Source organism: Helianthus annuus, chromosome 15, assembly GCF_002127325.2.
Source record: "Helianthus annuus cultivar XRQ/B chromosome 15, HanXRQr2.0-SUNRISE, whole genome shotgun sequence".
In the NCBI taxonomy this organism is placed as follows: domain Eukaryota; kingdom Viridiplantae; phylum Streptophyta; class Magnoliopsida; order Asterales; family Asteraceae; genus Helianthus; species Helianthus annuus.
Window position 1 is genome coordinate 59,826,462 of NC_035447.2, and position 72,089 is coordinate 59,898,550.

At 38.6% G+C, this 72,089-nt stretch overlaps 1 long non-coding RNA gene and 1 pseudogene across 1 annotated transcript; both read right to left on the reverse strand.

Annotated features, from left to right (window-relative positions):
• Nucleotides 1-22,179: 22,179 nt before the first annotated feature.
• On the reverse strand, nucleotides 22,180-39,939 carry LOC118487621. Its single transcript, XR_004882150.1, has 3 exons — nucleotides 39,862-39,939; nucleotides 36,320-36,323; nucleotides 22,180-22,242 (listed from the first exon to the last, which is right to left on the reverse strand). It is a non-coding gene; the product is annotated as an uncharacterized LOC118487621 (long non-coding RNA).
• Nucleotides 39,940-50,619: 10,680 nt separating this feature from the next.
• On the reverse strand, nucleotides 50,620-54,323 carry LOC110890690 (annotated as a pseudogene).
• Nucleotides 54,324-72,089: the final 17,766 nt, after the last annotated feature.

The following is a 72,089-nucleotide window of genomic DNA, read 5'->3' on the forward strand; positions in this document are numbered from 1 at the left end:
AGTACCACTCGTGTCGGTCAAACAACGCTTGGAAACTGTCTGGTCCCTGATAGGGTGTGCCATGGAAGGATGACCCATCAGAGACTTCTATCGGATGCGTGGGCGTACCACGAGCAGGTTCAGTTGGATCAGTATCTTCATCCATATGGTCCTCGGAGAAATGATCTTGTGGCCCTAGTGGAACAAAACCTGAAGGTTCCTGTATGTAGTCAGCTGGATTAAACTGACCTATGTAGTAGGGAGTAGGGTCGTCGTAATTTCGGTGCGATACCGAACGTTGTAGAGGTATGAAGGAAGGTTGTGGGTTGTTGGGATCATTTTCTGAGTTTGGCCCAAAGCAGTGCCGGTAGGATGGCGTCGAGCTGTGCGAGGTGGAATGCCTCGCGGGTTCGTAAAGATCTTTTCGTCGTTGTGGCTCTTCGCTCCGTGTCATCGAAGGATGTCTTGTACCAGATGGTCCAGCTTCGTTATCGTGATGTGTCACGACTTCTCCTCTGCCTCTTCTTCCCCTTCCTCTTCCTCGGAATATAACAGGTGGCATTTTCCTGCTTTATAAATCTTTAAATTCCAATAATAAAAGAAAAGAGAAAATTGGAATAACAATTCGAATTTGTCCTAAGTTCTTGTCTAGACTCAAGTATGTGCAATTGTGTCATTGAGATTAAACACAATAGGATAGTGTTTAATTCACTCAATGTTGGCTCTGATACCAACATGTCACACCCCGATTTCCACGTGTCTCACCGGTGGGCCCGGTGGGGGATTACCGTGACGATGTTGGCAACAATATAGTCAAACCACACAATTATATAATGCACAGCGGAAGCTTAAGATAAATATATAAACTTCAACCTCTGGTTGTAATATCAAATGTATTACAGAAGTTGAATATATCCACAGCGGATCAAAAAGTAATAAATATTGTTCATTCAGATGCAGCATCGAGTTTGCGAGACTATGTACGATGCTTAGGACGCCTATACCAGCCCATTTCGTATAGTACCTGCACTTAATCTTTTTGGGGAAAATACGTCAGTTTACACTGGTAAATACATTCAACTGACACATTTGAAAATGTTTATTAAAATTGATTTGAATGCACAAGGCACAAACTCTTTTATAACTTGGGAAAATTATTAAAATCTTGTGAACGTTTTACATGTTCTTTTATGCGTTCAGTAGCCCGGGTCGTGCCGGGTTAAAGATTTATAGACACACCACATTGCGTAAAACCGTAGTATAAAAACCAACGGCTATGTCTTTTAATTTAATGTCGACAATATATAACAGGTGTACGCCTACACCGGGATGTCGATGGTCGTGGCCATTTCGTAAAATGATGCCAAGGATATCCGGGACAACGGTCATTAAACCCCCCAAAGGCTTTTAAGAAACAAAACTGTTTAAATGAGCCGATCATATTATTTAATTAACCACCTAAGCGATGGAAGAATATAATGCTCAATCAAGCGGTATTAATATACCGTAACCCAAGCCCATATAGGGGAAATAAGTTAAAGTATTTACCTTTGCAAGTATATTTCCTTAATTTGGATTAAATCACCGATAGCTTTTACTGGGGCTCCTAATCTGGAACAAAGGTTTTAATTAACCTCTTAGAATCCTAACGAGTCGTTATAATGGCCGTATCCTAGACCGGTTGGTTCCGATATGTGAACACGGTTTAATCGCGCGAAAAGGTGAAAACCGAGAATGGAGTGTGATTCTGACCCAACAAGTTCAGAGACTTGTTTTATATGGGTTTATGGTTCACACTCTGGAATTTGGGGTTCAAATAATATAATTTGACCCGTATCGGCTAATTTATGAAAACTAGTTTCATAAGCCGAACCGTGCGCGCAATAGGCGAAACGGTTAACCATGAGAGTCCTACGCTTATTTCCTAAGTCAATATGCCTTAAAGAGGTTGTGGTATCAATAGGATACCTTCCGTGATGCCCGTAACGAGTTTAAGTTAATATTATGCCCCGTAGGGGCTTTTTGGTCATTTTAAAGACTTTTAAAAGAGCTTTTCGAGTTCTACTGGAAATCTGAGTTTCCCGAACAGCTTATAAAGCTTAAAATACTTTATTTATTATTTAAAATCAGTAGCAACTGGAATCGGGTCAAAAGACCTTGTAGAACTCAAGTTTTGGCCAAAAAGGGCATATTCGGTATTTACCGAACCGTAGCCATAACCGCAGGTTATGAGCGAGGTAAAAATTATTAAAAATCTTTAAAATTCCCAAAATATTATTTTAATACAGTGGGTAAAAGTTTTGGTGATGAAATCTTGGTTTAGATAGGTGTTATGCTAATTGCGCCGTTAATTACTAAAGTTTACTTTAATTGCGCTATTTAGCATAACTCTCATTCTAGACCTCGGATTGACGTGAAACTTTAAGGACATTCTTATAATTTAATAAGCAAGGTTCTGGTCCGTTCACGTGTCCGAAATACTCGTTTTATTTTCAAAATGGCGTTACGGTCAACTTTTAGGCGATTAACGGAAATGCGTAAAAGACTCGGATAACTCATGAACCGATTACAGAGGTTTATACCATCATGTAACCTGGTCCTAAGAGAGTCCTAAGGTATATCTATACCTCACTAAAACGGGTCAGAACTGAAGTCAATGCAAAAGTCAAACTTTTGCGACATTCGGCTCCGAACCGGTTCAATATAGCAAATGATCGATTCAAACGAGTGCAAACAAGTTTATATACTTAATATCATATTTTATGAGTGTCAAAACAGGTTTCTTAGTATGTACATTACAGATTATGCATAAATCGCTAAAATAGCTTTCTGTTGACTTTTTAAGTGCGCGTTTGACTCGATATTTGACATAGTTAGAGTGGTGATCAGGGGGAACCCTTTTTGAGGTTTATTACCCACATAAATACCAACTCAAAACCACTTTTGATTCGTCATAAGACTGAACCATTTGCAAGTTATTGTAATGACAACCGTTAGTTACGACGGTTGTGTTTATAAGCTATAACTATGGAAATGCAAGACCATATTGATTGTGAACGACTTACAGAAGTTGTTTCTTGCTTATAGAGCAGAGAAGGATGCTTGGGAGCTTCTTAGAATGATCAGAGAAGTTGATTTGTGTTGTGTGAATGTTATGAGCCAAATGTGGCTATTTATAGTGAAATTTAGGCTCTAGGATCATTACAACTCATGCTACACTGAGTGTGGATGATGGGCAGGTGCCCCTAAGTGATATGGGTCGAGTAGGGGGCGCCCATGCTTCATTGATTGGGTGTTGGTCGTTCAAAAGCTCTAAAAGGCAAGATATTACAACTTTCTGCATCTGGGCGTCCCACGCGGCCCGCATGGGAGTTCCATGCCATTTTAATGCGGGTCGCCTAAGATTTGAATATCAGGCGTGTAAAAGAGAAGGCTCGCGGCCCGCCTCAACTTAACCATAACCATCACGCGGGTCGCGAGAGGCCTGGTTTCCAGAAATTTTAAATCTTTTGAAATGATTATCAGAATCTGGTAATTAATAACGAAATCTTTCGTAATGATTTGCCTGACCTTTCGGGTTTGAAGGGGTAACTTTGCGGTTTGGCCCTCGGTTAATTACGACTAAGGACCTCGTGTTATTTACCCACGTTGTTAAGTCCCTGGTTAGTTTATTAATTATTCAGAAAGCCTTAACTTTCCTTATCGACGCTTTTAACCCTTCCCCTACGAATTCGATCGTAACTTTCTCGTTTCATAACGAAACTTCGCGAAATTTATATATTATATTTTAGTGAGTGTATAATACCGTTACAAGCCTTGGGAACGTCAAAGGGTCACTCAGAGGTATAATTAAACATGTTGACACGGTTAACCCCTGTAGCTTGTAATCTCTCACTTTCTATCGCGTTTCGCTTCTGTACGATCTATGATTTATTCGTTTGAAGGTTCAAGCATTATTTAGGGTTACTATACAGTATATTTACCCTTTTTGACATTTATAACCCTCGAATTTATATACTTTCAAGGTTTGTTAAAATTAGTCCTTTATTCATTATAGATGCCACGTGTAATCAAATGACACGTGTTAACACATCATTGGACACAAAAATTCGAGGTGTTACATCCTCACCCCCTTAAAATAAATCTCGACCCGAGATTTACTCAAATAAATAGGGGTACTTTTCTTTCATTGTAGCTTCGAATTCCCACGTATATTCAGGACCTCTACGAGCATCCCATTTGACTTTTACAATCGGTACGTGCTTTCTGCGAAGCTTCTTTACCTGTCGATCCTCAATCGACAAAGGTTTTTCTATGAATTTTAAGCTCTCATCTATATGCACATCTGTGTGTGGAATCACCAACGATTCATCGGCGAAGCACTTTTTGAGATTGCAGATGTGGAACACGTTGTGAATTCCATTGAGCTCTTCAGGCAAGTTCAACTTATAGGCAACTGATCCGATACGTTCAATGACCTCAAAAGGTCCTATGTATCTTGGACTCAGCTTGCCCTTCTTGCCGAAACGCATCACCCCCTTCCAGGGTGACACCTTAAGTAATACCTTTTCACCCACTTCGAAGTGAAAATCCTTACGCTTTGGATCAGCGTAGCTCTTCTGCCTATCGCGGGCAGCCTTGAGACGTTCCCGGATCTGGATAATCTTGTCCGTTGTCTGGAAAACTATCTCTGGTCCCGATAATTGGACCTCTCCTACTTCCGCCCAACAAACAGGCGATCTACATTTCCTACCGTATAATGCCTCGAAAGGCGCATCCTTTATGCTGGTGTGGTAGCTATTATTGTAGGAGAATTCGATCAGGGGTAGATTCTTATCCCAGTTACCACCTAAATCGATCGCACATGCACGAAGCATGTCTTCAAGCGTTTGGATAGTACGCTCACTTTGACCGTCCGTCTGTGGGTGGTAAGCCGTACTAAAGTTTAAACGCGTGCCCAAAGATTGCTGGAAACTCTTCCAGAAGTGAGATGTGTATCTAGTATCCCTGTCGGAGATAATAGACACAGGTATGCCGTGTAAGGCTACAATCTTATCAACATAAAGTTGGGCTAACATATCGGAGCTATACGTCTCCTTGATGGGTAGAAAATGAGCTGATTTGGTCAGCCTATCAACTATGACCCATATTGTATCGTTTCCTTTCCTAGTTTTGGGTAACTTGGTTATGAAATCCATAGTTACGCATTCCCACTTCCACTCGGGAAGTTCAGGCTGTTGTAGCAAGCCAGACGGCTTTTGGTGCTCGGCTTTGACTTGAGCACAAGTCAAGCACTTTGCTACATGGGCGGCCACAGACTTTTTCAAGCCTATCCACCAATAGTTTGCCTTTAAATCTTGATACATCTTGTCAGCACCAGGATGAACTGAGTATTTGGAACTATGGGCTTCCTGGAGAACAACATCTCGTAGTCCTCCATAGATCGGAACCCATATACGTCCGTTCAGCCTAAGGATTCCAGCCTTGCTAAGAGTCAACTGCTCCTCAGTTACTCCTAACTTTTCATCAGGGTAATTAGCTTCCAACACAGCCTCTCGCTGTGCAGCTAATATCCTTTCAATCAAATTGTTCTTGACCTCAATGCTCTTGGCATTGATTCGAATAGGTTTTACCCTTTCTTTCCTGCTCAAGGCATCAGCGACTACATTCGCCTTGCCGGGATGGTACCTGATCTCGCAATCATAGTCATTCAAGGTTTCCATCCAACGGCGCTGCCTCATGTTCAACTCTTTCTGGTTGAACAGGTGCTGGAGGCTTTTGTGATCAGAATAAATCACAAATTTAATACCATAAAGGTAATGCCTCCACAATTTTAGTGCAAATACAACGGCACCCAACTCCAAATCATGGGTGGTGTAATTCTTTTCGTGCACCTTTAATTGCCGTGAAGCATAGGCAATCACCTTGCCCTTCTGCATAAGCACACACCCCATGCCCGTGTGTGATGCATCGCAGTAAACTACGAATTCATCTGTACCTTCTGGTAATGTCAGCACAGGTGCGTTGCTTAGCTTTTGCTTCAGTATTTCGAAGGACTCTTGCTGCTTTGGGCCCCAAATGTACTTTTCTTTCTTCTTGGTCAAGGAAGTCAAGGGCGCAGCAATCCTCGAAAAATTTTCAATAAACCTCCGGTAGTATCCTGCTAACCCCAGGAAGCTACGGATTTCGGTAGGCGTCTTTGGCTCTTGCCAGTTCATGACCGCCTCTACCTTAGCGGGATCCACTTGGATACCACGCTCACTTACAACGTGACCTAAAAACTGAACCTCTCGTAGCCAGAATTCACATTTCAAGAATTTGGCGTAGAGTTTCTCACGCTGTAGTAATTCGAGAATGCAACGGAGGTGCTTCTCGTGGTCAGCTTGGTTTTTGGAATATATAAGGATATCGTCGATGAAGACTATGACAAATTTGTCCAAATACGGCTTGCAGACGCGATTCATGAGATCCATGAACGCAGCCGGTGCATTTGTGAGCCCAAAAGGCATCACTAGGAACTCGTAATGACCATAGCGAGTCCTAAATGCTGTCTTATGTACATCCTCATCTCTGACCCTTAGTTGATGATAGCCCGACCTTAAGTCGATCTTTGAGAAGTAGCTCGCTCCTTGCAGCTGATCGAACAGATCATCGATCCTCGGCAAAGGATATCTGTTCTTTATGGTAACTTTATTTAGCTCTCGGTAGTCGATGCACAACCGCATCGATCCGTCCTTCTTCTTTACAAATAGGACTGGTGCTCCCCAGGGAGATGAACTAGGTCTGATAAAACCCTTCGCCAGCAGTTCATCCAACTGGGTCCTCAGTTCTTTCATTTCCGTTGGAGCTAGCCTGTAAGGTGCTCTTGCTATCGGAGCTACTCCAGGAATGATGTCTATTCTGAACTCCACTTGTCTATCTGGTGGCAAACCAGGTAGTTCTTCAGGAAAAACCTCGGGGTATTCAGAAATGACAGGAAGATCCTCGATCTTCGGCTTCGGTTCTTCAATTATAACCTGAGCCATGTAAATTACGCAGCCTCTGTTCAAACACCTTGAAGCTTTGAGCATAGATACGTCCTTGGGTAACCCGTACTGCGTATCTCCTCGAATGGTAAGCGATTCACCACTCGGAGTCTTTAGCACTATATGCCTCTTGCCGCAAATGATTTGGGCCTGATTACGGGATAACCAGTCTATGCCTAGGACTATGTCGAAACCCGCTAGTTTGAAGGGAAGTAGAGATAGAGGAAAAGAATGGTTCTTAATGGATATTTCACATCCCTCTAAGACAGTGGAGACGGTTTCTATCGTGCCGTCTGCTAACTCTACTTCGTATTTCGCATCAAGGGTTTTGATAGGCATATTTAGTAGTTGGCAAAATTTCTGGTCTACAAAGGATTTATCAGCGACAGAATCGAATAGTACTCTTGCAAATATATTATTTACGAGAAAAGTACCTGTAAGCACATTGTCGTTCTGAACCGCTTCCTTTGCATCCATGCGAAAAATTCTCGCATTTGACTTCTTTGTCTCTTCCGCCTTCTTGGCATACTTAGGGCAGTTACTCTTGATATGCCCCTTTTCATTGCAACCATAGCAGGTTGCATCCTTGATTTTCTTGCACTCCATAGTCTTATGATCCTTGGACTTGCATAGTCCACAGGAAGGAGTCTTTGATTGCGATTGTGAGTTCGATGCAAACCTACATTTCCCAGAGTGGGGTTTCTTGCAGATTTTGCAGTTGGGCCTTTCACCAGCTTGCCCATCTTTCTTTGGCTCCGACCCTCTTTTGCCTTCACCGTTTCCACGGTGCTTCTTCCCTGATCTTCGTGAGGTATCATCTCACGTTTTCTCTTCTCAGCCTCCTTGTTCCTTAGTGTCCTCAGACGGACAGCGTCTAAGGTGAGAGACAAGGAGAGGTCAGTAACTGACCTGAAGGTCGTCGGCCGAGAGGCCTTTACACTCGCCTTTATCGCGGGCTCCAAGCCCCCAATGAAACGGGCGATTCTTCGGGGTTCTGGTGTCACAAGGTATGGGACCAGACGAGACATTGTATTGAAACTCGTCAAATATGCCTGACAGTCCAGGTTCGTCATTACCAGTGACACAAAGTCAGCCTCGATCTTCTCAACCTCATGCTGAGGGTAGTAGTTTTCCTTAATGAGAGCAGTAAATTCCTCCCATGTCATTTTGTACAAAGCAGACTTACCAGATGCCTGCACCAACGCCCTCCACCATGCCAGGGCCTCGCCCTTAAATGACTGGGACACATACTTCACCACATCCCTCTCTGCACACCCGCTGATGTCCACAATAGTGTTCATCTCATCCAGCCAGGTGATACAATCCACAGCACCTTTCTCCCCTGTAAATTCCCGGGGCTTACAAGATACAAAGTATTTGTAGGTGCAACCCTTAGCATTTGATGCATCAGTATATTCTCTATCGCGATGAACGCTGTTCTCAGTGGACGAGTGTTTGTCGTCATCTTTCTTGGGTTGAGAGGGTGGTTTGGAGTGTGTCTTTGGTTTAGAGGGTGGTTTTGACACGGTTCTGCCTTGAGACTCAGTATATTGACGATCAAGAGCTGCCTGAACAGCATTGTCAATCAGAGCCTTCAGTTGTGCGCCTGTCAAATGCACTGGCGTATTGTCGTAGTCATCTTCATTAGTATGGCTATTCTCTCCGTTGGTATCCGCCATTGTAACTTGAATCTGTTACAGAAGATAACAAAATTTTATTCAGGAGATTATTATATAATTGTCTTTTATGACAATTTATCAACCATGGTACAGAGACCATATTTGGTTAACTTATTATTTCATTACATATTAGGATTTGAATATATCCTATTTCAGCTATATAAATAGTATTGGCGGCATAAAGCCTAATCACGAGGATGTTTTATAATTTTAGCCGAGATTTCAGAGAATCAAAGGCATAGAGACTTGAACCGTAGTTCTTTTATCTCTTTCTGACAGGGAGTCATAGACCACCACTGCCTTTTGTCGTTATAAGACAATTATTACGGCCCATAGGCACTACACCTCTAATGGATGTTTTAATATGGTTGGCCCGTAGGCACTACATCTCTAATGGTTGTTTTAATATGGTTGGCCCGTAGGCACTACATCTCTAATGGATGTTTTAATAAGGTTGGCCCGTAGGCACTACATCACTAATGGATGTTTTTAATAATACTGGCCCGTAGGCACTACATCACTAATGGATGTTTTAATAATATTGGCCCGTAGGCACTACATCACTAATGGATGTTTTAATAAGATTGATCACCTTCATTGGTGATTTAACCCACGATTTATAAATCATTTAGTTGGGTTTTGAAATCCTTAAAGGATTATTGTATAAGAATGACGTGCGTGATTTTAACGAACCACATCTGCCATGAATGTCAACGTGCTTGCAGCGGTTAACAGGGAATCTGAATCTTTTAATTAAGTCCTACCATCTTGACCGGATCTTAAAAGACACCAGGCTAGGTTTCACTCGTAAGATTCTTTATCTAGGCAGATCAATTTAAAAGGAATGGTTTTGATTTATTTCATACATATTAAAACAAAAACTCATAACATACATTCCATAATCTCAAATACAATTTCATATTGCCCTAAACGGGTCTTTCAAATAGTACATACCTCCTTAGAGGTATAAAACAAGTGGCAAGTCCACGCAGGGACTAACATAAGATAAATGTCCATGCAAGGACTTAAAAGATAAGTCCACGTAGGGACTGAAATACGATAAGTGTCCACGCAGGGACTTATTTCAAAGTAGAAATTACATTAGTACAACTATTAAGGGCTAGTGGTAACGTTTCTTCTTTTTGCCCTTTAGTAGGTTCGCCAAGCCTTTGAGAAATCCTCGGTGGCTTTTCTTCTCTTCCTCGAACTCTCTCTCCACACGATCTAGTCGATGGAGTATTTCTTCCTGTTCAGGAGGAGAGAAACGTGGTTGTGGCGCTTGATGCGGAACTGGAGGTCTGGGAGGTATTGGATACCCATGAGCTGAGTAGTCTGGTGGTCCCATGTTTCCATGTGCTCCGTCAGGGTAGCGCGCATTATATCTTGCCGACACCACATATGGGTCGCGCTCATAGCCGTAGTTGTATTGTGCTTGTGACGGTTCGAACGGGTTGTAAGCCGTTGGACCCGTGTAAGCAGGTATGGGTTGGTCATACCCAAATGGTGGCGAATTTTGTGCAGCTGGTGCGGAGTTCGCCTCCTGTATAGGACTTGAAGGTCCTTCTTCTTGTAGTGGCGGATAGTGGCTACTACTAGAATGTCGAGGAGTGCTGAAGTGGATACCCCCTCCTCCTCGTGTAGACATACGAGCATTTGTCCTCCTACGCCTTGGCGGATCAGGTATTACTGGTTGCGCCGGTGGCGGAGGTGGTGGTGTAACTGCCACAAAGCGTGAATCCTCAGAGGGATCCTGTGGATGTCGCGGTTGTTGTGATGTCTGTTGAGGTGGCGTGTAGTACCACTCGTGTCGGTCAAACAACGCTTGGAAACTGTCTGGTCCCTGATAGGGTGTGCCATGGAAGGATGACCCATCAGAGACTTCTATCGGATGCGTGGGCGTACCACGAGCAGGTTCAGTTGGATCAGTATCTTCATCCATATGGTCCTCGGAGAAATGATCTTGTGGCCCTAGTGGAACAAAACCTGAAGGTTCCTGTATGTAGTCAGCTGGATTAAACTGACCTATGTAGTAGGGAGTAGGGTCGTCGTAATTTCGGTGCGATACCGAACGTTGTAGAGGTATGAAGGAAGGTTGTGGGTTGTTGGGATCATTTTCTGAGTTTGGCCCAAAGCAGTGCCGGTAGGATGGCGTCGAGCTGTGCGAGGTGGAATGCCTCGCGGGTTCGTAAAGATCTTTTCGTCGTTGTGGCTCTTCGCTCCGTGTCATCGAAGGATGTCTTGTACCAGATGGTCCAGCTTCGTTATCGTGATGTGTCACGACTTCTCCTCTGCCTCTTCTTCCCCTTCCTCTTCCTCGGAATATAACAGGTGGCATTTTCCTGCTTTATAAATCTTTAAATTCCAATAATAAAAGAAAAGAGAAAATTGGAATAACAATTCGAATTTGTCCTAAGTTCTTGTCTAGACTCAAGTATGTGCAATTGTGTCATTGAGATTAAACACAATAGGATAGTGTTTAATTCACTCAATGTTGGCTCTGATACCAACCTGTCACACCCCGATTTCCACGTGTCTCACCGGTGGGCCCGGTGGGGGATTACTGTGACGATGTTGGCAACAATATAGTCAAACCACACAATTATATAATGCACAGCGGAAGCTTAAGATAAATATATAAACTTCAACCTCTGGTTGTAATATCAAATGTATTACAGAAGTTGAATATATCCACAGCGGATCAAAAAGTAATAAATATTGTTCATTCAGATGCAGCATCGAGTTTGCGAGACTATGTACGATGCTTAGGACGCCTATACCAGCCCATTTCGTATAGTACCTGCACTTAATCTTTTTGGGGAAAATACGTCAGTTTACACTGGTAAATACATTCAACTGACACATTTGAAAATGTTTATTAAAATTGATTTGAATGCACAAGGCACAAACTCTTTTATAACTTGGGAAAATTATTAAAATCTTGTGAACGTTTTACATGTTCTTTTATGCGTTCAGTAGCCCGGGTCGTGCCGGGTTAAAGATTTATAGACACACCACATTGCGTAAAACCGTAGTATAAAAACCAACGGCTACGTCTTTTAATTTAATGTCGACAATATATACCGGGTGTACGCCTACACCGGGATGTCGATGGTCGTGGCCATTTCGTAAAATGATGCCAAGGATATCCGGGACAACGGTCATTAAACCCCCCCAAAGGCTTTTAAGAAACAAAACTGTTTAAATGAGCCGATCATATTATTTAATTAACCACCTAAGCGATGGAAGAATATAATGCTCAATCAAGCGGTATTAATATACCGTAACCCAAGCCCATATAGGGGAAATAAGTTAAAGTATTTACCTTTGCAAGTATATTTCCTTAATTTGGATTAAATCACCGATAGCTTTTACTGGGGCTCCTAATCTGGAACGAAGGTTTTAATTAACCTCTTAGAATCCTAACGAGTCGTTATAATGGCCGTAGCCTAGACCGGTTGGTTCCGATATGTGAACACGGTTTAATCGCGCGAAAAGGCGAAAACCGAGAATGGAGTGTGATTCTGACCCAACAAGTTCAGAGACTTGTTTTATATGGGTTTATGGTTCACACTCTGGAATTTGGGGTTCAAATAATATAATTTGACCCGTATCGGCTAATTTATGAAAACTAGTTTCATAAGCCGAACCGTGCGCGCAATAGGCGAAACGGTTAACCATGAGAGTCCTACGCTTATTTCCTAAGTCAATATGCCTTAAAGAGGTTGTGGTATCAATAGGATACCTTCCGTGATGCCCGTAACGAGTTTAAGTTAATATTATGCCCCGTAGGGGCTTTTTGGTCATTTTAAAGACTTTTAAAAGAGCTTTTCGAGTTCTACTGGAAATCTGAGTTTCCCGAACAGCTTATAAAGCTTAAAATACTTTATTTATTATTTAAAATCAGTAGCAACTGGAATCGGGTCAAAAGACCTTGTAGAACTCAAGTTTTGGCCAAAAAGGGCATATTCGGTATTTACCGAACCGTAGCCATAACCGCAGGTTATGAGCGAGGTAAAAATTATTAAAAATCTTTAAAATTCCCAAAATATTATTTTAATACAGTGGGTAAAAGTTTTGGTGATGAAATCTTGGTTTAGATAGGTGTTATGCTAATTGTGCCGTTAATTACTAAAGTTTACTTTAATTGCGCTATTTAGCATAACTCTCATTCTAGACCTCGGATTGACGTGAAACTTTAAGGACATTCTTATAATTTAATAAGCAAGGTTCTGGTCCGTTCACGTGTCCGAAATACTCGTTTTATTTTCAAAATGGCGTTACGGTCAACTTTTAAGCGATTAACGGAAATGCGTAAAAGACTCGGATAACTCATGAACCGATTACAGAGGTTTATACCATCATGTAACCTGGTCCTAAGAGAGTCCTAAGGTATATCTATACCTCACTAAAACGGGTCAGAACTGAAGTCAATGCAAAAGTCAAACTTTTGCGACATTCGGCTCCGAACCGGTTCAATATAGCAAATGATCGATTCAAACGAGTGCAAACAAGTTTATATACTTAATATCATATTTTATGAGTGTCAAAACAGGTTTCTTAGTATGTACATTACAGATTATGCATAAATCGCTAAAATAACTTTCTGTTGACTTTTTAAGTGCGCGTTTGACTCGATATTTGACATAGTTAGAGTGGTGATCAGGGGAACCCTTTTTGAGGTTTATTACCCACATAAATATCAACTCAAAACCACTTTTGATTCGTCATAAGACTGAACCATTTGCAAGTTATTGTAATGACAACCGTTAGTTACGACGGTTGTGTTTATAAGCTATAACTATGGAAATGCAAGACCATATTGATTGTGAACGACTTACAGAAGTTGTTTCTTGCTTATAGAGCAGAGAAGGATGCTTGGGAGCTTCTTAGAATGATCAGAGAAGTTGATTTGTGTTGTGTGAATGTTATGAGCCAAATGTGGCTATTTATAGTGAAATTTAGGCTCTAGGATCATTACAACTCATGCTACACTGAGTGTGGATGATGGGCAGGTGCCCCTAAGTGATATGGGTCGAGTAGGGGGCGCCCATGCTTCATTGATTGGGTGTTGGTCGTTCAAAAGCTCCAAAAGGCAAGATGTTACAACTTTCTGCATCTGGGCGTCCCACGCGGCCCGCATGGGAGTTCCATGCCATTTTAATGCGGGTCGCCTAAGATTTGAATATCAGGCGTGTAAAAGAGAAGGCTCGCGGCCCGCCTCAACTTAACCATAACCATCACGCGGGTCGCGAGAGGCCTGGTTTCCAGAAATTTTAAATCTTTTGAAATGATTATCAGAATCTGGTAATTAATAACGAAATCTTTCGTAATGATTTGCCTGACCTTTCGGGTTTGAAGGGGTAACTTTGCGGTTTGGCCCTCGGTTAATTACGACTAAGGACCTCGTGTTATTTACCCGCGTTGTTAAGTCCTTGGTTAGTTTATTAATTATTCAGAAAGCCTTAACTTTCCTTATCGACGCTTTTAACCCTTCCCCTACGAATTCGATCGTAACTTTCTCGTTTCATAACGAAACTTCGCGAAATTTATATATTATATTTTAGTGAGTGTATAATACCGTTACAAGCCTTGGGAACGTCAAAGGGTCACTCAGAGGTATAATTAAACATGTTGACACGGTTAACCCCTGTAGCTTGTAATCTCTCACTTTCTATCGCGTTTCGCTTCTGTACGATCTATGATTTATTCGTTTGAAGGTTCAAGCATTATTTAGGGTTACTATACAGTATATTTACCCTTGTTGACATTTATAACCCTCGAATTTATATACTTTCAAGGTTTGTCAAAATTAGTCCTTTATTCATTATAGATGCCACGTGTAATCAAATGACACGTGTTAACACATCATTGGACACAAAAATTCAAGGTGTTACATGGTACCATATAGGTAGTGTCGCCATATCTTTAATGCAAAAACAACTGCGTCTAGCTCGAGATCATGGGTTGTATAGTTCTTCTCGTGGATTTTGAGCTAACGAGATGCGTACGCTATAACCTTGTCTCGTTGCATAAGAACGCAACCAAGACCAAGATTGGAAGCATCACAGTAGACAATGAAACCGTCGTTTCCATCGGGCAACGTGAGAACAGGTGCATTGCAGAGCATATGCTTGAGGGTTTGGAAAACAGACTCTTGTTCAGTTCCCCAAACAAAAGACCTGTCTTTATGCGTAAGAGCGGTAAGCGGCACAGCGATCTTTGAGAATCCTTCGATAAATCGTCGATAATAGCCCGCTAGTCCGAGAAAAGAACGGACTTCAAACGGGTTCTTTGGCGTAATCCAACTCCTAACTGCTTCAATCTTCGCAGGATCGACATGAATACCCTGACTATTAACAATGTGACCCAGAAACTGAACCTTCTCTAACCAGAATTTACACTTTGAGAACTTGGCATAAAGTTGATTCCCCTGGAGTAGTTCGAGAACCAAACGTAGATGTTGCGTGTGTTCGGCTTTCGATTTGGAATAGATCAAGACATTGTCGATGAATACGATGACGAAATGGTCAAGATATGGCTTACACACGCGATTCATCAGATCCATGAAGACCGCGGGTGCGAAAAGCGGTTTTGGGTATATCCTCCTCTTGAATGCGTAGCTGGTGATAGCCTGAACGGAGATCGATCTTTGAGAAACAAGTAGCACCTTGCAGCTGATCAAACAAATCGTCAATGCGGGGCAGGGGATAGCGATCCTTGATGGTTAGCTTATTCAATTCCCGGTAGTGGATACACATCCTGAACGACCCATCCTTCTTTTTGACGAAGAGGACTGGCGCGCCCCAAGGAGAGGTGCTCGGGCGAATAAAGCCTTTCTCAAGTAATTCCTGGAGTTGATTCGAGAGTTCTCGCATTTCAGACGACGCTAGTCGGTAAGGAGCTTTGGCCACAGGGTTGGCTCCAGGAATGAGGTCGATACGGAATTCGATATCACGACTTCGCGGTAGTCCAAGAAGATCATCAGGGAATACCTGAGGAAATTCACAGACCACAGGAACGTCTTTTACTTCTATCTTCCTTTTCTTTTCCTTCTCCGCTACTACAATGTTAGCCAAGAAAGCGTTGTATTCCTTGCGGAGATACACATGACATGAGTTTGAGACCCTTTGAAGCAGTTTCGCCATAGACACACAATAAATCACCATTCGCGAGCGAGAATCGAATCATCTTTTCGAAGCACACAACTTCAGCATGGTTTTCACGAAGAAAGTCCATGCCTACTATGACGTCAAAACTTCCGAGTTACATCGGGATAAGGTTGATTGGGAAGATGTGATTGTCGAGTTCAAGAGTACAATCACGAAGAACAGAGCTAACGGTGATAGTTCTTCCAATGGCGACTTCAACATCGAATGTCGAGGAGAGATAAGAGCGCTTACGACTAAGGAGCTTCTCGAATTCGAACAACACAAAGCAATTATCGGCTCCAGTATCAAACAAACATGATGTATAAATACCATTCACAAGGAACGTACCATTGACCACATTGTTGTCGGTCTGGGCTTGGCGCATGTTGATGTTGAAAGTTCTGGCGCGTGCGGCTTGTTGTTGCTGCTGCTGGTGAAGCTGCTGCTGCTGCTGGTGTTGCTGGGGCTCCTGCTTCACGACCCTGTTGGGGCACATGTTCGCAAAGTGGTTGGGGTCACGACATGTGAAGCAAACTCGGGCGTTGACCACGGGTTCCTGAGTTGCTTGATGGCCTTGCGGAGCCGGGAGTAGAGCTTGATGAGCAGTGGCTTGAGCTGGGGTGTTGCGAGGACCAGTACGACAGTGGGCAATGAAGTGGCCGTACATGTTGCAGTGAGCACAGAAACGACATACAAGACCCACTGGATGATGATATGAGCATGTTGGGCAAACCGGGTGGGGGCCTGTGTATGCACGCTTTGCTGGTGGTGCATAGGTTGTTGGAGCTGGACGGTGATGATGCTACTGCTGGGTCGGTACGGCTTGGAGAGGAGCAGTAGTGGTAGTGACTGCACAGTTCTTGTTGCTGGAGCTGCTGTTGTTGTTCTTCTTCTTTCGACGTGAGGACTTCGACGGTTGAGCAGCGGCGGTTTCGGCAGTTGGAGCGGCGGTGGCTTGATGTAGGTGCTTCGAGGTTTTATCCCAGACACCAGCCTTGACCCGTTTGTCGTTGATTTCAGCGGCCAGTAAGTAAGTCTCCTCGATTGTCTTAGTCTTAGCCGCTTGCACGAAATTTGCAACACAGTCAGGCAGCGCTCGGATATACTTCTTGATTGCCATGTCAGAAGTTTTCACCTGATCAGCGCAGATAATGCTGAGATGCTTGAATCAAGCAGTTAGAGCAGCGTTTTCGCCATCCTTTTGCTTTATGTGCCAGAATTCATCTTCCAATTTCTGGCGTTCATGAGGAGGGCAGGATTCTTCCAGCATGACCTCCTTGAGTTCGTCCCACGATAGACCGTAGGCCGCATCGTTTCCTCGCTTGTTTCTCTCGGCCGTCCACCAGTCTAATGCGCGGGACTGGAAGACGCCAGTAGCATTGAGAGTGCGAAGATCGTCGGGGCAACCGCTCTGCCGTAGAGTAACCTTAATGGAATCAAACAATTGGAACAACGCTGTAGGGCCTTCCTCGCCAGTGAATTCCTTTGGCCCACAATCCTTGAACTGCTTGAAACTGAAGGCAGTTTTGGGAGTAGCTTTAGGAGCTTCGGTTCTCGACTCTTCAGATGATTTGCTGACGTTCTCGTAGACATCGCTCACAGCTTTTGCTACTTGTTTGGCGATGATAGTAGCAAGACGTTTGTCTCTCTTTTCTTGGCGAGAAAGTGATGGGCGACGGGATCCTGATGACGGTCCAGTTGACATTGTCTGCAATAGACATTTTCATAGGTCTCAGACACGTCATACTCGAATCTCACCTCACACGTCTAGTACTTAGTAAAGCTCAGAAACATAGTCGTATAGTCACATAATCACATAAGCACGAAATCATAGATTCACATAAACACGGTAGCACATAAGCACATAAACACGTAAGCACGCAGGGCACAAAAGCACAGAAGCACATACGCATTTAGTCATAGAGGCAGTCATAATACAGAAAGCTATCATTCAAAGCCTGCGATTGTTCAAATATAGCGATTGCGTTTAATCACAGCGATTAGTATGGTATAAGCGTATAGTATAGCGACCATCACTGCGTACAACGTTTCCTTACAGTTGCGACGATTTGTTAACGTTTTGAGATAGAGAAGCAATGCGAGTTGTGTATGTGGATTGAAGTGAAGGCAAAATCGAATAAGTCTTCCAAAATTTTTAAACACGTAACAGGTAGATACACATAAGGCACAGAAAATCAACGAGTTATCAGAGTCAGCAGTTGCGGGCTCAGAATCGAAACACATAAAAATCAAGAAATAGATTGTCTGCGGCTATTAGACATTGACTACCCAAAGTGATTCGACTATTCTCAAGGACTTGGCGTGCACATTTTGACCTTCAGGATTGGGCTTGCCTCGAGTCTTGGGCATCCGACGCACATCCCTCTAGTCATATTGTGAGTTCAGGTCGTTGGAGTCCGTCAAGACTTTGGTGAGAGTTTTGTAAAAACCATGGGCAAACTTGTCAAGGTAAGGGTTTCACCCCCTGGCTTGACAACTTCCCTTCGATTTTAATAAAATAGAGGAGATTATTTATCAAAATATAGATTTCACTCCTGATTTGGTATAATTCTCCCCGTTGGTAAGTAAAAATGCGGGTCGATTAAGCAGATTTTAGTCGAGAGTTTGCGGTTTTCACACCTAATCTCGACTAAATCGCTTCTTCATTATTGAAAATTCAAGTGCAGTGATGGTGTAGTATAGGTGAGAATGGCGAAGATTAGCAATAGGCTCATACAAAATCCCTAATGGGCATGCACGAGTCGGTCTATTGGGTCCTAACTATAGACTAGGTCTCTAAGACATCGACCCGGACAAGGTCAAGTCTTGCCTAATTCTCTATAATTATGGCTCTGATACCAATCTGTCACACCCCAACCGATGGCGAAATCATCGGGGCGCGGCACTGAGCGAAACAAATTGTCCAGAAGTTTCCATAACAATTATCATTACTATTCAATTTAAAATAACATGTCCCATACCATGTCTCAAACAATAAACAAATTATTACAAACAAAATCTAGGCAAATAGTTCTATTCCGACAACTCAGATTTAAATAGAGCAATTATTTATCTACTTCTAGAGACGCCTGGTTACATTAGTACAGACAACTATTTGTTGGCCTCTAGAAACTTATTATAGCCTCGCTTTCCTAGCAGCTAAGCATCCTAAATACCTGTCACATACGTTAAAATAAAAGTCAATACACATAGTGTAAAGGCGAGTATACAAGTTTGATAATAGCATATAGAGTTCGAAATAGTTTACGCATAACCAGCACGTACACGGAGGAAAACGAAGCATGTTAATTGTCGACATGAACCTATCGATACCAATGACTGCGGGTTGACTGCCCAAGGCAGTTCGTAATATAGGATCACCACTGTAATCCATGCAAATAATTGTCCTTAACAACCCCCGAGTAAACAGGTGCTGAGTCGAAACGATAGTACTATCGTCGTTAAGGCAGGTAGACATCATTCCATGTGTAAACATAACAAACAAGCATTCATTAAGTCACGTATAACATGCGGTAATGGTTAGCGTTTTAAAATATTGCGTAGTGTGTTCGATGTGTTTTCGTATAAATAACGTATGTAACACCCAAAAGTGCTTAAAGCAAAAAGGGATCAAGTATACTCACAGCGGTTGATGGATTGAAGGGAGCGCTTGAGAGTAAGGTTAGCCTGAACAGTTCGATAGTATAACGATAAGCAATGCGTAAAACGAAAACAAGTGCCGATGGATCGGACAGCTGGTCGATCGGACGGTAGTCCGATCGGACGACTGTCCGTGCGGTTGACAGTCCGTTCGGACAGTTGTCCGATCGGACGGCTGTTCGAGTGGATTGTTTCTTCCTTTGAGTAGGAGGTGTTTGTGTATGATGGTTGACTTTTGAAGTTTTCGTTGTAGTATTTGAAAACATTGAAGTATCTTTACCTTTCAGGTCGGTCGATCGGACGGTCGTTCGATCGGCCGGCAACCCGATCGGCTGGTACTTCTGTGAAGAACATGTCCTCGGCAAGAGGTCACTCGATCAGACAGTAGTTCGATCGGGTGGCATTTCCCGTGCATTGAACATGTTGAAAAATCGATTAAGTATTTAAAGTCAAGTATCTCATGATCCGAAGAGTAATCCGATCGGATGGCAGTCCGATCGGACAGTAGTTCGTTCAATACTCAAACTTCCAATAGGTTGATTAAGTGTGGGACCCATGTGCTAGCCGATCGGCTGGCCAGTCGTTCAGCTGTCTGTCTGTTCGGCTGGCTGTCCGTTCGGAGAGCAGTCCGATCGGTCAGTGCCTTGTCCTGGTCGGCCTGTTCGTCTAACACGTGGTTGTTTTGATTGTTTGTTGTTTTATCGAGGCATTTTGATAACGAGTTAAGCAACAGAAACCTCGTCATTACTTGGTTCTCCTGATCGGGCAGGAATCACCCAAACCTGGTTGGTGAACGGTTCTGGACGGTGTTTCGCGTTTAACCCGAAATCGGTGAACCTCATGGATAGGATCCGGATCTTGAGCTAACACGACCACTGATTGGGTGGTAAGTCGGCACAAGTCCTGATTCTTTCGGTTTTGAGGGTTTTGAGTGTAAAAGAGTTGAAAAAAAGTTTGGAAAACCATCTTTCAATCCCTTCTACCGTGAATATGTTTAGATCTATGAAATATCTTTGTTTGTTGATGTGGAAATCAGTTAGATTCAAGTTATTCTTGGTGGATTGAAGCCAAAACATGAAGTTCTTCAGAACACATGATGACGTCATCCTAGAATACCTTGAATCTTGATGATTTCACGGTTAAAAGTTAAGATTTAAAAGATAGAAAGGTGTAGGAGTGCGTGTAGATCGAGAAAGTACAAGATTTAGGACGAGATCTTACCGGAATCGCGAGAAATCTGAGAAAAGGTGAAGAACACGAGCTGGTCGGTCAGAGGATTTCCAAAAGTGGAAATGATGACAATGATAGGGGTATTTATAGGCTTCCAAATGAGGAAAGTGCTCGCCGATCGGCCAGGCAGCTCGATCGGACAGCCTGTTCGATCGGACAGCAGTCCGATCGGCCGGCTGCTGATCGACCAGTTGCCTGATTCGAGTGTTCGGTGCGACGATTTTTGATATTTCGATTTCGATTGCGATTGCGATTGCGATTGCGCATCTCTCGCAATAGAGTTTCCTATTCAAATTACTTTTAATCCCAACTACTCATATCGCGCGCTGTCTCTTCTCCACTAATCATCATATTATATCTACATGCAATCGGCCTTGTTTCGTATTCGGTTTGCGATTTTGATTCGATTGCGATTGAGTTCGATTGCGTTTCGATTGCGATTCGATTGATTACCACATATGACATTAATAAACATGCACAAGTAACACATAACACACACACACACACACACACGTATAGTAACACCAAAATTGCGTAATTCGAGTTTGTGAGCGCGATGTTGATTAGATTAGTTCGATTTGCGTTTAATTAACTTTATCGCATTGTTACTTCCTATTATTCACAGTCGTAAAGCGGTTCGTAGCGATAAACAATTCGATTACTTCGATTTTAACTAATTACTCCACATAATACAACTAACGTAAAAACATAAAATAGACTAGCTATAGTCAAAGAAGTCAGAACAATAATTGAGCATGGAGTGACAGATCGTAATTAGCGATCTTTTCTTCCTTTGACTTCAATCTTGACTTTGACTTTGACTTTCGAAACACGGGGTGTTACATTGGTCACTTCAAAGTCCCTTTCAATTGAATTTTTGAGATTTTTTTGTTTGAATGTTTTGATTGTTTGTCAAATCCACATGGGTTGATGATTCGGCCTATTTGCTATCAGTTTATGGACCACCTTGCAAACATCAAAGAATGAGTGATTCATAGTTTGTTTTGTTAGTCGACATGTGTAGAATGATTATTGTTTCTTTTTATTTTAGGGGCTACGATGATAACTTACTCTTTGTGCACTGTTCAGTGTTGGCATGTATTTGTCTGTGCTTTTACATCACAATCGGACTATACAGCCATGGTGGTTTATCCTCTTCATTTTGAAGATGAGATATTCCGTGTCTTGGCGGGGCAGCCGACATGCTGTGGTGTTTAAGTGCTTGCATCGCAGTCGGACTATGCAGCCGTGGCAGTTTATCCTCTTCATTTTGAAGATGAGGTATTCCGTATCTTGGCGGGGCATAAGCTTCACATATCTGAGCCTCATTGTTCCTTTGTTTTGTATGCTAACGGTCCTTTGTTGACATTGTCCTTTAATTTTTTCCCTACTTGAATAGTTTTGGCTTTATGCTTAGCTTGAATGCCACTTCGTGTGAATTACTTTGCTTTGCTTTAACAAAGAGATTGGGCAATATACTCATGCTATGATGCTAGGAGATGGTCGCCTGATATCACATGGCTGTTGGAAATTTGGTGAATGGATATTAAATATATTTATAATTTAATGAAACTATAAATATTAATTAGAATATTCATGTGGTAAATAAAAGAGTAACTCTTGAGTATTTAATTAGTTTTATTAGAGTTTTAAGTCTCTAATTAAGTGAATCCTTTCACTAGTCTTGTTCAAATAGTAGGCTATGTGCCTTTCTTTTGTGACAACAAGAATAGCGTATTGCTTGATACATGAAGAATACTAGAAGTAGCATGAACACTTGAACACCAACTAGAGAGATGAGTATTCTCTACTTATTTCCACCACATGAGTTCAAACACTACAATTACCGGATGTAACCTTGGGCCGGTGAGCCATCTCCGGCAGTACAGACTGCTTCGGCTGTTGTACCCTGGGAGACAGACGCGTCATCTTTAGTAGAGGCGCGAAATCTGTTTTAAGGGAAGCGTGTTGAACACGTGCCTCAACCAAAATCGTCAACGTTTTAGTGTGCTCTTTGTTGCAGTCAAGGAGTATTTTTTAAGACTCAAGATGATGAATACTCGAGTCTAGGATGCTATCAAGTGCGCGTGAAGGACCCACCAGAGATGCGGCTTGAATCAAGATTGGTATATATAATTATATTTATATTCTTTTATTTAGTTATTGCAACCGGTATTGTACAATGATATTTCCTACGAATAACGAGAGTCTTGTTATGATATATTTTGTAATTATATTTTACAAAAGGTGAACCTATTTCCTACAAACTTAAAACAGATTTAGTGAGATTGTTGGTACAATCTTAAAAACCTTATTTATAAGGATTTTGGCTTTACGAAAGGATTTATAATAGAATAAAAAAATATTTTTAGAGGTTATGATCTTATAAATATTTTTTTTGGGAAATATGTATGTAGTACAACTTGTTGTGTTTGGATTTTTTGAGATTGAGATAAAATCTTAAATCCTATGCCGTGGTACAAAACGAATTGTTTTGGTTCCAACGTTTGGTTTTTGAAACGGTGTTGGGAATCGTTAATTTTTCTAACTTTTGTGTTAGATCGGGTTTATTAGTGTAAACCATACGTTTTCTTTGTAAACGTTAAATTCTCTAACATGTGTGTTAGACCAGAATTATTGGTGTAAACCATACGTTTTTTGTAAACGTTTTTTTATGTCTTTAAATAAGAGTTTTATGTTACTTGATTAGAGTTTTATGTCTCTAATTAAGTCTCTATTTAAAGTAGACTTTTCATCCACCAATGGATTGATATGAACAAATAAGTCTTATAATGATTTTTGTAATCATTTGTCTTCTAACATGTGTGTTAGAAACGTTCATGAAACGCGTTAGTTTGGAAGCAATTTTTAATTGTTTAGTTTCTAACGTGGGTATTAGAAATGACTTATTTATTTGAACCATATATGTGCTTTTAGCAAGTCGAATTAACGTTTTGTGAAAATGTTAATATTTCTAACGTGCGCGTTAGAATCTCTTAAATTTTAACATGATTGTTAAAAATGGTTAAAATACAAATGCTTTGAAATGTTTTATGTAGACATTTTATATAAGCAATTTGTTGTAGCATTGTTTTAATGCTTTGTATGATTTAGAAATAAAATGTCATACATTGAAGTTGATGTTTGATTGGCTTCAAGGAATTAAATCACCATAAAGTGATGATGTGGTATTTATATGAATTTTATGAAATTAAAATCATTTAGTAGACTCTTCATATGGAAGATAAACTCTTAAGGAGAGTTTCAAGTCAATTTATTAGAGTTTTTTTTTCCTCTAATAAAATCTCTAATAAAGTGAGACTTTTAGTAGAGTATTTATGTCAATTTATTAGTTTTTATTAGAGTTTATGTCTCTAATAAAATCTCTAATATGGTGAAACTCTTGAGTAGAGTTCTAATGATGACATTTGATGAGTTTTATTAGAGTTTTAATTTTTAATTATTGAGACTCTTAACTCTTCATATGGTGAAACTCTTGAGTAGAGTTTTAATGATGACATTTGATGAATTTTATTAGAGTTTAAGTCTATAATTATTGAGACTCTTAACTCTTCATATGGTGAAACTCTTTAGTAGAGTTTTAATGATGACATTTGATGAGTTTTAATGATGTCATGTTTGGTACATATAAAATGACTTAAATTTTCTAACACGTGTGTTAGAAAATGTGTATCAATAATACGAGGTTAGAGATTGTTCATAATGAACAAAAATGTTTTATGTAAACATTTAATTGCCTATGTGAGCATTAAAGACGATGAGAAATGGTTTATTTTATAAATTATATCTTTGGAAAACGTTTTATGTAAACGTTCGATTCTATAATGTGCTTGTTATAACGTTTTTTTTAACATGCGTGTTAGAAAATGTTATTTGGTGAAAAACAACTTGGTGTTGTTGTGAACAAATTTAATTGTTCAAGTTTACTACGTAAATGTAGTATTTGTAACAACTTGGTGTTATTTTGAGCATAATTGTCAAAGTTTAAAGTTTAAACATGAAATAGGAAACTTGTACTTACAAGTGCATGTAGTCTTATTGAGGGAGTACCTCAAGACATGCCATGAGACGATATTGTTGAGAAGATTTTGGTCAGATTTTAAAGTGTTCAAAATAAAAGCACTTTATTATTTGATGTCTACAAATTGTCTATGTTCCGTTTAAATTTCAAAAGTGATTGGCACTTATGATTTAGTTTCCAATGTATTTTATTGTTTTGTGTTCAATATCTTCGGATAACACATGCAATTTTTTACAAAGAAATAAATCACTAATGGTTGTGACGTATAAATTATTTTTGTGGAAAACAATTATAACGTTGGTTATACATTGTTTAAAAGAATATGGTTTTAAACGGATAGTACATGAAAATACTTGGACATAAATAACTTGAGAGTTGTTACCACATCATGAGTGAGTAATGAAAGAACGTAGTGAGTGTATTGAGATGAAATACACTAACGACATTCATGTCGACATACTTCATTAGAAGTCGTTGGAAAATTCACAAGTGTGAATTCTAACATATGAAAGTAAAAGTACTATATGTTATTGTATACCTTTAATAAATCTTGTGAGATTTATAAGTAGATGCGTCTACCACTTGATTATTGTTAGATCCATATGGAGATTTTACCTTGATTTAGGAGAGCATCCTAAATATATATATCTCCTAATGAATAACAATAGATATGTGCAAATCACTTATGGCAAATTATGAATGCCATGTTGTTGAGTGTCGATCTAGTTGACTCTATCTCATACATAATAGTGACTGTAGACGAGAAACATTCATCTTGTTGGTGATGAATGTGTTTACCAAGTGACTTGGATTAAGACTTATGTTTAAGTACTTATAAGTCAATGGTAGAATGTTGGAGATCAAAGGTAAACAAGTTATGTTCCTTAAATGAATGATGAAATTTAGCTATGTGCTATATACAATAATTTGTGAGACTTTCCTAAATATTGATGTTTTAGGATTATGAATAAGTCTCATTATTTTGTCTTAACAAGGGATGAATGTTGCAAAGTGATATTATGATATCCTTAGGGTTGTGAAGAATCAGAATGATGCATCTTCTGTTCACATGCTAAAGTATTATAGTCTAAAGCATGCTAGACTAGTACTTGGTTAATTATGGGTCTTGACAAAGACTAATTAACTCTAAACATTCAAATGTGTATGAACACAAAAAGAATTTGTTTATAGACAAAGTTAAGAGAGGATTTTTCATTCATTATAAGGAAAAGACATGTAACTTTTAAGAGTTTGTTCGAAAAACTAATGAGGAGAACTCATTATCTAAGCTTATTCTAGATGTTAAATTAGAATTATTCTAAGTTGGTGACAAACTTATGACAATGGCAAGTGTTTCTTTGGTTAGCTCAGAAGCTTATGTAAGCTAATGCAGTATGAGTTGAATTCACTGATACAATGAGGTTGATCTTGTTCAATCATATGTGTATAAATGTCGTCATAAGTGAAGTTACGGAAATGTTGATCAAATGGCAAGAAATGTGGGGGATGATCCATTTAGAAACAACCCTATAAGGGTATGTAGAAATGGTTTTCATTACCCCATCTGCATGATATCCTATAACACTTAAATGTGGGGGTGTCTTGCATTTGTATCATAAAAATTTGGCAATAAGGATTTTGTAATCCAATCTAACATTGCAAACAGAAGACTATGTGGAGGACACAAAGGTCGCAGTGCATAATGGAGATGTGTTTGCCTTAAATGATAAGCGTATCTTACAAAGACATATATTATAACCAGATTCAGATGGCCACTGAGGTTATAGTCTTAGAAGTTGACAATAGGCAAAATTAACTTATGAGTTAATAACACATCATGTCAACTGATCTCAAATACGCAAAGGTATTTGCTAATGTTATGGATCCAACAACCTGAGGGGTTTATTAGAGATCAAGTTGTGGATTGGCACTGAAGCCCTTGAAAAATGAAGTTCATATGATGGAAACCTAACTCAGTAGACTGGAGATCCCAAGAATTGAGTTCAATAGGAAAACCTAATTGTATGAATAAGCGAGGTCACTGTGGGGGAATAACCCTATGCATTTAATAAGGTAGTTTATTATAAAGATTAATAAACTTCCTAGTCCATTCCTAAAAGTGACAAGTGTGAGGCTAAGCATAATATGTGGTAAATGATTTAGATAGATCATGATAACCACAATGCTTTTAATGATCTAAGGAGAATCACCTATGTTAGAGAGAAGTGGGGTCGCTTCGAATGGAATTGAGGGCACAATTCCTAGAGCTCTCGTTGAACCAGGAAAGTGTTCCACGACCATTATTGGACACGACTATGAGGAGATGACCCGGCTAGGGATAGTCTTATGTGAAGTGTATTGTCGTCTACACAAACGGCAGACGAGTTCAAAGACATCGAGATCTACTCAGAGCTAGTGGGCTAACTGCATTTCATGAGCGAAGGTTCAAAGGGTAACACCCACCTATCGTATGCAAAACTGAACTGTCGAGGTTACATTGGAAATTTTAAGTGTTTTGAATGATCTCCATTCATGTGGGGGATTGTTGGAAATTTGGTGAATGGAAATTAAATATATTTATAATTTAATGAAATTATAAATATTAATTAGAATATTCATGTGGTAAATAAAAGAGTAACTCTTGAGTATTTAATTAGTTTTATTAGAGTTTTAAGTCTCTAATTAAGTGACTAATTAAGTGAATCCTTTCACTAGTCTTGTTCAAATAGTAGGCTATGTGCCTTTCTTTTGTGACAACAAGAATAGGGTATTGCTTGATACATGAAGAATACTAGAAGTAGTATGAACACCAACTAGAGAGATGAGTACTCTCTACTTGTTTCCACCACATGAGTTCAAACACTACAATTACCGGATGTAACCTTGGGCCGGTGAGCCATCTCCGGCAGTACAGACTGCTTCGGCTGTTGTACCCTGGGAGACAGACGCGTCATCTTTAGTAGAGGCGCGAAATCTGTGACACCCTAGGTTTTCCCGAGCAAATATCTTGTAATGACATTGTGTGTATATATGTTATTAAATGAAAGTTGTGTTTATCTTGATGTTCTATGTGATCCTTGCACTAAGTATGTATATGTAGTATATATAGGTATGTATGTATGTATGTAGTGGGCCGAGACCGCGAAACCCGACTCGAGACCACCCGGTCTCGAGTGAACAGTGAACAGTTGGGCCGTTTGGGCCGCACCTCCTTGAGCCCGTGAATTGGGTTATAAAACCCTCACATAAGCCAACACCTTCCTATTCTTTGGACACTCAAACCCCCAAACATTCCCTCACTCACACACACACACACTCCCTCTCTCACTAAAAACCCTAAGACACCACCATAATCCTCCTTCTCCACCTCCCTTGGATCGAATCAAACCGGCAAGCATAAGGAAGTGTTCGGATTGCCTGTAATCCCATTTAGAAGCCCATTCATCGGACCTTCACACCCTCGAATACCTAGCCGGTTAGTGATTTATTGTTTGCTTGACATTTAAGTGATTTTAGATGCAAAAGGGTGCTAATTGCTTTGAATGATTGTATGAATGATGAGGTGCAATGTTGATCTTTTTCCTTGTTAATCATGTATAAGGAAGATGACTATTTAATGGTAAGGTTGCTCTTTGTTAAGATGATGTGAGTAGTTTAATATGTTTATGACCGGCTGATTCATGATAGGAAGTGTAGGACAAATGTTGTTTTGATAATATGCAAGATCATTATCATATATAAGGATGTGTTGATGTGTTTTTGAACCAAGGAATGTATGTTAGTTGATTTCTTTGAATATGCTTGTCAAAAATGACAAAAACCCTAATGATGAACAGCTTTAAGATCACAAAAATGTTTGAAATTGTTGTTATTTGATCTGCTTTGGTAATAAAACAGACAAGGAAACATGTTGGTGAAATTGTATTGGTTAGTACTAAGGATCATGAACATAAAATTCTATTGGATAGTACAATTTGGACAGGTTCTAGAAGGATTTCATGTGCACGCGACCGTGGTTGCGAGTCGAGACCTTCGGTTACGACTCGAGACCAACACGTGACAACTCGAGACAAACTTCAAGGACTCGAGACCGGCAAGGTCTCGACTTGAGACTTCATGATCTCGACTCGAGACTGGACTCGAGACCCCTGAGGTTGCGACTCATGCCAGCATCACTCGAGACCAGACGTTCATAACTCGAGATCTCCTGGTTGCGACTCGAGACCGCGTGTTCTCGAGTCGAGACCACCTTGTCTCGACTGGGCTGCCTACCTTGGTTATTGGGCCACAATGTGTTATGTTTGGACTATGTGTTTTACTGGACTATGTGTTAACTGTTGCTGTTTAACCGTGTAATTATTAGAGCAGGCCCAATAACTTAATAGATAACTACATGAATTCTATGTGTTAGATACATGTAGGATATACGTGATTACTTGTACCCCAAACCTGACCATACTGGTAACCATGTTAGGACGTGGTGACCAGCAAGCTTGACCAAGTAAGCTAATCTGCCGAGCAACCCAAGGTGAGTTCACAACTTAAAGCATGCATTCCCGGTGGATTGGGAAACGGAACTAAAAACAACACTATCCCCCCTGTGAGGGATACAAACTTACTTCCCTTGTTACTGGGAACAAACTTACTTTTCTTCCCTTGTTACTGGGAATTCTTGGTTAATTACGGTTTATACGGAATGCAACAAGCAACACTAAACGAAACTCTATCACTTAAGTCCCTACTACATTATACCGATTAGTCGCCGGGGTCTGGCGAACGGGTTATTAGTTGATAGCGCTATTTAGGTCTAACCAGCCTCACACCGACCCTTGTTACTGGGAACGGGCGTGAACTAATAGACTCTGACAACCGTCAATGATGATAGAACATTGGTGAATACTACTTTTGCTATTAATTAAATTGCTCAGTATAATTGGTGGCTGGATCCTGGTCAGTCGCGCCCCCAAGCGGTGGTACTCCACATGTGGATTTTTTTGGGGGTGTGACAGATTGGTATCAGAGCCATTGGTTATAGTGAACTTGGTTTTAAAAAGGGGAAATCTTTTTGAGAAAAACCAGACTATAACATGTGACTCGTGACGACACTACACTCCAAGTGCAAGACTCGACCTATCAGACCTCATAGCTCGGACTAGTGTTTACTTGCTTGCTTGCTTTATGCTTTCTGTTCTGCTATACGTACTAGTGTGCCTAGTTAGATAGATACACCTCCCTCTTCTATCTCATTCCCGCTACATTACGACATCACACTCATACTATGTTTTCTGGTTATGAAGACAATGAGTGGACGCGGAAGAGGAAACGTTAACATGACTCAAGCTCAGTTCACTAACCTGATCAACACGGTGGCTGCAGCTTTCGCAGCTCACCCTGGAGGTAAACTCGTTATTTTAGGATGTTTAGGTCCTACCCCCGCATCATCTTTTCACCCCTAAACCTATTTCGCTTCACTTCTCACAACAGGTCAGCATGCGCCTGTGCAACCACGTGTTTGTACTTTCAAGACCTTCATGGATTGCAAGCCTCTCCCTTTCAATGGCACTGAGGGTGCCATAGGTCTTCTGCACTGGATCGAGAAGGTTGAAGCTGTCTTTGCTATCTGCGAGTGTCCCCCTGCTAATTGGGTGAAGTTTGCTACTGGTACGCTTGAAGGAAACGCGCTTTCCTGGTGGAAGGCGCAAATTCAGATGCTTGGTTTGGAAACTGCTAATGCTACCGCATGGGAAGATTTTAAGGATTTGATCAAAGAAGAGTACTGTCACAGGGATGACATCCACAAACTCGAGAACGAGTACTTTGAGCTTAAGATGGTTGGGTCAGAGATTGAGACCTACACCAAACTATCCAACGATTATGCTGCTCTTTGCCCAAACATGTCTCGACCTATGTACCGAAGGGTCGAATTGTACATCAAGGGTTTGGCCCCAGAAATTCGAAGCCATGTGACCTCAGCTAACCTCAACACCATTCAGCCAGTCGTCCGCCTTGCTCACAAACTCACTGATCAGGCTGTGGAACAAGGCAAGTTGCCCAAAAGGATCAGTGCTACTGATGGAACTTCTGGTGATAACAAGCGTAAGTGGGAAGGAAACCAAAATAAGGATTCTAACCCCACTCAGGCCCCAATTCAGCAAAGGAAAACTGAAAACAACAAAGGCCCTCAGCAGCAGGGTGGCTATCGAGGGAACCAACCTAAGTGTAACAAGTGTAACCGACACCACAATGGGGCATGTAATAAAGGTCAGTGTCAACGGTGCAACAAAATGGGGCATGAAGCCAAAGACTGCAGGAGCCAGTTTCCGGCTAGACAGAACCAACAACAACAGCAGCAGCCAGGAAACAATCGTGTATGCTATAAGTGTGGAGCAACGGGGCACATGCGAAGAGATTATCCTGAACTGAACCAGAACCGCAACAACAACCAGGGAGCTAGAAACAACGATCAAAACAACAATGCCGGGAATGGTGCAAGAGGAAGGGCTTTTGTGATTGGAGCTGGAGAAGTAAGGAATGACCCCAACGTCGTGGCGGGTAAGTTCCTACTCGATGATCGTTATGTTTCTGTATTATTTGATTCTGGAGCCGATGCTAGTTATGTATCCCTACGTATTACTAAGAAACTTAAGCACCCGCTTGCGTTATTAAGTTCTAAGCATATCGTCGAGTTAGCTAATGGTAGAAACATCGAGGCCTCACATGTGATCAACGACTGTAAGCTAGTATTGTCTGGTCAGACGTTTAGCATTGATCTTTTCCCTATCAATCTTGGAAGCTTCGACGTCGTCATTGGAATGGATTGGTTATCCAAACATCGCGCTGAAATCCTCTGTCAAGAGAAAATGGTTCGTATTCCCCGCCGTTTTGGCAAACCCCTCATCGTTCAAGGTGACAAAGGCGGAGAAGTCACAATCATCATCTCGTTCTTAAAGGCCCAGAAGTGTTTACAAAAGGGGCACACCGCTATCTTAGCACTCGTCACCGACACACAGGAAAAGGAAAAGATGATTGAAGATTTTCCAGTGGTACGCGACTACCCCGAGGTATTCCCTGAAGAACTACCCGGACTCCCTCCCCATCGTCAGGTTGAGTTCCAAATCGAGCTAACTCCCGGAGCAGCACCCATAGCTCGAGCGCCTTATCGACTAGCCCCCGCAGAACTAAAGGAACTTTCTGCACAATTACAAGAACTATTGGATAAAGGATTTATCCGTCCTAGTTCGTCACCCTGGGGAGCACCAGTGCTCTTTGTTAAGAAGAAGGATGGCACATTCCGAATGTGTATCGACTATCGTGAGCTGAACAAGGTTACCATCAAGAATCGCTACCCCCTCCCGCGCATCGACGATCTGTTCGATCAGTTGCAAGGATCGAGCTACTACTCTAAGATTGACCTGCGATCAGGCTATCATCAGCTGAGAGTCCGTGATGAAGACATCTCCAAGACTGCGTTCAGAACTCGCTATGGTCATTATGAGTTCCTCGTCATGCCATTTGGAATGACTAACGCGCCTGCGGTTTTCGTGGATCTCATGAACCGAGTGTGTAAGCCTTACCCCGACAAGTTCGTAATTGTATTTATTGACGACATCCTGATTTACTCAAAAAGTCAAGAGGAGCATGAACAACACCTGCGACTTATTCTTGAACTCCTTCGCAATGAACAACTGTATGCCAAGTTCTCGAAATGTGACTTCTGGCTTCGAGAAGTCCATTTCCTTGGACACGTAGTCAATAAGGACGGGATTCATGTCGATCCAGCTAAGATCGACTCTATAAAGAATTGGCCTACGCCTAAAACTCCGACCGAAGTCCGCCAATTCTTGGGATTGGCAGGATACTATCGCAGATTCATCAAGGGATTCTCGAAGATTGCTCAACCTCTCACGACACTCACCCAGAAGGGTATTGCTTACAAGTGGAATGAAACTCAGGAATCGGCTTTTCAGAAGCTGAAGGATAACCTCTGTAGTGCTCCTATTCTCTCGTTACCTGAAGGTACCGACGACTTTGTGGTCTACTGCGATGCGTCTATTCATGGACTCGGATGCGTGTTAATGCAACGTGAGAAAGTTATTGCCAACGCTTCTCGACAACTTAAAACTCACGAAAGGAACTACACTACGCACAACTTGGAACTGGGAGCAGTGGTTTTTGCTCTTAAGATATGGAGACATTACATGTACGGTACCAAGTGCACCATTTACACCGATCACAGGAGTCTCGAGCATATCTTCAAGCAAAAGGAATTAAACATGTGACAACATCGGTGGGTCGAACTCTTGAATGATTACGAATGCGCAATCAAGTACCATCCGGGCAAGGCCAATGTCGTGACAGACGCCCTCAGCCGAAAGGACACTACACCCAAGCGCGTGTGAGCGTTGCAACTTACCATCCAGTCTAACCTCCCTACTCAGATTCGAAATGCTCAAGTTGAAGCATTGAAACCAGGGAACATCAGGGCTGAGTCCCTACGAGGATCGAGACAACGGTTAGAACAAAAAGAAGACGGTGCTTACTATGTAACAGGGCGCATTTGGGTTCCACTCTATGGAGATCTACGTGAACTTGTGATGGACGAAGCCCATAAGTCCCGTTACTCAGTACATCCGGGTTCAGATAAGATGTAGCACGACTTAAGGACTAAGTATTGGTGGCCTGGCATGAAAGCCCACATAGCAACATATGTCAGCAAATGTTTGACTTGCGCAAGAGTCAAGACAGAGTACCAGAAACCAGCAGGCCTACTCCAACAACCAGAAATCCTGAAATGGAAATGGGAGCAAATTTCCATGGATTTCGTCACTGGCCTACCTAGGTCCCAACGCGGGAATGACACTATTTGGGTGATAGTAGACCGATTGACCAAGTCCGCACACTTTTTGGCTATTAAGGAAACAGATAGGTTTTCTACCTTGGCAGACGTGTACTTAAAGGAGGTGGTTTCGAGGCACGGGGTGCCAACCTCCATTATTTCCGACCGAGACGCTCGTTTTACTTCGGAGTTGTGGCAAGCTATGCACAAATCCTTTGGCTCACGTTTGGACATGAGCGCCGCTTATCACCCACAAACGGATGGGCAGTCTGAACGCACCATCCAAACCCTAGAAGACATGCTTAGGGCATGTGTGATCGATTTTGGCAAGAATTGGGAGAAGCACCTACCGCTAGTAGAATTCTCGTATAATAACAACTACCACACTAGCATTCAGGCAGCACCTTTTGAGGCATTGTACGGTCGTAAATGCCGATCATCTCTTTGCTGGGCGGAAGTTGGTGACAGCCAGATCACAGGCCTAGAACTGGTGGTAGACACAACGGAAAAGATTGCCCAGATCAGACAACGCATGGCGGCAGCTCGTGACCATCAGAAAAGTTACGTTGATAAGCGTAGGAAACCACTAGAATTCCAGGTCGGTGACCGGGTTCTACTTAAAGTCTCACCCTGGAAGGATGTGGTTCGTTTTGGTAAACGGGGCAAGCTTAATCCGCGATATGTCGGACCATTCGAAATTACCGAGAAAATCGGTAAGGTGGCTTATAGATTGAATCTGCCTGAAGGACTGAGTGCGGTGCACAACGTATTTCACGTATCTAATCTGAAGAAGTGTCTATCAGATGAAACGCTCGTAATTCCTTTCAAGGAACTCACTATTGACGAACAGCTACACTTTACTGAGGAACCGATTGAGATCACGGATCGAGAGATCAAAATCCTCAAACGTAGCCAGATACCTCTCGTGCGAGTTCGTTGGAACTCACGACGTGGCCCAGAGTTTACCTGGGAGCAGGAAGACCAGATGAAGCACAAGTATCCCCAGTTGTTCCCAAATGAAACCCCCAGCACTGAAGCTACGACCGAATTTCGGGACGAAATTCCAAACTAACGGGGGGATGATGTGACACCCCATTGAAACGTTCTCACCTATACTAGCTTGTCAGTGGCTGCCCTAACTTTCGGGACGAAAGTTCTTAAAACTTGGGGATAATGTGACACCCTAGGTTTTCCCGAGCAAATATCTTGTAATGACATTGTGTGTATATATGTTATTAAATGAAAGTTGTGTTTATCTTGATGTTCTATGTGATCCTTGCACTAAGTATGTATATGTAGTATATATAGGTATGTATGTATGTAGTGGGCCGATACTACGAAACCCGACTAGAGACCACCCGGTCTCGAGTGAACAGTGAACAGTTGGGCCGTTTGGGCCGCATCTCCTTGAGCCCGTGAATTGGGTTATAAAACCCTCACATAAGCCGACACCTTCCTATTCTTTGGACACTCAAACCCCCAAACATTCCCTCACTCACACACACACACACTCCCTCTCTCACTAAAAACCCTAAGACACCACCATAATCCTCCTTCTCCACCTCCCTTGGATCGAATCAAACCGGCAAGCATATGGAAGTGTTCGGATTGCTTGTAATCCCATTTGGAAGCCCATTCATCGGACCTTCACACCCTCGAATACCTACCCGGTTAGTGATTTATTGTTTGCTTGACATTTAAGTGATTTTAGATGCAAAAGGGTGCTAATTGCTTTGAATGATTGTATGAATGATGAGGTGCAATGTTGATATTTTTCCTTGTTAATCATGTATAAGCAAGATGACTATTTGATGGTAAGGTTGCTCTTTGTTAAGATGATGTGAGTAGTTTAATATGTTTATGACCGGCTGATTCATGATAGGAAGTGTAGGACAAATGTTGTTTTGATAATATGCAAGATCATTATGATATATAAGGATGTGTAGATGTGTTTTTGAACCAAGGAATGTATGTTAGTTGATTTCTTTGAGTCCCTACGAGGATCGAGACAACGGTTAGAACAAAAAGAAGACGGTGCTTACTATGTAACAGGGCGCATTTGGGTTCCACTCTATGGAGATCTACGTGAACTTGTGATGGACGAAGCCCATAAGTCCCGTTACTCAGTACATCCGGGTTCAGATAAGATGTAGCACGACTTAAGGACTAAGTATTGGTGGCCTGGCATGAAAGCCCACATAGCAACATATGTCAGCAAATGTTTGACTTGCGCAAGAGTCAAGACAGAGTACCAGAAACCAGCAGGCCTACTCCAACAACCAGAAATCCTGAAATGGAAATGGGAGCAAATTTCCATGGATTTCGTCACTGGCCTACCTAGGTCCCAACGCGGGAATGACACTATTTGGGTGATAGTAGACCGATTGACCAAGTCCGCACACTTTTTGGCTATTAAGGAAACAGATAGGTTTTCTACCTTGGCAGACGTGTACTTAAAGGAGGTGGTTTCGAGGCACGGGGTGCCAACCTCCATTATTTCCGACCGAGACGCTCGTTTTACTTCGGAGTTGTGGCAAGCTATGCACAAATCCTTTGGCTCACGTTTGGACATGAGCGCCGCTTATCACCCACAAACGGATGGGCAGTCTGAACGCACCATCCAAACCCTAGAAGACATGCTTAGGGCATGTGTGATCGATTTTGGCAAGAATTGGGAGAAGCACCTACCGCTAGTAGAATTCTCGTATAATAACAACTACCACACTAGCATTCAGGCAGCACCTTTTGAGGCATTGTACGGTCGTAAATGCCGATCATCTCTTTGCTGGGCGGAAGTTGGTGACAGCCAGATCACAGGCCTAGAACTGGTGGTAGACACAACGGAAAAGATTGCCCAGATCAGACAACGCATGGCGGCAGCTCGTGACCATCAGAAAAGTTACGTTGATAAGCGTAGGAAACCACTAGAATTCCAGGTCGGTGACCGGGTTCTACTTAAAGTCTCACCCTGGAAGGATGTGGTTCGTTTTGGTAAACGGGGCAAGCTTAATCCGCGATATGTCGGACCATTCGAAATTACCGAGAAAATCGGTAAGGTGGCTTATAGATTGAATCTGCCTGAAGGACTGAGTGCGGTGCACAACGTATTTCACGTATCTAATCTGAAGAAGTGTCTATCAGATGAAACGCTCGTAATTCCTTTCAAGGAACTCACTATTGACGAACAGCTACACTTTACTGAGGAACCGATTGAGATCACGGATCGAGAGATCAAAATCCTCAAACGTAGCCAGATACCTCTCGTGCGAGTTCGTTGGAACTCACGACGTGGCCCAGAGTTTACCTGGGAGCAGGAAGACCAGATGAAGCACAAGTATCCCCAGTTGTTCCCAAATGAAACCCCCAGCACTGAAGCTACGACCGAATTTCGGGACGAAATTCCAAACTAACGGGGGGATGATGTGACACCCCATTGAAACGTTCTCACCTATACTAGCTTGTCAGTGGCTGCCCTAACTTTCGGGACGAAAGTTCTTAAAACTTGGGGATAATGTGACACCCTAGGTTTTCCCGAGCAAATATCTTGTAATGACATTGTGTGTATATATGTTATTAAATGAAAGTTGTGTTTATCTTGATGTTCTATGTGATCCTTGCACTAAGTATGTATATGTAGTATATATAGGTATGTATGTATGTAGTGGGCCGATACTACGAAACCCGACTAGAGACCACCCGGTCTCGAGTGAACAGTGAACAGTTGGGCCGTTTGGGCCGCATCTCCTTGAGCCCGTGAATTGGGTTATAAAACCCTCACATAAGCCGACACCTTCCTATTCTTTGGACACTCAAACCCCCAAACATTCCCTCACTCACACACACACACACTCCCTCTCTCACTAAAAACCCTAAGACACCACCATAATCCTCCTTCTCCACCTCCCTTGGATCGAATCAAACCGGCAAGCATATGGAAGTGTTCGGATTGCTTGTAATCCCATTTGGAAGCCCATTCATCGGACCTTCACACCCTCGAATACCTACCCGGTTAGTGATTTATTGTTTGCTTGACATTTAAGTGATTTTAGATGCAAAAGGGTGCTAATTGCTTTGAATGATTGTATGAATGATGAGGTGCAATGTTGATATTTTTCCTTGTTAATCATGTATAAGCAAGATGACTATTTGATGGTAAGGTTGCTCTTTGTTAAGATGATGTGAGTAGTTTAATATGTTTATGACCGGCTGATTCATGATAGGAAGTGTAGGACAAATGTTGTTTTGATAATATGCAAGATCATTATGATATATAAGGATGTGTAGATGTGTTTTTGAACCAAGGAATGTATGTTAGTTGATTTCTTTGAATATGCTTGTCAAAAATGACAAAAACCCTAATGATGAACAGCTTGAAGATCACAAAAATGTTTGAAATTGTTGTTATTTGATCTGCTTTGGTAATAATACAGACAAGGAAACATGTTGGTGAAATTGTATTGGTTAGTACTAAGGATCATGAACATAAAATTCTATTGGATAGTACAATTTGGACAGGTTCTAGAAGGATTTCATGTGCACGCGACCGTGGTTGCGAGTCGAGACCTTCGGTTGCGACTCGAGACCAACACGTGACAACTTGAGACAGACTTCAAGGACTCGAGACCGGCAAGGTCTCGACTTGAGACTTCATGATCTCGACTCGAGACTGGACTCGAGACCCCTGAGGTTGCGACTCATGCCAGCATCACTCGAGACCAGACGTTCATAACTCGAGATCTCCTGGTTGCGACTCGAGACCGCGTGTTCTCGAGTCGAGACCACCTTGTCTCGACTGGGCTGCCTACCTTAGTTATTGGGCCACAATGTGTTATGTTTGGACTATGTGTTTTACTGGACTATGTGTTAACTGTTGCTGTTTAACCGTGTAATTATTAGAGCAGGCCCAATAACTTAATAGATAATTGCATGCATTCTATGTGTTAGATACATGTAGGATATACGTGATTACTTGTACCCCAAACCTGACCTATACTGGTAACCATGTTAGGACGTGGTGACCAGCAAGCTTGACCAAGTAAGCTAATCTGCCGAGCAACCCAAGGTGAGTTCACAACTTAAAGCATGCATTCCCGGTGGATTGGGAAACGGAACTAAAAACAACACTATCCCCCCCCCTGTGAGGGATACAAACTTACTTCCCTTGTTACTGGGAACAAACTTACTTTTCTTCCCTTGTTACTGGGAATTCTTGGTTAATTACGGTTTATACGGAATGCAACAAGCAACACTAAACGAAACTCTATCACTTAAGTCCCTACTACATTATACCGATTAGTCGCCGGGGTCTGGCGAACGGGTTATTAGTTGATAGCGCTATTTAGATCTAACCAGCCTCACACCGACCCTTGTTACTGGGAACGGGCGTGAACTAATAGACTCTGACAACCGTCAATGATGATAGAACATTGGCAAACGGGGCACTGCGGAAACGTGGGGTAAATTAGTATTCGGTATTGGAAAAACAGTTTAGTCGCTTACTTTGGGGTAGCTCCCCATGGCATGTATAAACGGATAAATTAACTGGTGAAACGGGTTTTTGGTAATTAAAAACTGGACAACTCGTGGACTCGCCAACATTTTTGTTGACACTCTACTGCATGCTTTGCAGGTACCCAGTGACTCAGGAGCTTGCTACTTGGGGATGTGTAGTGGTCGTCTAACCCATGTGTTGGGTTCTAAATAAACTTGGACCATGAACTATGTTTTAAACTGTTTTGTCTATGCTTTCGCTACTTATGTTACTATGTGAACTTAAAACTTTTGAACTTGGTTATGACATTTGCTAACCCTGTGGTTGGTGAATACTACTTTTGCTATTAATTAAATTGCTCAGTATAATTGGTGGCTGAATCCTGGTCAGTCGCGCCCCCAAGCGGTGGTACTCCGCATGTGGATTTTTTTGGGGGTGTGACAAAATCTGTTTTAAGGGAAGCGTGTTGAACACGTGCCTCAACCAAAATCGTCAACGTTTTAGTGTGCTCTTTGTTGCAGTCAAGGAGTATTTTTCAAGACTCAAGATGATGAATACTCGAGTCTAGGATGCTATCAAGTGCGCGTGAAGGACCCATCAGAGATGCGGCTTGAATCAAGATTGGTATATATAATTATATTTATATTCTTTTATTTAGTTATTGCAACCGGTATTGTACAATGATATTTCCTACGAATAACGAGAGTCTCGTTATGATATATTTTGTAATTATATTTTACAAAAGGTGAACCTATTTCCTACAATGGCAACCAGTAGGTTTGTAATCTGTTTTTGGTTTGTTTTCCTCTAGGTGAAATGCTCTAAAGGAACCACAAAACTCCACCAAATGTAAGTTATTTAATTATGTTTCAGATTCTTAGGATTGATAGATGTAAACTGATCATACCAATCTATCACTGACTTGGTTATTAGTTGCTAAATCATACCAACATAATTTGAAATTAGTAGTCGAATAGTTGTTTTATTTCTTTGTTTGTTATTTTTTTGGGCTTTTCAGATTAACTTTAGTTTGTATTATTGTGTATTGAATCAGCTTGCAAAGCTAGGATGGGATCGCAGGTGTAACTTCAAGGTATTTTTTGGTTTATTTCTTTTAAAGGTAAATTCACACGTCACGCGTGGCACGCCACACATCAATGTCATCATCGTCACGCGTGTGACGTGATGTCGCCGCCGCAAAGCGCGGCGCGGGTAAAAAACTAGTTTACAACCGATGTTGCAATGTATAAATCTAAACTATGAGACCCTAGATTTTGTGCACCCACCTTGGCGTCTTGAATTTTGAACTAGTCATGTTTGAAAAGAATGCATTGGAGATGCTATAAATTCTCAAGCCCTATTACCACCTCCGTCCTGGTTCATTTGTCTTGTGCATGCATATAACGAAATTACCTTGTTATTTGTATTAAAAACGAGTTGACGCTAACCCGCGCGTTGCAGCGGGGTGTTGAAAATGAGTTATTTTAATATGACTATATTCTATTCACCAACTGCATCCAAAGTGGGTTAATTTTCAATTCTTTTGAAAATAATAACAAAATCCAACAACAAAATACCACAAAATTGAACTTGGTAGCAAATTTTTATGCGATTTTCGCCTAAAACAAATTTATTATTTTTAAAACTTAAAAGGCATCATATCAAAAGATGGGGCATAACATGTGGTTAGTTGTTGATAAGAAAACCCATTTGACAATAATAGACATAGAGGTGTTTCTTGAAAAAAAACTCAATTGCAAACAAATGTATTTCTTGAATAAGTTTCATAAAAGGGACAATTTCAAATGATCTCTTGGCCTAGTGGTCAAGTGGAAGGTGGGAAGTGTTGCTTCTCTTGGAGGTCCTGGGTTTAAATTCAGGCAGTGGGGGAGTTTTAATACTAACTTGGTGATACTAACAAACTAAGGTTAGCAACATCCTAACCATACGCCGTTCAGAAAAAAAAGCACAATTTCACATAACCTACATCATCATCCATCTAAAATACAAATGTAGGCAAAAATAACATAGTTTATGGATTACATCTGTTGCACATTTCAACATATCTTCGTAACAAAATTCAATATCCCTAAATTATCTACCAAAAAGTAAATTATTTCGCAATATCCCCAATTATATAACAAAAGTAAATTTATTTTCAATTAAAATCTAACAATACAACATCAAAATTTCAACATGGGAAATAGTTGTGTATTCAACTTTTTTTAAAAAATTAACGAAAACAATGATAGTAAAATTTATTATAATAATACTAACAGTAATCTCGTTTATATCATGGTTAACACTCTTTAAAACAAATCTAAAAACTGAAAAATAAAGCAAAAGAAAACCATCACGTGAAACCATATGCGTTGATGTGCACGCTTGAACATAGTAATAAAGTGAGACTCGTTTTAGATTTTTTTATAATAGGCTTTGCAACATAAAATGATCATCTCATCCCAAACTTTTCACCATTTCACCGTCACTACAGTTTCGTGGTTGTGGCCGACAACCCCCCTCCGGTGCACAACCGCTAGCATGGCCTTCTCCCTCCTGGTGGTCAGCGAACCCCCTTCACATTCTCGGCACTTTGGTACACTCACTGCAAACAATCGAAATCTCCGTCAGTCAATCAATCTAATCGAATTGAATTGCAGCCTCATGAATCATGAACCAAGTGATGTGTTGGATCTTTATTATCCAGCGAATGGAGAGATACGTCGTTGCCTTCATTTGTTATTGTGGCCGAGTTATTTTGAGGGCGGTTGTTATCCGGCTTATATCATATATAAATATGAAGGGAAATGGCGGTTGTTGTTCGGAGGGGATGCGATGATATGTACGGATACGATACGACGGTTGCATGTTCGGAGAGATGCCATAAGTGACTATAGTGGTTAATAATCTGGATTATTATATATATTAATAATGAAACGATACAACGATTCAGTGTTGATTTGTTTATTTTTTTTCCAAACGGTGTGTCGGAACAATGCGTTAGTTACTTTTGGGTTCAAATGGTGCGTCGGTACTTTCCGGGTGTGTAGTAACTTAACTTGCAACTTTAAACGGTGCATCGGTTTCTTTCCAGTTCAAATGGTGCGTCAGAACGGTGCATCCGTATTTTCCGGTTGTGTAGTAACTTGAAAGGGTGTGACCCTTTGATTTTATGCCGTTTATTAGTGTGCCGGTGCGATAGTTCATGTGTTTGTTTAATTCCTTTCAAATGGTGGGATGTTCCATGCATGTTCTGCATATTGTGGTTACGTCACTAATGGGTAGGTTTGAGTATTTGTATGTATATCATATATACATAATATAAGTGGAAGCGATGATTCCATATTCCATGCGAACAGATCGACAATGGAAGATTGAATAGGTGTGATGATTGGTTTCATGCAAAAATTGTAATGGGTATGATATATTTAAAAGTAGTTTGATGGGTTGTGACTTTTGAAAGGGTGTGTTGTGTTTAAAAGTTGTGACATTTTCGTAAGGGTGTGTTATATTTAAAAATTGTTTGAAGAGTTGTGACTTTTTGAATGAGTGTGATCTAAACACATGAATTGTTGATTCTTATGCTGTGTGTTGGTTCAAGTATGTCTCGGTTCATTTGAAGAGTTTAATCAAGTACATATGCGAGAGTAAAATGAAGTGAAGGGTGTGACTTTTAAATAAACGGGACATAACCCAAATATATTTATTAAAGGGGTATATATATTGGGACATGTTGGTTTGGGTTATGTGTTTATGAAGCAAGGGTATTAGTTAAGGGTTATGTGTAAAAAGACACAACTTTTGAGTTACCCTAAGGCACCCCAAGTTACTTTTTGTAGGGTTATATAATGGGTTGGTTTAAAAATTGAAAAGGATAAGAATTATATGACTTAGGTTAAAAAATAAAAATGAATGAGGAAAAATGTATAAAAATTGCAACAGGTTAATCGGATAGTAAAAATGAAAAGAAGTATAATATATTAGTTTAGAAAAACATGTATTTGATAAAGGACTTGTGTTTTTTTTTCTTAACGGCTAAATCACACAACTAATACAAGAATCGAAGTCTATAATGGCGACCCCTATAAGGATGACTGAGGTCGTTGGTATAACTTCTGTTTTGGCGACATGTCCTCGCTACAAGCTCGTTCAAAATTTTGGGTTTTAGCCTTTTAGGCCCTGTTGCGACGAAACTTCATGGCAACATATTAGGTGGGATTCGCGAAAAAGTCCCTCACTACTAGAAAACTTCATTTTTTTCCTTCAAAAGTTTCCCACAACTCAATTTTTGCCTATAACTTTCCTACAGTTTTCCGACTAAAAAGAAAAATAAAAAAATCCCAAAAATTTTCCACACAAAAAGTATTTGTAGCATTTTCGATGCAAAATTTGTTACTTTCGCAACGAAGGTTCCGACAAAATAAATTAAAATTATCAATTATTTGTTACTACGACAAAATAAATAACTTAATAAATAAAATTTCAAAATTGTCGGAAATCTGTAGCAACTAGCAACAGATTTGCGACAATGGTAGGTTATTTAGTAAAATAAATAATTTAAAAAAATAAAATGTTCAATTTGTCGGAAATTCATAGGAAATTGACCTCGTTTGCTACAGTTTTCTGACAAAATTCCGACAAAGTAAATTAAAATTATATATTGTTTGTTACTACAACAAAATAATAAGTAACTTAATAAATAAAATTTCAAAATTTGTAGCAACTAGCTACAAATTTGCGACGATGGTAAGTTATTTTATATCTTATTTATAAATTTTAGTAAACTAACAAATTTATAAAAAAATAAAATGTTAAATCTGTCAGAAGTTCGTAGCAAATTGACCTCGTTTGTAGGAATTGTGTCGGAAATTTTAAAAGAAAGTTATTTAGTCTTGTAGGAAATTTGTCGCAAATTTTTAAAAGGAAAGTTATTTAGTTTTGTAGGAATTTTTTCGCAAAACAAAAATATTTTTTTTTGTTTTTATAGATTATTATTTTTCCTAAATATTGTTTATGTAAAAAATATTAGAAATAAAATTAAAAAAAAAGGTAAATTTGTCGAAGAATTGTCGGAAAACATTAAAAATAGTTTGTTGGCATTTTGTAGCAATGTTTACGATGAGAGAATTTTGTCGGAAATTTGTAGAAATATATTTGTCGTATTTTTGTAGCTAATCCAGTTACCGACAAGTTTATTTCACACGGAATTTTTTATAGCATTTGTCAGTAAGACCAATTTCCGACAGATTTGCTATAAATTTAGCTGTCACAAAATTGAGAGTTTTCTAGTATTGCTTGCCATCTTTTAACACTGTTGCAACTACGTGTCATCGTGATAGATTAGATTTTTTTTTTCTTTCATTTTTTTATGTATGCCCTAAAATTAAAAACACACCATTTGCTTTGGACCGTGTTGCGATGAGACACCTTATTGGAAGAGACACAAACTTGATATCGATAGACTATAAGGCCTTTTTTGGGTTTCATCTGTATTGTTTTTGAGTTTGGAAATCACTAGTTCTTCTTCATTTATCGCCACGGCATTTTATCTTTGTATATTTTTAATTAAGTGCCTTTTATAAAAATTCTCCATAGGCGTATATAATATTCAAGAAATTTTCGTACACCTATAGACTTTGTTTATTTCATGGCGACCACCCTATATATTTTGTTTGTTTCATGCCGACCACATATACAATGAAATAATTAGTTGTGATTTGGTTCAATTTTTCCTTATTGAAAACAAATTGAGCATTTTTTTTTGTTTTGTTTTTTAACAGTACAATTGATTATATATATTATTTCATAACATCCCTAATGAATAGTGTTTATTTGTTTTTTTTTTTACTTTCTTTCAACATGGACATTTATAGCCTCTCAATATTTAAAAAACTTTGTTGAATGTTATTTTTACTCTCTGGAGTTTTACATGCTTTCTTATATGTACGCGTCGGTATAATACAAATTCATTTACGTTTCGACGTAGATTTTTTCCTTAGTTCGGTCGGGTCAAATATAATATGTTTTCATCCTTATTTTTATGTATGTCTTTTCAGTTGATCATTTGGTATTATAAATTTGTATATTTGTTTTATGTTTTCCCCGGTTTTGGTCGTCATTCGGTTAACACGGTTTTACGTGTCAAAACACATGGATTTATGTAAAGAACGGTTTATTACTCACTGATAAAACTTCAACAGACACAAACAAATGAATACTCAACGTGAATCTCTCGATATCTCACCAGCAGATCATCAACTCGATGAACTGCACTCTCTCACAACTTATCTAATCGACGAACAGAACAATGAAAACCCTAAGTGAGAGAAACAACCAGAGATGAACAATGATGTGAGAGAAAGTATCTGTTGTGTGCGTTAATGTGAATCAACACGAACCATAAGCCCATGAACCATAAGCCCATTCAGGTCCAGCTTCCTATCTAGCTCATATTCAGTCCTCCAACTCTCAAGATACTACAAACAACATTTCAAGTTATCACACAAATATTAAACTCAAGTTTGCTAATGAATTGACTACCTTTTTAACATCCCCCCTCAATTCAACTAGCAAACACATTCAAAATTTCCCCTTAAATCCAAGTTTTTTTTTTTTCAAGAAAACTATATTTACATATACTACCCGTTATGTTAAAAACTTGAATTAAAAAAAAAACAAATTTCAGTTTTGGTTTAAACCATTCATTTCTTTAGAAATGACAAACAAACATGAATAAAAAATGATATTAATAAACGATAACATGAAAGACAATTATCGATTTTATTAAAGAAGTAAAGAACTTCCCTGAGAGTTTAACTTCCCAAAGTTGTTTCACCCTTTAACATGTCATTCCTCAATCCAACAGCAAAATCTTATTCCAGATTAATATTTTGCCTTCTCATTGAGTGTAAGTGACTCGGATTAAGTATGGACTAATTTGGCCATTGTCAAACCTGCTTTATTGAAACTCAAAATGGTACCTGCAACCCTCATTGAAAAAATTCATGACTTCTTGGGCAGCAATAAATGATCTCATGAATTCAACAACAATTCCACAATTTTTGAAGTGAGACTTTTTTTAAGAAAAAAATATTAAAAAATTCAACTAATAAACATGCCAATCTTTGGTGATCATTTTCAAAAACATGTCTACAATACCTAACACAAGTAGACAATTTGTACGCTTGACCACATTATGCTGATAAGACCAATGATATCGAACACCATTTTTAAACAACCTTTCTTCTTTTTGTACAAAAGATTCTTGTTGAACTTAAAAACTCAAAACAAAATATTCATTTGAACAAGAACTTATGTATGCAAAGAGAATCTCTTATAAAACTTTTGAACAGAAAACTTCCAATTGAATAGTGGACTTTAAATCCACATCCAATAGACAAGATCATATGCCAAGAGACATATACAGCCAAACATCAGAAAATATATTCCGATTAGACAAAGAATCACACGATTCTTCAACAATATCATAAATGTACTTGATAAAACCAAATGATTATACGATTTTGTAACCCATGTCAAATTTATATCTAATCAAACAAGACACTATCATTAAGATTCCAAAAAACTATCGGAAACTACCCTGATAAACCAAAGAACGCAAAACCACAAGGTTTTATCACTATACCTGATACAAATATGATAACAAAGAGTCACAAGACCCAATTCAGAAGGACGTTTAAAAATTTTGAATCACAAGATTCAAAACACATCAGAAACATATCTGATAAACAGTCACAAGACTATATAAACTTTCAGAAATAAATCTGAAAAAAAAAATATGAATCACTTGATCCAAAAATTTATACATGAGAAGATGAAAAGTTACATGACTTTTAAGACTTCAAAACCAAAACCATGTCTGAAATACAAGACTTGTGAGGAACTTAAAGACTAATTTGATTCAATCAAAAACTTTTACAACCTCACAAGAATACTGAATACACGATTCAAATAACCACACTGATCATACGATCCTTTATCATATTACAGCCAAAATTTCCTGATTAACCTTAAAACAAACATAAATCACATGATTTGGAAATCAGAAAACACTTTTCACACAAGAGAAGACAGAAGGATGTAACAACATTCAAGAAACAATCTTGAGAATGAACATGATTGGTTTACATTTGTGAACCACATGGCTCAAAAAACACAGTTTACATTTAAACAATGTTAAGATTTTGAATAAGTGTTTAACAGGAAACAACCCTTTTACTGAAAATAAATCATAATAAAAACACATATTCTATTCAATCAAACAACAAATTACCGAAACATTTTTATTTTTAAAACCATTTCAATAGTTTATGTAAAAAACATGTTTTTCATTTGTAAAATATTCGAGGCATGTAAACTGATCAATACTAGATGCAAAGTATATCATGAGAAAACAAACATTGATAAAGAATGTACATACAGCCATGTTCCTACACTACGATCTAACGGGACTAGACTCAACACCACAAAGCATCTACAAACGACCCCAGATCAGTGAGGACGGAAACACAAACATCACCTAGACCAGTGAACTAACATCACTACGATCGGCGATGACGTCTCAAAGAGACAAATAAGATCACCAACACAATGATCCTACACAAACCTCACTACGGTCGGACTCAAAACATGAAGAATCCTAGACCAGTGAGATAAAGGCAAACACTATCCAAGAATACATCTACAAGATAGTATAACCTTTACAAAAAAAAAAAAATCAATCACACAGCGATTCCAATAACCAAAGGAATACAAAGAATCAAAGAATCCAAATAGATGTATACAGTGACCAACTCTCACATAATCATTCTCAATCAACTTCCTCTACAAACACCGAATATATAATCTCTCTCTACAAAGGTCGACTCTATCATAAATAAAAAAAAAAACCTTAAGATCTAATCAAGTGAATACGTAGAAAAAGAATCATCGAGAAAGACATGAACAAACAAGAGAGCTGACTTCATCACCCAAAACACTTAAACCATATGTCAACACACGGATATAATTTTTCTGTACAAACAGAAAACAATCAGAATACATTTTCTGATAAAAAAGAATTACACAATTCCACAATGTAGTCAGAAACGTATCTAATACAAAGAAAAAGTCACACGATTTATAAAACTTCGGAACAAAGCCTAAAGGCTGGAAACAACTTATGTAAAACACGTGTCAAGAACATAAGGACCTTATTTTGTCAGATAAAACACTACAAATTACACAACACTTTGGAACTTTTACAAAATCTCTACGGAACTAAAAAATCAGGCCATTAATATGATGAAGATCAGATAACGAAATCTAAACGACCTAACAAATTTCAACATAAGAAAACCCTAGATATAAGAACTTTTTTCCAGAGACTTTGGGAGACAACAGTGAAGATGTAAAAAATATCTGACCTAATTTGATTTTGTCAAAAACCTTTTTACAACATCTGAACACAAACATGAATCACAAGATTCAAAAACAAGTCCGATAAAACTAAGAGCCACCTGACTCTATTACACAACAAACTTAACCGAAATACTAGATCTACGAACTTGAGGTAACGAGTTCATCAACTCGGTGAACACTAACCCTCAAGAAAAGAACCTGAAATCGGACTAATCAAACGAAACGAAAATGATCTGAACCAGAAGATAGAGAAAAAATGCGTAAAAATTGTGTGTTCATGTGGCAATAATTGATTTAAAAAAAAATTAAAACATGAGATTAGCTACAACTCATATCAAATGAACATGGTGTGCTCGTATTTGAATTCTAGTATTAATTAATAAGCCACACCACACCTCTAAGAAGGAATAGAGTTGTCGATAATCTAAACAACTAAATTTGATGTTTAAAAAAATGTCACATGAAACATCAAAAAAGACCAATAAATTTTGATTAAAAACTTAACTGGAACCAAATTTTAAACCTCTTGGATTATCAAAAAACATGGACAGATCACAATTTATCAAGATCTTTAGCTAACATGACAAAATATGTATACCATTTTCCAGCAATTGTATTTTAGGTTATACTTTCTGGGTGTGCAACTGTGTTTCACATGCGACAAGTTGTCTAATCAGCAGAAGAGTTACCAATTGGTTATAAACAAAAGTTGCAACTATGAAAGGAAGGTTGGATACATCTTAAATTTTCAAACAAGCACGAAACTGACTAGTCACTTGTGAATTCCCTTTACAGCTTGCAAGATTGTCAAGTGCCAAAGACTCACAATAAAAAAAACTGATTAGTAACTGACAACTTGTTTCCTAAGGTTTTTTTTTTGTTATACCAGAGGCCTAAATATTCACTATAAACGAGACACCCTTGTGCCAAAACCTTAACGATTTTCCCATGATATTTGTGTTATAAAAAACAGAAAATAAAATCAACACAAGTCTGTTACGTGTACCTATAACAAGTAAAAACAAACCTTGCTATTGAAAACTGTGAATTAATGCTAAAACAAAATATTAGTTGCATGTTTGAGCACATCTGGAATGGGAAACACAAAGACACCAGTAATAATTCAGATAACACGTGTAATTCACAAAAAAAAAACACCAAAACTTTCACAGAGTTTAAAACTAACAAAGCCCACATAGACTAGGATAAGCATGAATTATGACTATATTTTAATACCATCAAGTGGTTAGAGATAATATCATGTCAAACAAGTATGCAAGTGGTGAAGCCAAGTCAGGACAAGTCTTAACAAAGGAAGCACAGATCTATACCTATACATACAGTTCGAGTGCAATTTTGGTCGCAAACCAGTCGCAATTGCCCTGCTGCGACCGTTTTCCAACCGGAACTGCGATCGGAAAAACACCCGTCGCAATTGCTCTACTCCGACTAACTTGCGACTGTTGCTATCTTTTGCGACCCGGGTTTTGCGACTTTGATAATGGTCACAAATATTGCGACTGCTCTTGGTTTTGTGGGACTTTGGTTACTACGGTCTTGATGCGACCGTATTCCGACCGCATACCTTTTACAAGCTGCGATTGTTTTCCGACCGCATGCCTTTTACAAATTGCGACCATTTTGCAACTGCTTGCCTTATTGAAAAATTGCGACCGTTTTTGCGGTCGCAACTTCTATTAATTATAAGCCTTTTCTATTTTAACAGCAGCAAACAGATTCTATATAACATTACCGCGTAATAGAGTCATTAAAATCTGAACTAAGCATCTCATTCATCAAAGAGATTGAATTTTAATTTTAATCCAATTCTAATTAACAATAGGTCAGCAGCAATATAGATTTCATAACAGCAGCAAAAAAAAAAAAACACATCTGATTCTCCATCTCTATATTCTTTTTTTTATTATAACTTTCTCTTTCTTCCATTTCAAATCTTAACCGCTAACTATTTTGTCGTATTATATATTTTTTTTCTAACCATTGATGGCGAGAAGCTAGGTACAAGAAGCCAAGGTTTGACTTTTGAAATCAAACTATGACTGAAAGAATTATGGGGATGCAAAAACATAAACTATATTAAAGTAAAACAAATGATCAGGGATTTCCTGTGGTTTCCAGTTAATGAAAGTGAAGTAAACAGTTAAGTTCAACATGTAAAATCAGAAAGAAAAAATAGGACTGAATACGAACACTTTCCTTTTTTTTTCCTTTTTTTCTATTTGCATCTGTGAACGGTGGCTGGTAGCGGTCATGTTGATTTGGTGAGGCGGCATTCATATGTCCGTTTGAAATTATATGCTCTTGGCGCTGTGAAGCCGGCGGCTCCTGGACTTGTTTCGCATCCCCATTCTCATTGGTCCCTGCGGTTGAGTTCTTAATCTTTAACACATCAAGCGTTTCCACGTACTTCTGAACCCTTTTCACCTAAAAATATCGAACAACGTTAACATAATCATGTTACTAAGTATGCTAAAACTTTAAGTGACAAACATACCTGCATTTTTCTCTGTAGTTTTACATCTCCATCCGCGGTAATTCCATCCAATTTAAGTAGTTGGTTCATCAATAACTCGATCAGATTTAACAATGTCTTCTCCGCTACTTTCCCTCCTTTTGAGATAACCGATTCAAGCGCAGATACCTACCCGCATTTAAATTCACAAACATTAGTGTCTTAACTGATAACCAAAAAAAATGAAAGGGAGAACAAAATGACATTACCAAAAAGGCAAAAACTAGATCTTTTTATAAAGACATATTGCAACGAAAAAGATAAAGCTAACCAACTAATAACAATGATAAAACGTTAATAACTATCCTAATATTCAAACCAAAGACACACAATAATAATAAACTCGTCTTAGAATAAGAATTATGATTCTTGTAACAATGTACCTGGCCAGCAAGTTTATCGACTTCCAAGCTAATCGGATATTGATTTAGCGGCTTTCTCCATCTGCGCATTCTTTCGCATCTCGATATACCTCTTTTCTTGGCTAATCGGGTCTTCCACCAAAACCATTTTCAACCGATCCTTCACACTGACAACATCCAGATACGTTTTGGAGCTCCTTTATCTTTGTACATCAGTTTCTGATCCTCATGGTGTAGTCCTGTCGGCCCCGATAACATCTTCTTCAATTCCCCTGCATCACACAAAACCAAAATTTAAAAAAAAAAACATAAAAAATCCATATTCAAAAAAGAATAAATTAATTACCAAATGTAGCTTGAGAACTAATATTGATCTCATGGTATATGGACCCGAATTTGACCCGAACCTGAATAGTTGGTTGCATGATATGTGGAATGTTGGCGTTGTTGAATGTTGATACAAAACTAAAGTGGCATGCTCTTTTAAAGTGGTAGCTTTATCCCCAAAGTGTTAGATTTATTTAAAAGATTTGACAAATAGTCCTTTTGTTTATTTAAAGAAAAAAGAAGTAACAAAATTGTCAATATAATTGTGTAGAAAGATGACGATTTTGTGAGCATTTACCTGTAGTTACAATGAGCACCAGCCCCAGTAATATTGAGCACCAGCCCCGTTCGAGTCGCCCTGTTCAAGATTTCATCTTTAATACGCGATACATACATAGTTAACATGATTAAAACTAAAAAAATTAAAACATAACTGACCGGGATCAGCTTAAGGTCACATGAAACTACCACTCCAGCAACCTAGGTAATCCTCAGAACAAAACAAAAGCTCGATGTTAGAATTTCAAGATTCTTAACCACAGTATGTATCGAGAAAACAAAAACAAACAGTTCATCGCCTGCAAATACCACAAGAATGTAACAAGCCACATAGTTCATCACATACGAAGATGCCTACAGGCTATAACAGGGCCCAACTTGAAATTCCCACTGTGTACCAACAAAGTGGAGTTTTATATGGTTACAAATGGGAAAAGGAGAGTCGGGTTCGGATCAAAACGGGACTAAATAACCTGACCGGACATAACTTAGCCATGGAACCTCTTCGACTTCTAATTGCTGAAGATCTCGGCAGCAGCACAAGTCTTGTTAATCAGGATTGGCTCACCAGCTAAGTATCACACAAAATCAATCCCGAGCACTCTCGGGGCACCCCCACTGACCATAAGATTCAATCACTAACCTAAAATATTCTCATTTCCAATTGAACATAGTGCTTATCTGATAGTATATTGCTTACATATCAATATCAACATATATGTTTTATGTTAGAAACGAAAGGCCGTACGATAGCGTCTTGAGGACCTTCCATACTTGACCAGAGTCAGTATTTTGTTCTGCTTCCGTATTATCAGCTCACCACCTACATTTATAAGAGTTTAAACCGTGTATTTGTCTCTCTATTAATGAAAATAAATTATCATCAAATCAACTTAATAACTCGTACCAACAGCACCAGAAGCAAGATACTCTCCTGCATGTTCCAGATGGATGAAAATAAATTATCATCAAATCTCCTCCACAGGCCATTGGATCAGCTGCCTCCCACTTCCGTCCAACCAAACGGCCCTCGGAAACGACTGCAAAACAAACATATTATACATAAACAACATCGTTTTTAGCTCCGATCATCGCTCGATCAATGCATATTAGTAAAAAGTGTGGTAGATGTGTTTGGTTTATTAACTTAAAAAAAAGTTAAACAGTATCTGCCGGTCCGATCGTGCACACCAGCTTCGTCCTCCGCGTGCTCCTGAACTCGTTCTCCTTCAGCTCCGCCCGTCACCGAATCCACCTCGATCGAACCCACAGATACTGAAACCCCGTTTTGCTTTTTAAAACCACGCCGAATGCTAAAATTCATACAAATGTACACATAATTCTAGGAATTTGATCATTGTCTAAACAGAAAAAGAGAATCACCCTTCCAACTATCAATTCTACTATCTTGAAATCTTTAATTAACAAATACTACTTAAGTAACAAATATATTACAGGCAAAAGTAGTACCGGAAGGAGAAAAGCGGATAGCATTGACAGCTGATCCATGATACGAAAGGCTATTCTGGTAAGTAGATGCAGGAACCTCCTTTTCCCCTTCTTCAGAAGCTATAAGCCACAGCTGCAAAATTCCAGTTCAATCAGCCAAAATTGAGTTAACAAATTCATATAAGTAACTTCAAACTCATCATACCAACAGAACTAACCGAATCCATACATCTCCAAAATTATCAATCGAAGTGAACCTAACCTTCGAGTGAATAGTGAATACTAGTACTTAAACACGTGGTGACTACTACAACTACAAGCATATACATACATAGACTCAGAGTAGATACAGATCGGGAAGAAGAAAGAAACCTTGATGTCGTAATCAGCGCCAGCGGTGGCGAGAATGCCGGGGATGGGGTGAAAATCTAGGGTTAGAACGGGTTTAGTGTCGTGCCAGTTGATCTGAAGAGTTCCTCCTTTCATTTTGTAGGTTTGATTAGTGTAATCTGAGCAGCAGGTTGATTTGTGTAATATTTGAGGAGGCGAGTCGATTGGAAGAGGTGAGGGTTTACTGGCGATGAACAGGTGCGATTCTGCAGGTCATTCGATTTAGATGTGAATAACAGGCCTGCCGCAAACCTCTTCCGACGCTTGATACTTCAAAATCAGGAACAAGTCATGTTTCGTGGGTTGACACATTGAACTTTTTAGTTAATATACTTTATACATTAGTTTTCTTTGTTATGATTTGTAATCTTAGGTTATCAATGTGCAAAAAGAAAGAAAAAAATCCGGTGTTAACAAGTCATGTTTGTGTCGACCCGCATAATCTTGTGTTCGGGTTCATATGTTCGTGTCAAATATCCGGGTTTGTTGGGGTTCGACCCACCATAAGATCCATTAGCGGATCATGAAATAGTGCAGGTGATACACCAAATGTCATAACCATGAAAAGAATTCTAACAAAACTAAAAGCAAACAGCCAAGTAGTTATAATAACTTGAGCAATCTTCAACAATCTATAGGTTGTTAAAAAAAAGAAAAAGAAAAGCATAGAAAAGCTTCCCTTTTGAGGCATGTGCCATTGCATGGCCAATCCAATCCATAGACAGATGACAATCATGAGCTCATATGCCACTCATAATCCATTGAAATCAAGTATTCTCTGGATGGATCTTCATGTAAATGATTGTACAAAAACTGTCCAGCTTGGGTCACAACTGTATAGTAGTTATATCAAAGCATTTCAACTTTTATGACTCGTATATGTACACAAACAAAACCTTTGGATTTAACAAGCAAGTTTTCCCCCTAAAACTGCTTCAAGCCTTTGACTAAACTAGCTAACTTCAGCATGAGAGCACTTCTGGTCATTGACCTTGCATTCCTCAATCATCAAAACTAACAACAAAGTAATAATTCTAGCAATCTATAATCTAAATCTACATTTTTCACATTTCAAAACTTCATATATAGATTTTGCATAAACCTATAGACTATAGTGAATGATACCAGTTGCATATACTTCCATGAGTTGACTAACAGTGATTTACTATCTCCTAGTTGACCAAATACTCTTAGAAGCCAGAAACTTCATATTTCAACTTTCAATCATATGATTGAAAATATCTTCCTAATGGCTAATTCACTAAGAATATGATTGTAAACTCCAAATGTTTCAAAATTCATCACTAATCAAAATCAACACGTTCCAGTACAAAAGTTCATCAAACTCCCAACAGATCAGATTTCCACTCGATTCCTTCAAAATCCCCAAACACTAGCCCTAGAAAGACAAATAACAAATTACCTTGTTGTCTCATGTTGATTTCTTTTTAAATAAATTGACATTCAAGATCTACAAACCAAAAAACAAACAATTAAGTAAAGTTGCTGCTCATAGAATTCAAACTGAATGGAAATATGAATTAACTAGGGTTTAAGAAGAACCTAAACAGTGATAGTTGGAGACAAATAGTTGAAATTATCAGTGAGAGAGAAACAATTGCTTCCAAATTGCACACATAAATAGTTTTTTAGAGAATTAATTTTAGCAAACCCTAATTGATCGAATCAGTAATCAAATTAACAAGAACTGAGGTCGAATTCGACCTTGACTGGTACAAGAGAAGATGAAATTGATAGAATCGAGAATCATACCTTGAAATTAATAGAATCGAGTCAGACCTTGTGGAAACCGTCGGAGTTCTGCGTCACTGTTTTCCGATCAGGATGTTTCATTTGCAAAATCGTTTTCCGGTGGAGATGTTCGAGCTCGAAAGCTTCAACATTTTCCGATCATTGATCATTGCCGGTGGAGAGAGCGGTGGAGATGCCGCGTCCGGTGGAGATGAGGTTGATCATTGCCGGTGGAGAAAGCGGTGTGAGGGGACGAGGATGGGGAGTCTGGTGGAGTTCTGAGTGTGAGGTTTTAATCAGCTATTCGATTAATACCTTTTTACTTTTCATGATTTAGTATTTTTGCCATCAATTTGCCACCAAAAATAACCATATACGATTCACCTGAGAAATTATTACTTAATTTCTTACCGTTTATTTTGGTAGCAGAATTTGGTGGCAAGTGCCCTTTTTTTAGTAGCATGAAGAGAGAAAGAGGAGAAAGACAAAGAGGCGTCTCGCTGAAGTGTGTTCTAAGAAAAGTTGAAGGAATCCAGCGGTGATGGAGCGGTTGTTGATGGCTAGAACGGAAGAGGCGGTGGTGGAGCGGTTGTTAGAGATGCTGATAAAGGAGTTGGGGTGGGGTCCTTCTTATTTGTCCCTCAGACAAAAAATTCCCATATTGCCCCTGAGACCCCTTCTTACTTGTGATGAAATCTAAATTTAACATGTTAAATACAAAATTAATTTTCATATTTGCGACGGCTTTACACGGTTGCAACTTTTGATGTATTTCTAGTATTTGCGACCGTCTAAATTGGTCGCAATTTTTTTATATTTCTCGTATCTGCGACCGCTTTAATAGGTCGCAGCTTTTAATTTTGTTCTCTCTATTTGCGACTGCTTTAGAAGGTCGCAACTTTTGTCTTTCTATATATTTCTCGTATTTGCGATCGCTTTAAACGGTTGGAACTTTTGCGTTTTTATTTTCTTGCAAAATTTGCGATCGTTTTGCGACCGAATCTGAGTTGGTCTTTAATTTTGCGACTATTTTGATTTTGATCGCAAATCGGTCGCTAATTTTGCGACCACTTTATGTAGGTCGCAAATTTTGGTCGCAATTGCCTAGTTTTCTAGTAGTGTTCAAGGCAAACAAAGAATACACACATGGCTCTCCCTGTGATCAATACCGGTCCACTTAACCCGGTCATAAAAGCCTAATACAGTGTGATGTATAACAACAAAAGTAATTTGAGACAGATCAAAGAACAATCTAACCTTGCGAGCGCCCTAACTTAGGTTATCTTCAAGTTTCAAGAACTATGACCTTCACTTAGGGTTATAGTTCAAGAAACGAAAACCAGAACTGTGTAAACAGAATACCTCGTGACTTAATACAACTGCAGGAAACCCTAATTTTAGGGTAGATCTTCAAATTTTCGATTCACACAAGAACATCAGATTCACAGAAGAACACCACTCCAAGACAGATTGAACACCTTTTGAATCCCAAACAACACAGCTCACCACTTGAAACCCTAGGGTTTGCACAAACCCTAATTTTTTGATCTTAATCGAATAATAAGTTTATACAAACTCAGATCTGAGCAGAATTCTTTCCAGACCTTCAACGCAGCGGAAAACAACTAAAGATCGGAGCCTTCTTGCTCTAATACCATGTCAAAACACATGGATTTATGTAAAGAACGGTTTATTACTCACTGATAAAACTTCAACAGACACAAACAAATGAATACTCAACGTGAATCTCTCGATAACTCACCAGCAGATCATCAACTCGATGAACTGCACTCTCTCACAACTTATCTAATCGACGAACAGAACAATCAAAATCCTAAGTGAGAGAAACAACCAGAGATGAACAATGATGTGAGAGAAAGTATATGTTGTGTGCGTTAATGTGAATCAATAAAACTCAATTCACCGAGAATTGAAATAGATCACGCCCTTTAATAGCCTATGAATACTTCTCAGCTGATAAGCCCACGAACCATAAGCCCACGAACCATAAGCCCATTCAGGTCCAGCTTCCCTATCTAGCTCATATCCAGTCCTCCAACTCTCAAGATACTACAAACAACATTTCAAGTTATCACACAAATATTAAACTCAAGTTTGCTAATGAATTGACTACCTTTTTAACATTACGCCCCTCTCGACCCCAGACCCGTAACGCGGAGGCTTAATACTAGTTAATATATAGATGAACCAAAAGATGAAAGCCAGCAGGAAAACTGGACTGATAAATGGAAGACACAAGAAAGAAATAGATTACGAAACTAATCAATAGAAACACCTAAGAAAGAAGCTGCTGGCCTCTCATAACAGTCCCTCAATAGATCAGAAACGCTACCAAAGAGAGTGACAATAGGTTGTCCAGCACACAAATGAATGTTAGATCTATGTTTAATCCATGAGTACAAATTTTAGCTTTAATGCTCTTGACGACCTTCGATTGTGAGAGCTTAACCTTCTTAACTTATGGGTTTGGATTAGTGCCTTAATTAGATTGGATATTAATTTATATGTGTGAATATTCATTAGTTTGTATGTATCTACATCGTGTTTTTATTCTGTGCACTACTTTAATATGTCTAAGGAGTACAAAACCGACACACAGCAACGCAAAGCAATGCTTAGAAAATCAAAAGTGAAGCACGACAATACAATCATCTTATCCATTCATTATGTTTGATCAATGGTTCATGTTCCATCTTAACCTTTTTAAAAATAAAATCCCCCTTTACTCTCTCTTTCTCTTTATATATGTGTATAAATATAATTATATTTTTTTGAACGGTGAACTTAATGATTGAACCATCCATTTGAACGTAGAGTCCATTTAAAAAAAAAATACCTGATTCTATTTCCATTATTGACACACCAATTTTGATGGGTAACATGGTTATATGTAAGAGCATAGGGAGGTATCCCGTTTTCCCTATATTTCCCCGCATGCCACGTCGGGTCATCAACCTATTTTGGACGAAGCCGTCCCACTTTTGCTTGTCTATCCCCATCTATATTTATATAGATATATACACTAACAATGTGTGTGTGCGCACGCCTTAATCGGTAATCATCAGTCAACACCCACATAACGTTCTGGGACGGGGAAAAATGTTCCCAATCAAGGCCGATTGTAGAAGCCTTTCCCCGGCTCCCACTTTGTGTGCTCTCATCAACTGGTTTTGAACTACAATACGTACTTCCAACTCAGTTGCATAACCCTTTTTTCGGAAAACCAAATTATTTTATGAGGAAGATATTTGCATTTTTTAGTAGTGTAATCGTATTCTTACTATTTTTCAAGCTATCCAAACTGCATACCGTGTATTGAACTTTTGCCTCATTGCTGAATATGATTTAATAATGAGAGCTTTTTGGATTAAATAAACAATGGCGTGAATAATTATATTATATTGGGGAACATATATTTTATTGAAATCCCACAACTATTATTATTACATATATAAATAAGCAAACTTTTTATGCATAGGCACTTGTAACATGTGTTTTAAGAGTTTTCAAAAAAAAAAAAAAAAAAAAAAACTTGAATTTTTAATTTTAACCTAAAGGTTTTTATCTTTACAATTTTAAACCTACATAATTTTTTTTAACTTTAACCCAAACTTTTCATTACTTTTAACCCAAAGATTTCTACCTTTTGCAATTTTAACTCTACATAATTTGTTTTTTTTAACTTTAACCAAAAAATTTTCATTATTTGCAATTTAACTTCACAACTTTTATCACTTATACTTTTTCATATTTTGCAAATTTTCAGTTTATGTATAGTTCTTAATTTTTTGAGTTAATACGACGCAATGTACAAGTGTGGTTCAACTTTATTATGTTTTGTTTCAAATTTTGCAAGTTAATACGACGCAACGTACATGTGTGACTCAACGTTTTTACCTCTATTTTTTCATGTTTGACAGGTTCGTGGCAACACGCATACCCTAGCTCGAGTCAGTGTTGGTGGTCGATACCAGTTGTGTGACACTAGTTAAATATTAATTAGAAGGTTCTCCTGGTAATAATTAAAATTTTCCATAGCGTGCTAATCTAAGCAAATCCCATGCAACTATTTTTTATACATCGAGTAAGTTGTTACATCACATTCTATCAAGGTTAACGTAAGAGATTTGTTTAGTACATAAGGAGTGGGTACCGGTGAGTGCTCGGGGATTGTTGCACTCGATCGGGCACATCACACCCACTAGTACAAAAGTAAGCATTAGTCGGGGTTAAGATGTGTTTTTAGACGCGGTGGTGCACATGACCCTGTCTAAAAATACACACGCAATCTCACACATCAAATACCTAAGAAAATACCCCTTTAAATCATATATATCAAAACCCTGGTAACTACATGAGTATTATAAATTAATAAAAAAATTCAACTCAACATCTCACAAAACCCTAACCACCCCTTCCCACCCTCACTTACACGATCAGAGTCCCCATCACATCACACGATCATCAGCCCTTCACCTACCCTGACGCACCACCAAGCTCCTCCCCAATCCGCCGTCCCCTTCCCCTCTCTCAGCACCAACGACCGCTCCCTTCACTCTCTCAGCGCCAACGACTGATTAGGTACAATTGTTTGTATGTATGGTTGTATATTAGGATATATATGATTGTTTGTGGTCCCAAATCATCTTTGATAGTTTGCGAATTGTTGTGTTTGTATGCATGTATATGTATGGATGATTATATATAAATGATTCAAAAAATCTATTGCATGTGTATGAATTTGTATCTATGGTGGGTATCATTGTGCTTAAAACTTTAACATCTATAATCACTTTAGATAGTTTTGATACATGTAGTCCTTAAAAACGGGTGTTTCTAATCAATTATTTATAGTCATTTTTCTAGCAGCATGTATAATCAATTTAGATAGTTAGCTGCTTAAAATTATGACTAATTCACATGTTATAAACCGGCACACAACAGTACAAAAGTTAAGCACAACAACAATATTTATATATATAGTCATTTATACCAAACCCTCTAGCCTTAGTACAAAACCGGCACACAACAATACAAAGCAATGCTTAGAAAATCCAAAGTGAAGCACCACAATACAATCATCTTATCCATTCATTATGTTTGATCAATGGTTCATGTTCCATCTTAACCTTTTTTAAAATAAAACCCCCTTTACTCTCTCTTTCTCTTTATATATGTGTATAAATATAATTATATTTTTTTGAATGGTGAACTTAATGATTGAACCATCCATTTGAACGTAGAGTCCATTTTTTTTTAAAAATACCTGATTCTATTTCCATTATTGACACACCCATTTTGACGGGTAACATGGTTATATGTAAGAGCAAAGGGAGGTATCCCGTTTTCCCTATATTTCCTCGCATGCCCCATCAGGACATCAACCTATTTTGGACGAAGCCGTCCCACGTTTGCTTGTCTATCCCCATCTATATTTATATAGATATATCATATATAAACCAACAATGTGTGTGTGCGCACGCCTTAATCGGTAATCATCAGTCAACGTCCACATAACGTTCTGGGATGGGGAACAATGTTCCCAATCAAGGCCGATTGTAGAAGCCTTTCCCCGGCTCCCACTTTGTGTGCTCTCATCAACTGGTTTTGAACTACCATACGTACTTCCAACTCAGTTGCATAACCCTTTTTTCGGAAAACCAAATTATTTTATGAGGAAGATATTTGCATTTTTTAGTAGTGTAATCGTATTCTTACTATTTTTCAAGCTATCCAAACTGAATACCGTGTATTGAACCTTTGTCTCATTGCTGAATATGATTTAATAATGATAGCTTTTTGGAGTAAATAAACAATGGCGTGAATAATTATATTGGGGAACATATATTTTATTGAAATCCCGCAACTATTAAATATTAATTAGAAGGTTCTCCTAGTAATAAATAAAAATTTCCATAACGTGCTAATCTAAGCAAATCCCATGCAACTATTTTTTATATACCGGGTAAGTTGTTACATCACATTTTATCAAGAAGGTTAACGTAAGAGATTTGTTTAGGACACAAGGAGTGAGTACCGGTGAGTGCTGGGGGATTGTTGCACTTGATCGGGCACATCACCCCCACTAGTACAAAAGTAAGCATTAGACGGGGTTAAAATACGTTTTTAGACGCGGTGGTGCACATGACCCCGTCTAAAAATACACACGCAACACATCAGAAACCTAAGAAAATACCCCTTTAACATCAATAAATTCCACGTCTTATTGTATAAACCGCGACTTAAAATAAGTTTATATATCTTTAGACGCGGTTATAATTAAACCCCGACAAAAATAGAATCTTAAATCATATATTATGAAAACCCTTGTAACTACTAAATATGAGTATTATAAATTAATAAAAAAAAAAATTCAACTCAACATCTCACAAAATCCTAACCGCCCATTCCCACCCTCACTTACATGCTCAGAGCCCCCGTCACATCACACGATCATCAGCCCTTCCCCCTACCCTGACGCACCACCAAGCTCCTCCTAATCCGCCGTCCCCTTCCCCTCTCTCAGCACCAACGACCGCTCCCTTCCCTCTCTCAGCACCTTACGTCCTTTGATCCTAACTTGGTTACATTTTTTAGTTAACTTTGATCACATAAGGGTAATATAGTCTTTCTGCCGATGTGAGTTAAAATTATTATATAAATAAAATAAAAATAGTTTCTAAAAACCAATATATATATCATTCACTTTTATCTTCTCTTCCCCATCTCTCTTTGCCACCATTACCATCATTTACCACCACCCACCACCTCCTCCCACCGCCATTAAACCATTATCAAAGTAAATTACTTTGAGTTTTCAAAACCCACATGCCAGCAAACTAAAAACCCTAAAAATTCTACTCATCAATCTGCTCACAAATCTCGAATTTTTTTCGCCGCACAAAACAGATCCAGTCAGATCCGTTAATCACTGTTCCGATTACAAAACACAGTTGCAACCTCTGTTTCTTCTCGACCCTAACACATCTTCAAACGGTTTATTCTCTTCGTTTCATCGATTTATATGTTCACATATTCAAAACGCTGGATAGTGGTGGTTTGTTGGACGGATACGACGGTTGGTGGCTGGGATATGGTAGTGGTGGTGGCTGGATTTAGTAGTGATGGAGGTTGGTTGAAAGACTATATCATCCTTATGTGACCAAAGTTAACTAAAAATTTAACCAAGTTAGGGTCAAAGGACGTAAGGTGTTATGAAATTTCCAAATAAAGGATTGTGACTGTAATTATTGAAGTTAAAGGCTATTTATTGGATCCTGCAACAAACATAAAGGACAATAAGTGTAATTTACCCTAATATATATATATATATATATATATATATATGTATATATATAATTTGTTGAATGCTTTATTATATATATTTTGGTTATATACTTATTTTTTATAGATAGATCAAGGCTAAGAAAAGTATGAAACTTGATGGAAGTTCTGGCAAGTGCGAGAACATCCAATAACAAAAGTTTTTGGACATGAGCATGGTGGTCGAACACCAGCGGTTTAAAGCATCATTGGTAATACACAAACACACACACACACACATATATATATATATATATATGATGTGTAATATATAATGATGTAATATTTGATGTTGAGTTTGTAGGACATACACAAGTTAAGGATCCATATTTCGATGGTGTTACAGAAAGGGTGGAAGTGAGCACGAGTTGAACGTGAGCCAACCGAGACAACGTATAGACGCGAGCCCGAGTTTGCGTGGATCTAGTTGCGGTTCGGGTTCATCACATATGATATATCCGGATATTGAGGTAATATATATATATATATATATATATATTTACATAGGCCATAAAATTTCAATGTGACAAATAATAGTTGTTAATTTATTGTAGTGCAAGCAATAAGCCGACACATGGGAATGCGGCAATATACTTTTTTAATCTATGTCGACTTTGTTAATTTCTTTCAAAAGCAATTTCCCAAAGTACGTATATTTCTATTATTAATCTTAGATGTGCATAAATATATATAAGATAACACGCCCACACATACTCACACACGGGTAGTTGATCTCATGAAGTTAAGGCTTAATTGGTTATGTCTTTGTAACAATTTGTTCGTTGAGATTACACTAATTTCTAAAAATTTTGACATTTTTAATTTTTTTAGACGTGGAACGACACGAAAGATGCTACGGATGAAGAAATTTAAAAAACATCGAGGGAATTGATGCCGATTTTATTTGACGAGTTGGGTATTCCTTACTTTAAGTATAGCTTGTTTATGGTTTTGAATAGATGAAGTAATGAATCGTTATTTTTCCCGTTAATATTGTAGACTTTCGGGTTGAATGTGTATTAAGTCGCGGTATACTAGTTCGGATTTGACTGTTGAATTTATAAAGAGATTGATTGTTTGGAATTTGGAGTGCATATTTTTTTTACTACAAATTATATTGTTACTTTGGTTGGAATTTACTGCATATATATTTTTTTACATCATTGGTTATAAGTCGCGGTTTATTTCTAGAATTGTAAAATGATTTTAAGTCGCGGTTATAACAACGACTAAAGACATTTTCCTAAAAGTATTAACACCTTTTAAGTCGCGGTGGTATATATTAAGACGAGGTTCAACAAACCGCGTCTGATAAAATTACATTTTTTAGACGCGACATTTTAAGTCGCGGTTTGAAACCCGTCTAAAAACTATTTTAACCATGTCTAAACCGGGGATACAATTTTCATCGAAAACCAGTGAATGTTCACCGATGATCGGGGATTTGGGGAGAAGGTTGAGATTGTTGTGGAACGTTCAATTGACGGTTAAATAAAAAAAACCTATAAATCAACCTAGTTAACTCTTTTTTCTCACAAAAAAGATATACTCTTCTCATGCATTCTTCACATCGTTTCTTCCACACACACACACAAAAAAAAATAATCTTCTCCCACACCTTAAAATAGATGTGATATTCTTCAAGTCACACAATATTTGTATGATTCATGAAGCTCAGAAGAGGAAGATGTAGAGAGGACGACACAAAATTTAGTATATTTAACTAATTTCGCCACGTCGTCTATAAACTAAACTCAAAAAACCATGTCATCGTCAAGAAAGTATTAAATTTTGTAAGAATTTTATATAATGTTGTACTCTAGTTTATTATTTTTGGTATTTTGGTCTTGTTAAAATTAAATTATATATTGTAATTTTTCTAATTTAAAGAATGTCAACTAGATAATTTATAGAGACGACCATGAAGCGTCTCACAAACGACTACTCAGTAACTATTTCAACAATGATCATATCTTTACTCCTGCGATGTTTTGAAGGCGGATTCATATATATATATATATATATATATATATATATATATATATATATATATATATATATATATATATATGCAAATAATAGGTGATTTAGAGATAAATTATATGTACCTTCAAACGACTTTTGATGCAAGGGGTCATCAGAGTTTTACGTCGTTACAAAACTTTATGATTATTTGCATACATCTGAGAGAACAACACGTGAAAGCTTAGAAGAGTTTTATGATGGTATAATTAGTTTGTATTGAAAAGAATATCTTTGTAGATTGACTTACACTGATATTCAGAGTTTATATGCGATGCATTAGCTACAACATGGATTTCTGGGAATTATAGAAAGCATAGATTGTATGCATTGGCCTTGGAGTAATTGTCCATGAGAATGGCGGGGTCAATTCGTAAGAAGTGATTAAAAGATATCGACAGTTATTCTTGAAGTATGTCTCAAGATTTGTGGTCTGGCATGCTCTTTTTGGACCCCGTTGATCAATCAACGACATCAACGTCATAGACCGTTCTCATTTGTTCAATAATTATTGGATGGATCTGCTCCTCACTGTTCTTTGATAACAAAATGGAGTCCAATATGCGGATGGGATATACCCTATTAGGGAAACTACAGTGAAGACGTTGTCGCATCCTCCTAAAAACGATTTACAACGTTGTCGCTACAAGAAAGCACACGAAGCGGCACAAAAGGACGTTGAAAAAGATTTTGGGGTCCTAAAAGGCAGGTGGTGTATACTTCAACAACCTGCAAGGCCTCTACATCCCGCAAGAGTGTAAAAATCATGAACGCATATATTATCCTACACAATATGATTTTGAAGCACAATAGTGTAGCTATATCTCCCGAACACGTAAAGGATTCTCCAAACGAAGGAATAGTTGAATATAATATTCTTTCATTGTTACGATCATAAACAATACACAATCACCTTAAAACGGATCTTATCGGGCCATTTGGAGCATTGACACCAAGCCTACATCCAAATAAACTAACTGAACAACTAGGTATACTTTTATTTAAAAATGTTGTAGTTTTGTTATTTTTTGTAATTCTTATTATCTTAATTATGTAGTTTTTGCTTTTAGTTATATATTAAACATTTTAAGTGTATTAGTGTTTTAAAATAATCTAGTTTTGGGGAAATATGAGAAAATCTAGGACGACACCATTCATTATGGAAAAACTAGAGAAAGGGAGTAAAAAGCTAACGTGGTATTGATGTGTCAGACGAAAAAAACTAGAATCTTAATTAATGTTGGTTTGATATGTGTATGACAAATTTCAATATGTGTATGATAATTTTTATATATGTGTATGAATTTAAATACATATATTTTTTAGTAGCTATGTATGTTTTAATCTGACTTTTATGATTGTATATGGCTTTAAAGCCGAGGATCTTATTAGAAGCAACTTTTCTATATCTTACTCACCCCCAGACCTTATCAATAGCAATATAAGGATCTTATTAGAAGCAACTTTTCTATATCTTACTCACCCCCAGACCTTATCAATAGCAATGGTTATAAATGGGTTTATACTTGGTATGATTTATTGTATAATTAATTTCAACAAGTTTTTTTAGAGAGAGGAGAGATAATAGATATTTGTGTTGATATGTACATGAGTAATATTAAAAATGTTTTCTTAAAAGATTCATCCACTAGCCCACTTGACTTGATCAAAGCCGTGAAAACCATATGTAATAAAGCGTTTTTTAATAAAAAAAAATTACGCATGTAATATACATATTTTCAAGCGTTTTGAACCATGAACAGCAAGACTACCAAGAATGCTAGAGCATTTGTTCTGACTGCTGAAGAAGCCAAGATGATTCCGGACATGATTACCGGTACGTTTTTAGTTAATGATATTTTTGCTAAAGTATTATTTGACTCTGGTGCGAACCAAAGTTTTATTAATACTTCGTTCTGCAAACTTCTCAATCAACCATTAACTAAACTTCAACAAGAATGTTTGGTAGAAACGACAAATGGATAATCCATTAAGATCACTGAAATCTTGCAGGAAGCAAGAATAGAAATTATAAACCATAAATTTATTGCTAACTTTTACCCAATGAATCTGGCTGGATTTGATGTCGTATTAGGAATGGATTAGTTAGTAGCCAACCATGCCAGTATTCTATGTGATCAAAAGTCAACACAAGTAAGTTCACCAAAGGGTGAAAAGATCACAATTAAAGGAGATAAGCCACCTAGGTCCACAAAATTCATCTCTGCGATGAAAACAGCAAATTATGTAAGGAAAGGATCCCTGGTGTATATGATTTCCATAATCATTAACACTAAGGAAAAAATTGAAAGATATTCCCGTAGTATCTCAATTCTCAGATGTTTTCCCAGAAGAGCTACCAGGACTACTGCCGGATAGAGAGGTTGAATTCAGAATTCACCTACTACTAGGGACAGCACCGATTGCCAAGGCACCTTACCATTTGGCACCAGCAGAGATGCAAGAATTGAAGAAACTATTGGACGAACAGCTAGAGAAAGGTTTCATACAACCTAGTTCATCACTATGGGGAGCACCAATCTTGTTTGTCAAGAAGAAGGACGGATCAATGCGTATGTGCATTGATTACCGAGAATTGAACAAGGTCACGATTAAAAATCGGTACCCACTACCGAGAATCGATGATCTGTTTGATCAACTCCAAGGAGCTCGATTCTTTTCTAAGATCGATTTACGCTCAGGATATCATCAATTGAAAGTACAGGAAGAGGACATTCCTAAAATTGCTTTTAGAACAAGGTACGGTCATTATGAATTTACAGTCATGCCATTTGGTTTAACCAATGCCACAGCCACATTTATGGATATCATGAACAGAATATGTAAACCATATCTGGATAAATTCATAATTGTCTTTATAGATGATATTCTCATTTACTCTAAGAGTAAAGAAGAGCATTCAGAGCATTTGTTTAAACTTTTAAATTTGCTAAGAAAAGAGAAGCTTTATGCTAAATTCTCGAAATGTGAATTTTGGTTACAAGAAGTGCAATTTCTTGGACACCTGGTTAATCATGAAGGAATTCATGTGGATCCCACAAAAATCGAGGCGATTACTAAATGGAAAGTCCCTGAATAACGGAGGTAAGAAGTTTTCTTGGACTAGCAGGTTATTATAGACAGTTTATCCGAGATTTTTCTAGAATAGCCATTCCCTTAACAAAACTGACCTGTAAATCAGTTAAGTTTGAATGGGGACCAAAACAGGAAGAAGCCTTTAGAATTCTTAAGCAAAGATTAACCAACGCACCCATACTCGCGTTACCAGAAAGAACTGAAGACTTTATAGTCTATTGTGACGCTTCTAAGTTAGGTTATGGATGTGTGTTGATGCAACGTCAAAAGGTTATAGCCTATGCCTCTAGACAACTTAAGAATCATGAAGAGAATTATACAACCCATGATCTAGAGTTAGGAGGCATAATTTTTGCCCTTAAAATTTGGAGACACTATCTTTACAGTAGCAAGTTTACTGTTTTCACCGACCATAAGAGTTTAAGATATGTTTTTGGGCAAAAAGAGTTAAATATGAGACAGAGACGCTAGATGGAAATTCTTAGTGATTATGATTATACTATCCAGTATCATGCAGGAAGGCTAATGTAGTAGCTGATGCTTTAAGTCGAAAGTATCATGAGAAACCAAGAAGAGTACGTTCTCTCAAGTTAAATCTGCAGATAGATTTAAATGAGCAAATTAGAAAAATACAGGAATCAGTAATCAAGGGCGACACTGAAAAATTAAAAGGAATGATTAAGGAATTAGAACAAGGAATAGATGGAATTTGGAGATTCCATAAGAAAAAAATCTGGATACCCAAACAAGGAAACCTACACCACCGAATTTTAGAAGAAGCCCATAAGTCTAAGTATACGATACATCCCGGAAGTGATAAAATGTATCAAGACTTAAGAAAGAATATTTGGTGGATAGGAATGAAAAAGGATATAGCAACCTATGTTGCCAAATGTCTAACCTGTTCACAGGTTAAAGCTGAACATCAGAAACCCTCAGGTTTATTGCAGCAACTAGAAATGCCAATATGGAAATGTGAATTGATAACAATGGACTTTGTTACCAAATTACCTAAGACAAGAAAAGGTAATGATACAATCTGGGTGATTGTAGACAGATTAACCAAGTCTGCTCATATCTTACCGATGAAGGAAACTTTTAGTATGGAACAATTAGCCAAATTATATGTAAATGAAATAGTTTCATTACATGGAATTCCTTTATCTATTATTTCTGATAAAGATAGCCATTTTACTTCTCATTTTTGGACTAGTTTCCAAAAAGCAATGGGAGCCAAGTTAAATCTAAGCACTGCTTATCATCCTCAAACGGACGGACAAAGCGAAAGGACAATTCAGACATTGGAAGATATGCTTAGAGCTTGTGTAATTGATTTTGGAGGAAATTGGAACGATCATTTACCATTAATAGAATTTTCCTACAATAACAGCTATCATACCAATATCAACGTTGCACAATTTGAAGCACTTTATGGACGAAAGTGCCGAACTCCAGTCTGTTGGGCAGAAATTGGAGAAAAGTAACTGTCTGGACCAGAGATAGTACAAGAAACAACAGACAAGATTATTCAAGTCAAGGAACGACTAAAAGCAGCACGCGATCGTCAAAAGAGTTATGCTGATAACAGACAAAAACCATTGGAATTTCAAGTAGGAGATAAGGTATTATTAAAAGTTTCTCCATGGAAAGGAGTAGCCCGATTCATCAAAAGGGGAAAGCTAAGCCCCAGGTATGTTAGACCCTTTGAGATTATTAGAAGGATAGGACCAGTAGCTTACCAGCTACAACTGCCAGAGGAAATGGCAGGAATACATGATGTATTTCATGTATGTAATCTCAAGAAGTGCTTAGCAGATGAATCATTAGTGGTACCTCTTAGGGATATAGAAGTAAATGAGAAACTTAAGTTTGTGGAGAAACCTTTATAGATTGAAGACAAAAAGATCAAGAATCTCAAACACAAGAGATTAGTCCTAGTCAAAGTGAGATGGGATTCCAAAAGAGGACCATAGTACACTTGGGAGCTCGAATCAGAGATGCAGAGGAAATATCCACACCTATTCCAGTATACCTCGAGGACGAGTTCTAAAACAAGGTGGGGGCGGATATAATAACTCTCCTAAAATCCTTAAAACACCCCTATATGTCCTAAAATACACCCCGTATACGAAAAACGAGCCTAAAATACCTTTATTTTATTAAAAATCAAATAAAAAAAATATGCGGTCCTCGCGGGCCGCGACTAGGACCATCATATCTGTCGCGGGGCGCGACAGCTGGACACCAGGCTCAACCTGGTTCCGCCACGTGGCAGGTGACTCGGCATGGCTATACCCCTGACTCGGCTAAGCTAGAACCTAGCCTATGGTTCTCGCGGGGCGCGAGCCGCCCCTGATCAGACCCTATAAATAGGGAGTTCTAGCTTCAGTTTCAAATCGGTAATGAATCAACTTTCTCTCTCAAATGTCTTATAAGTAGAAATAATTCTCAGGTATTATACCCACTAAAAAGCGAAGCTCTGCCTCGTTGTAAGTATTATAACCCCCGGTTACGTATTAGTTACGCTGCCCGATTGATCTAGAGCTCCGTAACGCATGTCAAGGCTCTGCCTGACTCAGTCGTTGGAGTTCTGTCTCGGGGGGAGGATATAGCTAATGTAAATTGGGTTATTATACTAACGCGTGTGAATTGTTTAATTTAATAGATTATAACCAGGAAGTCACCAGGAATTATCTAAAACAACAATGTGAGTAATTCCTCTTTTTATAAATGTTTTAGTGAGTTATTCCCCTTTTTGCAAATTGTTTTTACAAAACCTCAATTATTTTAATTATAATTTAACAATGATTGAGTATTTGTGATTCTACAATTACTGTCAGTATGTTGGGGTTTTGTATACATAACTTGTTACTACACTGTGAGTTGTAATATGACCACAAGTCAGGATTCACAGTACCGTGGGTGGTAATTGAGTAGATGTAAACAAATGTAATTGCGGATGCCTTCAATACTGTAAAGGATAAAATTGTTTTGATTAAACTGGGATTCACTCGCTAGTATTTCTTGGTGATAAAACTTTTTAAAATGCGTTTCAGGTAACAAAAAGTGAAAGCCAAATAGAAGCCAGCTGGAGAGCATTGAAGGCTTGGAAAAGTGGCTTAAAAGTTACCTAAATAAAGAAGAAGTTTTATTTCAATAACTTAGGGTTTATCCCTATAAACATGTTGTAATGGAAACTTGGATTTTTCCCATGTATTTATTATTATAAAAGTATGGTGTTTTACTCTGATAAATTATTTCCTAACTACGGTCCTGATGTAATTTCCGCTGCCAAATTAATAAACAACGATACCACTGAATCTGCGCTCGCGGCCGCCCGCTCCCGGGGTAGGGGTCGGGGGTTGCGACAAGCGGAATGAATGAAAAACTTTATAACACAAACAAGGAAAGAAAAACTTTCATCATATATACTTTGTGTCGAATGATTTCATTACAAAATATTCAATGTATGCATGAACACTTTCTCCCCCTCAATCTGAGATCACAATGCTAGTTCGTATAAGATGCAAGTGTGAGCAAAGAGCTAATAGAAGAGTATTGGCACTGTCTATTTATAGTACAATCCTAAACACTGTGGCATCTTTGTTGACATCACCTAGACAATGACAGCTAACAATCTTAACAACCTCTAAACACTGATGCTTACAGACACTGTTACATTAGACAATGATAAACTAAACACTAATGAATGCTATCCGCTGATGATGCTCAACCACTGATGAAGACTAAGCAGTGCTTTCAATTAAGGTTAATCAGGCCTTTGACTACTAGCAATTCTTTGACTTCAACAGTTGATTGGTCTTCAACAGACTTTGTATATTAGCAGACTTTTGTGGGTATCAGACTTTAGTGACCAACAGACTTTAGAATTGATCAGATGTTGTATGCCACTGCTATTGGAGGGAAAAGACGTTCAATGTACTGTTATTCAGGATCATCTGTTGCAGATGAGTTTTGACTTTGTATCATCTGTTCTTCAAGGAAGGATCACATGGGCCAACAAT